Source organism: Dermacentor silvarum, chromosome 8 (genome assembly GCF_013339745.2).
Source record: "Dermacentor silvarum isolate Dsil-2018 chromosome 8, BIME_Dsil_1.4, whole genome shotgun sequence".
NCBI lineage: Eukaryota > Metazoa > Arthropoda > Arachnida > Ixodida > Ixodidae > Dermacentor > Dermacentor silvarum.
The window spans coordinates 19,559,462-19,631,550 of record NC_051161.1 but is presented as its reverse complement, the minus strand read 5'-3'; the positions used below and the strand labels follow the sequence as shown (position 1 = coordinate 19,631,550).

General features: G+C 45.7%; 2 protein-coding genes across 2 annotated transcripts; both read right to left on the bottom strand.

The window, feature by feature from the left end:
- Positions 1–35,384: 35,384 nt before the first annotated feature.
- Positions 35,385–54,025, bottom strand: LOC119461981 (gastric triacylglycerol lipase-like). Its single transcript, XM_049672373.1, has 5 exons — positions 53,990–54,025; positions 42,725–42,929; positions 41,998–42,109; positions 41,171–41,321; positions 35,385–35,672 (listed from the first exon to the last, which is right to left on the bottom strand). The coding sequence occupies exons 1-5, from the start codon at positions 54,023–54,025 to the stop codon at positions 35,385–35,387; spliced, it is 792 nt and encodes a 263-aa protein (XP_049528330.1).
- Positions 54,026–58,417: 4,392 nt separating this feature from the next.
- LOC119461980 (lipase member K-like) lies at positions 58,418–64,690 on the bottom strand. The gene is made up of 4 exons (XM_037723339.2): positions 64,672–64,690; positions 61,824–61,935; positions 61,032–61,182; positions 58,418–58,505 (listed from the first exon to the last, which is right to left on the bottom strand). The coding sequence occupies exons 1-4, from the start codon at positions 64,688–64,690 to the stop codon at positions 58,431–58,433; spliced, it is 357 nt and encodes a 118-aa protein (XP_037579267.1). The 3' UTR covers positions 58,418–58,430.
- Between the last annotated feature and the right edge of the window lie 7,399 nt (positions 64,691–72,089).

The following is a 72,089-nucleotide window of genomic DNA, read 5'->3' as shown; positions in this document are numbered from 1 at the left end:
ACGTACCTCACCTACGATTTGATTGTCGAACAGGAGGTTGCTGCGCATTATACAACATGATTTCACAGTGCCAATCTAGACGGAACAGAGCGAGATATACATGAGAAACTTCGGTATTTCTCCAGCGTTTCTCGCTGTGTCCTGTCTAAACTTGCGTTGCAAAATCATGTTTCACAATACCTGTACCCAACTAGTCCATCTTGCTTGCTTGAAGATACAGCGATAGTGGTGTGGAAAGAGCAATTTTAAAGCGAAACTTTAATCTTACTACTCACTGTTGCGTCCCGAATCTGCAGTGCGCATTCTTTGCTGGTTTCCCTCGAGGCAGGCCCTTTCACCAGCGTCGCATAGATGGCGACAGTGCCCGACCGCCACCTTCCGCGGAAGCGGTGACCAGCGCGAAGGCCTCTCTCATGACCCTGACAACATGACCGTCACGGAGAGCTCAACGACTTTCGTGGAAGCAGCGTGAATCCCAGGCTTCCAGAGCGCCTTCTTCTTGCTTCGAAGGTTCGATATCAGAGACTGGGTTCTGTAAACAGTACGACCCCTCTCATTGGCTGCACCAAGGTCATCGAATTCCCTTGTGTAGGAAACCAGGGAAGACGGCTGTTTTATAAGCGGACACCTTGGGTGCAGTGAGTTGTTCTGACGTGTTCTTATGTGTGCTCAGACATGTAGTAAGCTGAGACAGTCAAAGTGCTCCTACGTGAAGTGGGCTGCCATATCTGGAGCCACCGTATCGGCCTTTTTCGCGAAGCACTTTGTTCTCGAGAAACGAGATGGCGCTTTCGGAGGCACACCACACGTTGCCTCAGCGGAAGCGCACGAATATCCGCTATCTCTGCTGCCCCAGCGAGGTAAGGCCTAGTCAGGAGATTTAAGCCCTCCTTTTGCCTTACCTCGCGGGCAAACCTTGTACCTGTTTTGCCCGAATAAAAAAAAAAACATTACCGCCTTCTGCCCTGTTTCTGTGTGATCAGATGTCGGAAATGCAATTGGGTTCTCGCGCACGCGCTGTGCTCCATTCATGCTGCAAAATGTGGAGCGGTATATTCAAGACATGCGCAGTAGTTGGCTCCAAAAATAGTGACTGGCCTTTTAAGCAATGAAACGAATATGTGTCTTGGTACAAAGTTCACGGACCGTTGCTACATACGGACAGCCTGTGCTGCCTGGCCCTTCTCGATGCACGACTTTGTTCGTGGATAAAAAAAAAAGAAAAAATAAACACTGATCCGCCAGCAGCGTTGTATCGCTAACCTCCAAACAAAAGACTTCAATCCCGGAATGTCGGCAGGAGCGAGTACCGCTCGTTAAACAATGACAAAGGCAGTATCGGCGCTTCCTGGTGTAGTAAGTTTCGCGCATGTCACCTACACACATCTACCTCAACCCGTACGCAAACTTACGCACGCTCTATCACCATCGTATTAAGCACGTGTTAATTGCCGCAACCTTGAATCAACGCGACAAACCATGGATGACAGAGACTACACCGAAAGCACACGAATGGTCGAAGCTGAATGTTTCGTGACGGTCCACAGTAGTAAGCCAGTTACTAGCGATAATACACCTTTGTTATAAAACATTACAAACTACAGAACAATTATATTCCAAGGCTTGTGTGCAGAAAGAACGAATCTATTGCAACTGAGCACACCCGCGAGCAATTAGGCAGAAAATAATCAGGTAATTAATTAAATAATTATTAAATTAACTAATTGTGGGGTTTTACGTGCCAGAACCACGATCTGATTATGAGGCACGCCGTAGTGGGGAACTCCGGAAATTTGGACCACCTGGGGTTCTTTGACGTGCACCTAAATATATGTAGACGGGTGTTTTCGCATTTCGCCCCCGAAAATAATCAGGTAGTGACCACGCTGATAAACTTCACTGAGTCGGAAACGCTACAAGCCGCTGCTTTAAAGTATTTGCCAATTAAGCGCGAAGAGCAAACCACACTGATCCTGATTCAACTCATATGCGGAAAGTCTGGATAGCTTGGAATACATTTTTTCTCATAGCTTTTAGAACAAGTATCATATACGCGGCTCGCGCCGTTTAGGCAACGGTTCTTAGACTTATCCAAACAAACACATTCACAAACCTACACAGATACCGCAAAATACACCCACAAACATATCGCGGCATCTGCCCCTGGTGCGGCGACACACGCCCTGCACTCTTTCACATATCGTGGGGGTGCGGGGGCAAACCTGAACATTTAAAGACGCCTAACACGTCATTTGAGCGGTGGGAGGTACAGCTGACCGGCGATACCCTGGCGGGACAAGAAGCTCTCGTCCAGCAAGTACGTCGAGCAGCCATGGCCAGTGGAGTCCTGGAATGAGGACACCACCCACTCGTCCTCAAGATCAACAATCTCGATGGTCTAAATAAATGTTTCTCTCTCTCTCTCTCTCATGAGCTCCGAAAGCACTTTTGCGCGTCCTCTGAAGCCTTGGCAAAGCTTTGTGTCGTCCACCCATTCAGCGTCTACGATCCTGAGCCACGCCGGGCGTCATGTACAGAGGGGTCCACTGTTAAAGGGAACACCGGAGCGCGTGGCGTCTGCTCGGCGCCACCACCGGTCGGCGGCCGCAACGAGTGTCGCGCAGGCGCAGTGAGCGGTGCTCTTTAGTCGTCTGCTACGGTCAGCTGCCGTGCTTCGGATCTTCGCGAAGCAAGCAGCTCGCGTAATTCGTGTTTGAACGCAGCCACTTTCCTTCGAGCTGGAAGGAAAGTCTGGATTAGTATAATCAGATAGATGCTCTTAACATCAGCAGCAATGATCGGGCCGTTTTTTGTTCGCCTCCTGGTCTCATAAAAATTTTCCCGCCTCAAAAAATGTTTACTGTGCACTTCGATTCTCATGATTCAACGATAACTCGTGTGATAGCTCTTTATAAATTAATATGCTCATTAAAGGCGCTTGTGGATTCTTTGTGCAGCCTACGCAATGCAGCGACTCGAATATGCAGTAGTACCAATGAGATGGGCACTACACACGGAGGAGTATTCTCTGATATAGCTGTGCCAGAAAGAGACATCCGTAAAAAATAATCATGTTTGTCTTGTAAGCTGAGACGGCAAAAATACCTGCTTGTTAATGTTTTGCCTCGTCTAATTTTCCTTCAGCTTTGCAATGGCTGGCTGTCAGTGTGTGGCCGTGCACTCACCGGCCAACATTAAAAAGGCGTGATCGGATTGCTTCTCTAGTATCCGAAGCGCGGCAGCAGACGGTAGCAGACGACAAAAGAGCATGCCCACAGCGCTCAGTGCGCCTGCGCGAAACTTGTTGCAACCACCGGCCGGTGGTGGCGCCGAGCGGACGCCACGCGCTCCGGTGTTCCCTTTAACAGTGGACCCCTCTGTACATCCATTGTAAACAGGGAGGCAATGGAGGCAGCTGAGGTAAGCAATGGACGCGCCACCTCACCACATGATCAAACATGGCAGCGACCACGTCATCACCGCGCAAAGGGTCAATACATTGTAAAATAAACCCCATTTATAGCGAAGCTGTATACCTCTGGTTGGTCGGAAAATTTCCTGGCGTAAACACAAAACTCCCGGTTAACAATTGAAGACAAACGGCATATCTTTCTTTGCAATCAAGCCTACAGTATATATATATATATATATATATATATATATATTGTGTGTGACATCACCACGCTTGCATATATACACGGGAGACACCCGTACAGCAACTCATTCCGTTCATTCTACGACTGCCATGGGTAGGCCACGGAAATTAGAGACCAGAAGAACAGCGTGAATACAATACTCGACCATGTGTGGTGTTTGATACAGCGATACAGCTTCGCCAGGACATTCACTTTCGCAGGGCAGGATGGCGGCCATTTTTTTTCTCTCCCTCTTATACCCGTACGTACTCATCCCTATGGCTGAATGATCCCCAGCCTCAACGCTATCCGGAGTCCCAACAGATAGATTCTTAGGCTTCTATGGATTTCGTGCTTCTACGCCCTTCTCATTGTCTGGACAATCAGTTTACGCATTAACGACGTACAAATACAGTTCAAAATTTTGGGGCCTGCAAAACTTGTCGAAATTGTGGGGAGGGGAGTGCTTACGTTAACAGCTCAATGAGTGCAATTAAAGAAAAGAAATCTGTCCGTACTAACAATGTCAACTTCATTAACTCTACATGCAATAGGGTTGCGGAATTCACTTCTTGATAATATAGCCACAAGCTGGGACCAAAATTATTTCCGTGATGAACTAAAATCTTACCCTATATAACACACCTGTATTCTTCTCAGCCGCAGATGGCTTGTTGTATTAGGCACAATTATTGCGATCAGCGTGCGATTGTTCTCATATCCGCGTTCTGAAAGTCTTTTTACTCTGATAGCAATTCTACGGATGTTAGAGGCGTGTTCCCACTTTCACCATTGGGGCCGCTTCCTCCGAGTTCTCACTATATAGGGAGTCTGCATATATACCTATAGACAATCAAGCACTGTTTGAGTGCGTATGAAGGCTTCATAGCTGTCACGGTATCGATGCGTATGCACGGCTCGCGCATGGATGCTTAGAAGGTCTCCAGAGACGTGCAGTGCATTTGGCTTCAAAAGCGACGAAACCAACTGGCTGCACCGTGAAAATCCGCTCAGTAATCCTTGCCGGAGCAGGAGCAGTGTTCTGGATTGGGTTGCTGACATAAGATTTGTGCGCGCACACATGCATAAGCGCTTTTGCTGAGCAGCTGCGAGTATACTGCACAGTGGTGCTTACACTGAACTGAGCGGAACGTCAAGCTCAATCGGTATAATCCTTTATTGGATGCCGACAAATGCCGACCGTTTTCCTGCAGTCTCATCATGTGCACCATCGTTGTGCAACGGCTCGAACTCAGCTGGCGCCGCTGCTCATCGCGTCAGCGTATTTAGACGCCTACCACCGAACGATAACTATTGTTATTGCTTTAGATTCTTCGCCTTCGGGGGAAACTGTCAACTTTAAAAAAATAAATTTATTAGCTTTAGCCACATCGTAGGCTTTTTCTATTATTCTTAATACGTGCTTTCTTTTTTTCATTTGTTGTATTTCTTTGTATTGTGTTTACTCGTGAACAACGCGCACGGGCTTTCTCGGCTAATAAGTTACGCAAATATGTCCTTAAGCGTCCCCTTATGTATCAATGTAGGACCCTTAGAAGAAATCAACGTAATAAAGCTATGAAGCATAAAAGAATGTATTGTATAGGGCTCATAAATTACAGTGTTAGCAGTAGGGCATTGTGAGACGAAGATACATGTTCGGCCCAGCATCGAGTGTCCCGTAGGTGTAACGGATAAACCAGTAGTCGTCTAAATTGGCGTGGCACTGTTTCGCGTAATTGTCCAAGTCCAGGTCGGTGAGCAGCACGCATCCATCGGCCATCGGGAAGATCTTAGCCAAAGACAACGCACTGTTGAACACGTACAACAGAAGCGGGTGAACTGCTGGCGATCCTCGCACGATTACGCAGGGTAATCCGGTAGAGGGCGGCGAACGTACTAAGCAAAGCCCGTGCGTTCCGCACATATCAAAGGCGTTGCCCATACCGGGAGTGCTTCCATATCTGGAAGACCTGGATATATTGAGGAACTGAGGTGGAGTGCTTGCGTTAATCCACGGGGAGGCTTCAACCAGCAATGGAGCGACGCTCATGACAATGCAGAACTTGGGCTCATTGCCTCTGTAACGCTGCCGATAGACAGACAACGTGCTCAGCAAGTCTTGGTTCCAAGAACTGCATATTCTGTAATTGAGGGTTGCCTTGTGCCACACCTGCCGGTTGTCCATAAAGACGAAGTTGACCACGTCGACGACGCTCTCGACGATCGCATTCGTATCGCGTGTACCTGTTTGCACGATAACGGCAAGCGGCCCATGATGGTTGTTGAGCCGAAAGATCCGCCGGAGGCTGTTGAAGACGGCGTGCAGTGCCTTAACGTTGTCGACGGTGCTGCTTTTGCAGATGGGTTCACCTTCCAACCAGTGGATGGCGACACCGTCGACGAAGTGGGATCTTAACAGCGCCATCGTGTGGTGTCCAAAGCGAGACCGAGTGCCGGAATCTCTGCCCAGGAGCGACAGCTGGGCGTAGTCCTCGCGGTAACCACCAATGGCCAACAGTATCTTCACTCTACGGGCGCTGGCATTGAACGCAGCGAACTTAAGCTTCGCCAGGCCGTACACTTCGTCGAAGTTCTCTGCTCGGCTGGTTGGGACACCATCCTTGACACCGAATGACCAGTAGACGATGTTTTGGCAGAGCGAGAAGGGTAGGTTTTCCGGCAAGAAATCGTGGAAGCCACCCCTGTGAAACCTGGAGTTGTTGTACAGGCAGAAGATGTTGGGACGACTTGGTTGGTGCAATGCAGGGGAGTGCAGCGGTTGCACAAGATGGACGTCGTCACTGATGTGCCTTATTTGTTGGCAGCTGGCCGGAACTCCCTGCCAGGGATCCACCGTTGACCATGTTGGCGGTACCGGATACTGGTACGTATGTACCACCGTCTTCGCAGTGCCAGAGCTCTTGGTCGTGCTGAATGGTCCGCTGGTGAGGTTGCTCATGTCTCGGGCAGGCGTCGCCAGGTAGGAGAGGATGACCATTCCTAAGGGAAGGCTGAGCGTTGTCCCGGCAGCTACGCAGAAAACCCACATCTGTAGGCATGTGACGCGGCAGGTTGCTGCAGGCACTTCCGGTGTTCCAGGCGGCTCTTCCACTTCTGCAGGAGACTTTGCTGGTTGCGGCGTTGTAGGCCGAGGGAACGGCGACACAGGGTATATCACCTTCTTGTCCATGTTTTTTTGCTTCAGAACTCCTTGGGTGATTTCGAGCGGCGATGACGTCAGAGGCCCTTGGGAATGGTGAGGCCGTTGTACTTCTGGGGTTACCGACTTTGGAGGATCGAAGAGGATCAATTCTACCGGAGGGATGTCCGGGAAGTCATCGATTGGAGGCGGTGGTGATAACGACGATGCCCGGGTCTTCGAGAGCACGACGGCGCGCATTCTTGGTGGACTAAATGTCGCGTGTCGCCTTGCTGCCCTTATCACATTTTGATGGAGATTCCTCGGCGCTCGTGCGTGTGAGTCGTACCTGGTGTCGGTGACTGTGGCAAGGGTCCCGGGTGACATGATATGGTACGAGGTCACTTCGTCACCCACGCTTGAGTCGTGCGTGCTGTACCGCCGTGCTGCCCGTGGCAAAGCGGCATTTTTGAGGTCAACCTTCTTGACGGATTGCGCTCGCAGGCGGTGTTGTCGTTGAGATGATGTGCCAGGCTCATACGACATGAAGTCGCTCGAATGGATAGCCCTCCCGGTGGTAAGAGGCTCCGACACGAGACTGAGTCGGTGGTGACGGGTAGCCGTGGTCGTCTTAGAGATCTGGGTGTGTGCCTCCGGCCGCTTCCGTGGCTTTCGATGCAGAATCGGGGAAGTCCCGCTGTCGGCCACGTAACTCTGGTCGACGGGTGTATATGTAAAGATGCTTCGGATGTCATCCGATAATCGTCCGTGGCTTGCTGTTGCTGGAGAGATCCAGGGAGACGGTGGACTCTGATCTTTTACGTGAGATGACTTGGAGATCTGCCGAAATCTTCCAGGAACCCTGAACGAAGGAGAGCTTTTTTCTGAGGGGTCCATGGCGGTGGCGTTGTTGTTTTCTTCTTATCTTGTGGCTCGTACCCACTATGGAGCATTGGTGAAGAATGAAGTGGATGAAACGGATGCGTTTAAAACCTAGTTATAACTTGCAAATATAAAGCAAAAGGTAAATTTCAAGTTACAGGTAAAAGAATAATAATGTGGTGGTGTCCAATAAAACTACGAGAAAATAGTTTGAACAATGCAATCGCTTGGAATTGAATCAATAAAGAAATCCTGAACGGCGGCGGAAAGAACAGCTTGGCGGACCAGGAGAGTCCGCGCTCGAAGAAGAAAAACTGCGATTATCAGTTGCAGGCCAAGTTCGCGAAAGGGAATATTGAACATTGTTTTTATCAAAGTAGTTAAATGAGGATATTACAAAAAGATGTGAATGCTTCGACCTCATTGCAGAAAATGATGTTGAATATTCAAAAGTGGGCACATGATCACTAGGGCTATTGGGCAGACATCGAGAAATAAAATGTCCAGCAACAATACATGAATGACATATGAATTAAACATCAAATGAATATATTTCGTGTATAATTTAGCGATAAATTAGGAAAAACGTCATAATTACAACAACATGGGACAGTATGAAATCACGCGAGAGAGGGCGTTCCTAAACTTCAACGCATCCTCTGAAATCTTCATGATGTGCAGCGCTTATTGCCGTTTGCGCCGTGGGCTTTCAGACCCACTGCGCATGCGCTACTTCGCCTGCGGCGCCGCCGCCGCTACAGACTGCGCTCCGCGAGAGTCACGCGTTCCCGTGTTCACGCTTTCTTTCTGAACAATTAGCGACGCACCCGGTGAAAATGCTTCGTCTACCGCTGCTGCCAAACGAGCTGCACTAGAAGAGGCTCAGCGCCGCCGCCGAGAGGACTCTTGTCATTCAGAATCAAATTATTTGCCATAATATATCGCGAATTCAGAATACCTAAACAGCTGCGCTCGAAATTCGCTATTGGGAGTATCGTAACCGTCGTTGAATTTTTGTCTTCAGGTCTTCACTCAAACTGAGACTCACCAAAATTCTACTCAGCCAGGCTCACTCAGACTCAGTCGCCAGAATAAGATTAGGGCAGGTTTACTTGGCCTGCAGACTCTCACTAACTCATAGTTTCTCGTGAATTGAACACGCAATTTTGGTAGTGGAATTTTGCTGAAGAAAAAGTGTGGTGAAAAGATTTTAAAAAATGCGAATGTTTATTTGTGTTTGTGCATGCGTGCATCGTGCGCGCATCGTGAGTCAGACGTGAAAGTGTTTATGTTTCGCAATCGATTCGATTTCCTGAGATTACAAGCACATAGATGGCGTACTCACACATCAATGACACTAGATAGATGGAAACACAGGAAAAAACGATAACAGTGAAGGGAAAGAAAAATGCGGCCATAATGAAACACAGAGCGCTATGGGGATACAATAAGTACGAGGTGCTCCGGGGTATTTGGAAAGGTATAATGGTTCCAGGACTTACATTTGGAAATGTAGTTGTTTGCTTGAAATCAGGGGTACAATCATGATTCGATGGCAACCGAAGGTCAGTGGGACGCCTCGGATTGGGCGCTCACGGGAAGACTACAAATGAAGCTCTGCAGGGTTATATTGGATGGGCAAGTTTTGAAGTCAGGAAGCGCAGAGTAAAATTGATTATGAACGACTGAGGAATATGGAAGCATGTATATGGGCCGAGAGACTGTTCGAATATTTGTACAGGAAAAACATTGATTCACAGTGGAGGAAAACAACTAGGAAGCTTAACGGCAAGTACGCGACCGGTGTATAATAAGTAACATGGCAACAAAGAAGGTCAAGCGCAAAGTCAGTGAGGCTGACACAATCTCATGGGTGGCGGCAATGGAAAAGAAACCTTCTATGAGTAACTACTCAAGAGGAAAAAAAATAAATCAGGAAAGAAACAATTTACGATAACTCAAAGGGAATCTCTATTTTTCGAAGCGAGATCAGGATGGCTTAGAACGCGCACTTATAAGGCGAGGTACAATAAAGAACAAGAAGCATGTGCTTACTGCGGTAAAGCTAGGGAAACGATGGAGCATGTTCTATAGGAATGTGAAGATATTTGCCGAGCGGTCGATTTAGGCGCCTCTCGCCTCCTTGAAGGCCTTGGGTTCAGCGAGAACAGGGGGAAAGTAAACATTTCCACAATATAGAATAGTAAGAGGCGATTGGAAGATTGGTGGAAGAAAAGTAGGGAAACAACAAACAATCTACAATAGAAAGCTTCCAGTAAGGCTTCAGATAGTTTGGTGATGGAAGGTTTTCGTGTTTTTTCTTTTGTTTCTTGATGACAGGTAGGACATTAGGCAATACAACAACGAGCTTGATGGCGCTACCCACCGCCCCGTTCCAAAGGGGCTCCTAGCATCCATCCGTCAAAATCGATAATATGCAGGCTAGCTATGCAGACGATTAAATCATAACTGCAAGCTTGGGCAGAACATCATGCAATATTGGCCGAACTTCAGAATATCTTTAGGATCGGTATACGTCTGGTTGATAACTTCTTCGTTCTTACTGAGTGTATTCAAATATCCAGAGAAGAAGGAAGACCGTTATATGTGGCTTCTTTAGGCATTATGGGAGCGTATTACAAAATGAACCGCATCTTTTTGTGGGATATTCTTAAGCGGAGAGTCTTAGGCAATGACTGTATATAGGTTTTGAGGGAGACTTACTTAGAAAATAGCGTCTGTGTTGAATGAGAAGGGATGAGGAGCGAGGAGAAAGTTGATATCTCCAAAGGTCTGAGACAAGGGTGCCCTTTCTCCCTGCATTTGTTTATAAGAATGACAATTTCGCTACAAGGAATTAATATCCTGTTTAAGCTCTCAAACAGTCAGTGTCACACACCCGTGAACGAGGCGCCAACGCCGGGCCAAATTCCAAAGCCGACTTATCAGCTTCTGGAAATTACCCCCCGAAAGCAAGGACAATTAATAAGGGGCCCTCTGGTGCGCCAGCGAATGCCAGTTGTAGTCCAAAGACCGAGTCAGAGCGTATAGTTGTCAAAACACAACAAAATATATCCTTCAAACAAGGCAGTTACATACACACGTGCACACTTCTGCTAGACACATCACAATACAATTCAGATGGGTATTAACAAAACACTAGAAAATAATTAACGACAAGAACTAAGAGTCCAACACTTATAGCACAGAATGAATTGAAACAATAGAATAGAAAAGTGTCCAATCGTATTCGCCCGTGCTGGTCTTGATCCGGACGATGTCGGCAAAGCACGAGGCAAATCTCGAAGAAGGAACTTCTTCCGGAAATGCAGACGCTCGATGATCTCGTCGACTAGCTTGCCGGGGAATCCCCTTCTTCCGCATACGGTCGGTCTTCACGTCACATCTCTTCACCGGCGCGGTCTGATCCCCCTTCCGAATCCCGCACGGCGCTTTTATTGCCTTCGCCGGTGGTTCTGGAACCTTCGGTAAGAGTTGTGATCCCGTAGCATGAACAAAGCCTGGAAATATTCTAGTCATTTCTCGCGTCTTCGACCGCGGCCGTTGGAGCGTCGTCTAGGGGGGTGGTGACTCATCCGTGGGCGCACGCTCACGCTGTAGTACTCCACCTTTCTCTCTCTCTCTCGACTCGCCAGGTGAGAGGGTGTTACGGCGCGCGCGCTCTCTCTCTCTCTCTTTCGTTACCGTCGCCTTCGCGTATCTTGTCGTAGCTTCTAGGCTCCATTGATCGCGTCAGCTGTATGTTGCGTATACGCTCCCTCCCTCTGTCCCAGCTGCCGCTGGGCCGTCTTGTTTCCTTGCTGGCTTGAGTGATGCGCGGCGCGCGCTTCGTATATGCACTCTTTTGTGGCAGTCAGGCACCATGGTAGAACAGCAGCTGCCAGATTTATTTTATGCAGGCGACAGGGGGCTTCTTCCTAACAGGAAAAGTGATATGCAGCTTCTGGCTAATATCTGTGGACAGGAAGCTGAGAATTGAGGATTGAAATTTAGCGTTATAAAATCAGGTCTTATGCTAAGTAATGAAAATAGTGAACAGACTCAATACAGGTCCGGAAAATATATACCTCGGGTAAAAGAATGCAAAACACCTCGATATATGCGACCAAGGCGTTTGCGACCAAGAAATGCGACCATAATGAAACACAGAGCATTACGGGGATACCAGGTTGTCCGGGGAACGTGAGAAGGTGTAACGGCTCCAGGACCTACATTTGGAAATGCACTTGGTTGCTTCAGGGGCACGATAAGGATTCGATGGCAAACAAAGTTCAGAGCGATGCCTCGCATTGGGTGCTCACGGGAAGAGTACAAAACAAGCAGTAAAGGGTATTATATGGACTGGACAATTTTGAAGTGAGGGAAGCTGAGAGGAAAATTTATTTCGGGGACAGACTGAGGAATATATGAGAGACAGTAAATGGGCTGCGAGAGTGTTCAAGTACTTTTACAGGAAAGATATTCACTCACAGTGGAGGAAAAGAACTAGGAAGCTTACCAGCAAGTTTGCGACCGCTATAATAAGCAATATGACAGCAAAGAACGTTGAACGCAAAGTCAGAGAGGCTGAGACAATCTCCTGGGTGGCGGAAATGGGAAGAAAATCGGCAATGGGTAACTACCTAAGAGGTAAAAACGAGGAAACGAACAATTTATGATAACTCAAAGGGAAGCCCTTTACTTTTTGAAGCAAAATCCCGATGATTTAGAACGCGTTGTTATAAAACGAGGTACGCTAAGGAAGTAAAAGCGTGCTTTCTGCGGCAAAGCTAGGGAAACCATGGAACAAGTTTGATTAGAATGTGACCCAGCTGTCCGTATAGTCTCTGCTGGCCTCCTTAAAGCCCTGGTGTTCAGGGATAACAGGGGGAAAGTGAACATGTACCCAACAGCGATCGGTAACAGGCGATGGTTCCAATCGCTTTTGGTGGGAGAAAAGTGAGGGGACAAGAAACAACGGAGGCGAAAAAAATCAGATTTTCTTGTCATGGTTGCGAAGTTTGATTCAAGGAATTTGTTGTCGGTGTAAAAGTGCAAGAAAATAAAAATGAAAAATAATGAAATAAGAAAATAACAGAAAAAGATAGATAAGCCATTAGCCAAATAAAAAAAAAAAGAGCTTGGTGGCGCAACCCACCACGCCTTTTCAAAGGGGAAGCTCATAGATCATCTATCCATCCATCCATCCAACCACGCCCAGCGAAGCCATGACTATCGATTCGCAAATCACTCATTTCTTGTCGTCTATTATTGGCTCGATTATTTACACGAGTATTTTGGCACATTCCGGGGCTCGTGAGCGTCGGTTACAATGCTTAGCGAGGTTTCCAGGGTAGGTTACAAGCTGAAATTTGTTTGCGTGCTGCGTAAGTCTTGTCTTAATGCATGTGGACGTTTGTCTTCCGCATGCACTATAGACTTGCTGCAGACTAAGCCATACATTATGCAGATATCCGACCACGGTTGCCTACTGCGAACCTGCTGGTTCTGGCGAGCACGCGTGATTCCGTGGTCCTGAGCCTTGTACCGTCGAATAAAAAAAAAAAAAAAAAGCTCACTGCGTACACGAATAGAAGTGGCTCGACGAGAAATCGCAAAACGTGTTCTTTCTTTTTGCATTCTGCCCTTGCGCCCGAGCGCTAGTGATGTCGTAGCTTTCTTGTTTACAGACATGAGGGTTGTTTATACGCGACTTTTACTTCACACCCAATGAACTTCTGCGCATGTTATAATGCGCATCTCTTTTCTTCGCTGCTTTCTTTTCTACTATTGGCCTTGTTACACAAGCTTTGCAGATCTTGCGGTGCTGAGAATGTGACGTGTAGGTCATCTTTGCTCGCTATCATTTCTGGCGTGTGGGCTTAGGTGTGCACATGCGGGATAAATACCGGCCGCCATTTTTATTCTTGCACAGTAATTTTTTTTTTCAGCTAAATGCACGAAGCATTTTTTCAGCGATTGAAACAACAACTGAAACAGGGAAGCCGCTTGCGTTCAACGTTGCCACCTGCAACTGCAAGGCTTTTTAATATCATTTGATCATACGGTTTACTAATGCATTTAAATAAACAAGACTACACAACACATCTGTTAAAGAGTTTTGAGTGGCCACTATAAACAGTCATTAGCCCATTCCCGCCTTCTTTCGTATACGCCCAGCACGTATGGTGGGGATTCCTTAATTTTTTTCAAAGAGGCTTCTTTTTATTTCTTTTCTTCTTTTTGGTGGGTTAAATGTAAGTTCTAGTCCTTCGAATACCTCACGCAAGGTATCCATAACATAATCAACATTAACTTAACTGCAAGTAGCTCGCAAACTGTAAATAGAGTAGAAAATCGTTCACGGACAGAAAGCATGCAACCGCACCCACGAATTTCGTTGTCTGCCTTATAACATTCGTCCGGTGCTTTTAAGTCAATGCGTTCTCAAAATCAACATGAACGAAGTAGCCCCTTTTATTGCTCTGCACTCGTTGTCTTTTTACTCCCCTTACCCTTACCCTTTCCCCCCGGCCCACAGCCCCACTGCGGACCACTGTAAAGGTGTCAGCAGAAACCTCCACCCTCCCCCTACACAGATATAGTGCGGTAAGCAGTAATTTTCTTTTTTTCCTTTTCGTTTTAGTATTTCTTTCTTTCTTTCTTAATTTATTTATTTATATACATAACAAGAATTACTGCTACTAAGGTGTTGTAATTAGTTGATTATGCATTTAAATTTCTTGAGCGAATCACGTAATTCACCTCGAGTAGTTCAGCTTATTCCACTAATTAATAGCCACATGTGATATCTAACTCATCGTTAACAAAAAAAAAAACGCTTAGTGTGTGAAGCCGGGCCTTGTTGATAGGGATACGTTGGTTTCTCAAGTGTACGCTTTGCATAAAGCGAGTCTCCCTAATAACGAATGACACAAAACACAGACACTTTATGGAAAAAAGGAGAGAGTGAGTGAGTGAGTGAGTTAACATTATTTGGTCCAAGATAGACGCGAGTAAACTCGAAAAAAAAAAGCCTTGCGAATTGCACTGCGCTAGAGATTGAAAGTTGCAAAAAATTCATCGGCCCTTCCACTCTGTGGAGCAGGACGACCAGCGAAGCTGTTATATGTTCTGCTAAATTGACCAATTATATATATATATATATATATATATATATATATATATATATATAAAGAAGCCAACAAACAATGACACCAAGGACAACATAGGGGAAATTACTTGTACTTACTAATTGAATTAAAGAAATTAGGAATTAATGGAAATGATCTCACCGTGAGGGCATCGCACGCGTAACGCGAAGACGTGGGTTCGTTCCCCACCTGCGGACAGTTGTTTTTTTCATCCATTTTCATTTCCATTAATTCCTAATTTCTTTAATTCAATTAGTAAGTACAAGTTTTTCCCCTATGTTGTCGTTGGTGTCATTGTTTGTTGGCTTTTTATGATACGATTAATCAAAATCGGGCCCCTCGGTTCCCTTTCTTCTCGTTCTCGTTCACGTCGACCAATGCGATGCCTTTATTTCCGAGCAGTCGCCCGAGTCAGAGACGAAGCACCGCACGCGACAAAAGATGATGATGAGTCGTATGTACAGATGACGACGACGATATGCACAAATAGCGCTCACACAAGATGATGAGTCGTTTGTACAGATGACGACGACGATATGCGCATAATGCGCTCACACTAACTTCCCCCCCTTCAGGAAAGCGGTCAGCAAAACCGCAAGCTAGAAAGGGTAGGTACGGCGCATGTAGGGTTTCAGGCGAGATACGTGAACGATTTACGTAGTGCGGCGGCGGCGGTCAGTAGCTGAGCTGACAGGAGTGACGCGGTAGTTAACGGCCGAAGTTCGTTGCAAAGCGGTGTAGGGGCCGAGATATCTGTGGAGAAATTTTTCACAGAGCCCCGGTGCGCGAACAGGTGTCCACAAAAGAACTTCGTCGCCTGGGCGGAACGAAGCAACGCGACGCGTCGCATCATATCGAATTTTCCTTTTGTCCTGAATGGTAGCGGTTTTGGCGCGGGCAATTTCATGGCACCGGGAGATGCGAGCGGCAAATTCTTCAGGAAGAGACGCGGATGGAGCAGCAGGTGCTGAAAGGAGTGTAGTGTCCAAGACGAAAGACGGCGCACGACCGTACGGAAGAAGGGAAGAAGGGACTGTAATTGGTTGTATACGTTGGACGGCAGTGTTATACGCAAACGTCACGAAAGGTAGAATGGTGTCTCAGTTGGTGTGATTGGGTCGAACATACATTGACATCATGTCAGACAAAGTTCGATGAAAACGCTCCGTAAGACCATTTGTTTGCGGATGGTACGATGATGTGGTCTTATGGGTGGTGTCCGAGGCCTGGAGGACTTCACGTAGGACATGCGATAGGAACGTCTTGCCACGGTCACTCAGGAGGACACGAGGTGCGCCGTGGCGCAAAACGATACTGTGCGCGAAAAACTCGGCGACTTCGGAGGCAGTACCAGAGCGAAGAGCAGCTGTCTCAGCGTACCGCGTTAGATGATCCACAGCGGTAACGATCCAGCGGTGACCAGCGGGCGTGAGTGGGAGGGGCCCGTACAAGTCTATGCCCACCATTTCGAAGGGGGTGGACGGGCATGGTAGAGGCTGCAGAGGACCCGCTGGAAGGGATGTCGAGCGTTTTCTGTGCTGGCATGACGCGCAGGATCCAACGTATTTTGCAACAGAGGTGGAAAGGCCCGGCCAGAAACAACGCGTTTTGATGCGGTCGTAGGTCTTATGAAAGCCCAAGTGGCCAGCCGTCGCGTCGTCATGAAATGCTTCTAATACTTGGAGTCGAAGTGAGCGAGGTATGACTGGTACCCATCGGTTACCGGAAGGATGGTAGATTGATCAAAATAACGCTCCACCTTGAAGCTTAAAACGCGAAAGTTGTCGTCTTAAGCGACTGTTGGGGGGTCGTGCCAAGCCAGTAAGTCGGTCGATCAGCATACGGCAGTATGGGTCAGTACGTTGGAGTGAGACGAGGTCAGTAGACGGGGAGAAAGTCAACTGAGGCAACTGACTGTCCCGGGCTACTGGGCGTGTGCTGAGACGTTACGTGTGGCTAGAGGGTGACGTGCATACCGAAGGTGAAGCATGGGCGTCTGGGGACAGCGGGCAGCGCGACAAAGCGTCGGCATCTTGATGTTGTTTGCCGGACTTATACGTGACAGTGAAGTCATATTCCTGTAAGCGCAGTACCCAACGGCCGAGGCGTCCAGACAAGTTTTTCAGGGACGACAACCAACAGAGAGCATGATGGTCGGTCACAACTGTGAAATGGCGGCCGTAGAGATAGGGACGAAATTTCTGTATTGACCACACGATGGCGAGGCATTCCTGTTCTGTAATCGTGTAGTTGCGCTCAGCAGGAGAAAGAGCACGACTTGCATAAGCCACGACTTGCTCTTCGGACTTCTGATTCCGCTGCATTCCATGCCCACTGGCATCAGTGTGTAGAATAGTCGGGGCCGTTGCATCGAAATGACGGAGCACGGGCCCTGACGTGAGAACTCGTTTGAGGGTCTGGAAGGCGGCTTCACAGTCGTTCGACCACACAAAGGACGCGCTCGAAGTCAGAAGTTTGTGTAGAGGAGCGGCGATGGTGGCGAAGTCACGGACAAAGCGGTGGAAGTAGGACGCTAGTCCTAGAAAGCTGCGGAGTTCTTTAAGTGCGGTTGGTGGCGGAAATTGCAGTACTGCAGTGATTTTATTGAGATCAGGCTGGATTCCATGCTTACTGACGACGTGGCCCAATACTTTAATGCTTCGGCTTGCAAAGCGACACTTCTTAGTATTGAGTTGGAGACCAGCTTTTGCTAGACACGCGAGAACTTGGTCTAGACGTTGTAGGTGCTGGGAGAAACTCGACGAAAAGATGACAATGTCGTCCACATATCGTGCCAAAGCCACGATATAATCATATCGTGGCTTTGGCACGTAAATCTCTATCATTAATTAAAATTTGTTTACGTATTTGTGAAAGTTGAACTGCTTTTTTCAAGCGACGAATACAAGTATGTATAAAAGGCGAGCATTCGCAGAAATAGCGAGGGAACTGCTGCGCATGATTATCCATGTTGAGGTGGAGGGGGAGGTCACATTGCGCAGATCGGTTCGCGGGCTAGCCTCGATAAAAATGTCCCGCAACCTCACTTAGGTGTGAAACATGAGGGCTAGGTGGTGGTAAAGGATTACCAAACCACCCACCCTAAGGCAGGAGTCGGGGTTATATTACACGAGGAAGAGATTCGAAATGGCTGTAGTGGTCCGCCTATCCTTAGAGCACTGCCGATGCGTGGCTAGCTTCCCAATTGCGACGTGGGGGTCGTATTAGTCAGCGTGAGCAACGAACTGCCGTATAATCCATGGAAGGCTTCCAAGAGACATTAGGCCACGCTGAGCACTGGAGTGAACTTGGTGTCGTTTGCGATATAATGCGGCCATTTGTGAATCTGTTCTACTACCTCGAAGGCAAGTGGCCTGCAGAATGTGTACGGGAGACTGCGGTTGTCTCACTTATCGCATATCCTAGAACACGTAGTTGACAGCGTCGACTATGCGATTGAGAAGTCTCGGAAATTCGTTGAACTGCAAGATCTTGCGGAACGAACACGCGGCATGCAGTTCCGAAGCGCTTTCGGCTGATCGACTATCGCACATGACTTCGGCTTCCCGCTCGTGGGTGGCCAACCCATCAAGGAGATGTGACCTCACTATCTCCATCGTGTGCTGCGGGCGAAGCGAGAGAGAGCACCGAAATCTGGGAGCAGAAGTTTTCGCTACTGCGCCCAGAAGACGTGCCGTGGTGCGGCCAGCGGTGAAACAGGCCGGCGTCTACGCCAATTTGCACTCCCTGTGCACAGATGGCCGGAATTAACTCCCGCCTATGGTTCTGCAGTGTTTAGGTTTGCCCGCGCTGGCAATGTGAACGAGTGCATGGCCTTTGTCCTGATGATGCAATATTCCTGGGTTGCAATCGGAGGCGTTAGAGGCTCGGCGTGGGCGCTGCTCAAATACTACACTCCGTCGTGGCTGCGTCGGAAAGAATGGCGATTCCCAGGGGCATTGCTAGCGTTACCGCTAGCACGATGCAGAACGTCCATATCTGCAAGAAAGGTACGCAGCCAGTCGGGTAACACTCAGGCGTCGCTGACGGGCGTCGCTTTTGATAACGGATGAGGAGAGACCCGATGACAACTGATGCTCCGGAGAAGGCCGCATCTTGACACGTGCAGTGGTTTTCCAGGATTGCTCGACAACATCAGGCGACGACGTTGAAATAATTCCCGAGTGCTGGGGGGCATTGCTATTCTTTTGTTCGAAAGCACGACTTCGTGAATGGGATCCGTCCCACTCGATGGATGCCTGACACTCGTCGACTGGTGGCGTTGCCCCTCGTGACGACAACTAGGGATTGTAGGTCATCACACTAAGGTATTTGTTGGACTCCAGATTGTGGATGATCATTCTGGTCTTGTCTCGGAATGACACCGATGAATGATTCGTCTCGAATGACACCCCTGTGCTCAAGGTAGGAAGTGACGTGATAATCTTGGATGGCACCTCTGCGTCATGGTTAAGACACTGTCCTTGCGTGAGGTGCTGGTGTCGTGCAGGTGGCGATCTTGTCGTTTATTCAGCGTTTGACTTAGAGACGGAGCTTGTTGCTCGTGTAAGTTCGATAGTGCGTTCGAGATGACGTCATTGTTGGCTTTTTGGGAGCCTCATGTCCTGGTTCGGAACTTTGACCTCCGCTAGTAGTGATTCCACTGGCGTAGACGCTCCCAACATTCGTGCCGGATTGCTTTGGTGGCTTTCGATGAAGGTTAATCGAAGACGCGCCAGTGCTCACGTAGTCCTAGCCCTTGGGTGTGTTCTTGAAGCCGAGTTTGCCCTTCAGACTCCACCGGTGAATCGCTGCGGACACCCGGGTGAATCTCGGTGATGGCGTAAGTGAACTTCCCTCATCACTGTGGGCTTTCTGAAGATCATGATGATAATGATGATCCCCAAAGCAAGGCGTATATCCATAACAGGTGATTGACCAAGAAGCGGACAGTCCACTTGAAATGAAAAGGCGTGTCAACCAAAGTCGACGCGAAAGTAGACAAGGTCGATGCACATGGTATACGTACTTAGATGTACTGAAACTGCAGTATTAAAGAAGATGCAATGTTTTATAATCGGATGGTATTCTTGCAATACTGGCATTATTTTACAGCGAACCTGCATATACGGCTAGGATCCCGGGATTTTTTTTTGCGTCCATCACATCGACAAAAAAAAAAAAAAAAAAAAAAAAAAAAACAGGTGGGCCGATCCCGGCGGCTGTGCAGCGCCAGGAGCGATGGCTCATAACCCCGTAAGACAGAGGCATAAAGCGAACATAGAGCACAACTTTCGTTTCAATAGGAAACGCACAAATAAATAAAATCAGAGCCCTTTCACTAGTGTGAAGATGGACCCAGCGAAGCTGTGATTGTGGTGGGTCTGCTATAGTGAATATTGCTATAGTGATTTTATATGTTATCATTATTGACTATATTAAACGTCTTTGGCATGTTCGTCAAAGAGCAAGGACACCGGCGTATTGTTTTCGCGCAGCGCGATGGCCAAGTAGTGCGTTTGCTGCGGCAACTCCTCCCCATCGTCATAGACTAGCGTATGAGCCACAGCGTTCATAGCCGTGGCACACTGCCCGGCATCGTCAGGATCCTGGCTTCAGGATCCTGGAAGATGAGGATAAACGAGCATCCGTCCCATAGCAAGTCCAAAGGGCAACTGCTGATAACAGCGCTAGCGCGATCTCTACGTCACGAGGCAAAATGGCACAACGATTGGCGGGACGTGCCGCCGCCGAGTATCGCGACACTTGTGAAAGAGGCATCGGCGGTGGCGAGAGGTATAACAATGGGCCATCCATCATCCGTTTTGACGCCTCGGCTAAGGCCCAACTGGCGGGAAACCGCCAACCACATGAAGCCGAACCACTACGCACGTGGAGCCGAAATTGTTGATCTACTTCCGGTCTATCTACTCCCATTGCCGGACGCGATCTCCTGGAACCTAGCCTATAACAGCTTTGCTGTAAAATAAAATAAATAAACCTTTTTCACGCCGACATTAATGTAGACACCTTATATGAGCAGTGTTATAGTTAGCGGCAGTGGTATTGCTATAACTTTCAAAAAGGCCTATAATCGCCTAATAACTGCGGCAGGCACGCCAATGAGGAATGTGTATGGAATTTGTAAACCTATACGCATTAGCCACTGGGTAAAAGTTTCTTGGCATCGAAACGAACGTTCGAGATCGGGCGCACGCAAATGTGCATTCCCGTCCAAACAAGCGGTCATTTAGGAGGTCGTTAAGTGACCGACAGGAGGCACTTAACAACGGTGAACTACTGAACATTACTAGTAGAGATACAGGGGTCACCAGGACTAAGCGCATAAAGCTTACCTGGATTTCACTGCACTCAGTTGCTGCCAAAAAAAAAAAAAAACGAAAAAAAAAAACCGACTGGAGCGTTATACCTGGTAACTATCGGCAGTTATTACGCGAATGAAAGCTAATCGCTCTCATTTTGCCTCTTGAAAGCGTACGTGGTTAACCACGCTCCCGATCGTTTTTAGACACGCAGCACCTGGCAGTCTTAGTGAAGTCTAAATTTGGTGCAGCAGGCACGACACACCAGGCGTCCAACGCAGCTGCCCACCCACCCGCGAACCTGTTCTTCAAAGTCGATTCTCGTTTCTTTTAAACGTCGAAATGTCTCGGGCAAGCATTTAAAAAGGAATGATTACCAACAAAGCACCTAATTAATCCGCGCACTTATAATTTCGCAACATATAACCTTCAACGTACTCTAAAATATCCAGTACGGCTAAGTGGCTTGATTATTTGGATAGGCGGGAACAACTTCTAGTGTCCCACTTTCGGCGTTTAGATTTACGGTTTCAAGCAGTTCTAGTCGCCCCACCAACGTCGTGATAATATTCCGGTTGTCCTCTCTGTACAGCAGCTGTACATGTATTAAGGGCAAATGCTTCTTTGAGACAGATAAAAGGAGGGTATTTTAAAAGAAACGTCACACTAATACCGGCAGCAAAAGAGATGTAGTGTCGTTGAGCAGAATAAGGACGAGAAGAAACAATGTGGACAGGAGAGACGCTCTCTCCTGTCCTGTCCACAAAGGCTCTGTCCTGTGAACATCGTCTCTCCCCACCTTTATTCCGCTCAACGAGTCGACATGATGCACCAACTGGCCCAACAGTGAACGCTTCCAAAAGAAAGGTAGATGCATGAATGTTTACCAGACTGAAACTTCCGGCATTTTGCCCTGCGAGGGTGTGAGGACGAGGGCTTAGAATAGAGAAAGTGGAAGAAATTAAGAACGAGAACATTAAGATGTTCTTATTATAGCTGTTAACAAAGACTGACGGATCACAAAAAGCACTCTAAGCCCAGTAAACAAAGGCGCCGCCTTATGATTTGATGGCGAGTATACTTTCGAAAGTGTCGTTTTTTAAGTACTCTCCTAAAACTTTCCTAACACTTGTACTTTTCCCGCACTTCTATTGACGCCCTACTGAAGTTCCGTTTGTGAATACGGGCCTTATGCCGATCTTGCAGGATTATCCTTTTCTGACAGATCTTGTCGTCCATCTGGTCCAAGTAACACCCGAAGTCTTGCTACTGAGTAAGCCATTATTTGGCAGAGGAAATGAATAGCGATACATGGCGAAAGTGGAGTGTTTTCTTTCATAGAAAAACCGAAGCGCGTGCTTTTTTTTTTCGGTATCAATATTCGGTGTTATGCATTGAAGCGTATCGTTAACGGGTAGCGCAATGCACACATCTTCCTTAATTTTCGAACCCTAGCTTGCTGCTGCAATCATCATTATCGTCATCATAATTTGCATAGTCATGATGATGATCATATTAATTTTTATGCACATCAGGATGAATGCCTCTCTTGGTGATTTCCAATAACCTATGTATTCTTTCAGCTGACTCCGCCCGACGCTGGTGAATTTGGTAATTTCATCCCACCAACATAATTTATCGGCCGCCCTCGTTCGAGGGCGCTTCCCTTCCGTCATGCGTTGGCTTACGAGGCTTCAAAAGCCTGGCATTAACACTCCTAACTGACCGATCCACACCTAGCAGCTCTCGGAATGCCAGTATGCAAATTAAAAGCGCCAACATGTACATACCTAAGAAGAAAGAAAGAAGAGCCCTGGTATAGAGTGACAATGACAGCAAAGGAGGCGGCGGAAACCTCAGCAAGCACAGCAGCAGCGGAGTTGATTGACCCCGAGCAAGTGTATAGCATAATACGAAGTACTTCTTCGGAACACCCTACGAACATTTATTGCATTCACCCTCTAAAACCCCGCAGAAGTCTTCGCATTAACTTTAATATAATGTGTGTAGAAATTAGATATAAGCCTTGCATGTTTTGCGGACAAATGTCTGTGGACTTTCTGCAAGCAACCAGCTCGAAAGTCTATCACGCACAAGAAGTGAGTCGACTCGTTTTAAGCCTTTCACTGTAGCTCAATCGCGGACTCTATATAACCTAAACCCGGCGTGGTTGCTCAGTGGCTATGGTGTTGGGCTACTGAGCACGAGGTCGCGGGATCGAATCCCGGCCACGGCGGCCGCATTTCGATGGGGGAGAAATGCGAAAACACCCGTGTACTTAGATTTAGGTGCATGTTCAAGAACCCCAGGTGGTCCAAATTTCCGGGGTCCCCCACTACGGCGTGCCTCAAAATCAGATCGTGGTTTTGGCACGTAAAACCCCATAATTTAATTTTTTTTCTATATAACCTAAGAGATACGTTTATGCACAAAACGAAGCACTTCACAAGAGGCCTGTAGAAAGTTACACAGTCATTTTTTGCAAAGGAAGACATGGCAGCGAAGACGTAGGCCCTCGTCCCGCCGCGTCATCGTCACCAGCCCCGCGAGCCCTTTTGTTTCACGCCTGGTGATAAACGCGGTGTCAGCGTCGCGTTTCGCGCGAACAATGCGAGAACAAATTGTCGCCATTAAAAATAAAGCGCGAGGGACAGAGTCGAGAAAAGACGAGGAGCGCGCATTCTGGCCGAGCAAGAGTGGCACGCATGACGGGTCCCGTTCGCTATATTCCTGCTCGTGCTACGAGTGAGAAACTCGGCGCCTGTCCTTTGAAAACACGTGTAAGGAGCGTGTCGAGAGCCCCAATATTTAGAGCGCATCTCTCTGCGGCGGAGCAGCCTCAGCGAGCGAGCCAAGCGACGGCCGTCGTCAGTCGACGCAGTTTTTGATGCGAAAGCGTCAAATGGCCTATTGAGCGAAAAAGCTGGCGACATCTGTAGCAGCGAAAGAACGGCACCTAACTTCCTATTGGCTGCGACGCCACGTCACCAGCGAGTCTCGCTGGCTCGTGTTTGCAGGCTCGGCCAGCACGTATACCGCTATGGAGTGTCTGAAGCAACTACATCGTCGGCGGCCGCAACCTAGGCAGTAGCGAAACGTGGCCGTCCACGCCAGTAAACCGCATACACGAAGTAAGGGAGCGGAAGAACGCAGCAAAACGAGCCAAGAGGCAGGCAGCGAAATCCACCATCGTCGTCAACTCTCCCAATGCACGGCGGGCGGAACGAGCATTAACGCAAAGACTGCTCGCAGCACAAAACTCGGAGCACCGCTCAGCGGTGCTCAATTGGACATTAATGCTTTCTCATTCACAACTCATAAGGAGTGCTTCTTATTCCATCTATACCACCCTGCTTTTACACTCGGGACATATGACGTCACGGCTTGTCTAAAGCACACGTGCCCTTGACAGCTCGTGTTTTCCAGACCAGCCTGATATCCTGTCAAAAACTTCAATGTACGAGCATTTTTAGTATTTTTTTTTTTTTTTGTTCTAAATGTAGATAAACTGCAAACCTGTTCTTTAATAACCGAAACCCGGAGAGTAAAAGTTGAGTTCGCAGCCCTAATCCACGCTAACTGTTAGTGCTGGCGCACGGATTTGCTTGAGCAGCAAATCAGGAAAGCTATACTGTGAACTTCAGTGCCTGTTGCGCTGTGCCCATGGGGGAGATCGAAATCTGTAGCTGCATAGCGAAAGTGTTTTCGAACAGCTTCGGACGTGTTCAAGCAGTGGTGGCTGCATTTTCTGCGACCTAAAGCACGCAGTACGGTGAAACTAACCGTGTTCATGAAATAAGAAAGAAATAGAACTGTGAAAGAAACGGGAGTAGACACAGCTGCCGCGTTGGCCGCGTCGGAAGCAGCGGAACTCTAGAGGAGCGGCGTTACAACTAAAGCGTCTTGAAAGCGCAACTAGGGCCTCTAAAGATGCGTTATACGAAACGCAGGACATTACGTGTGCAGCAAATCTCAATGCTCATGTAGGTAATTAAACATATTTCCGAGTTAACATTTCATTTGTTCACTTTATTGTTTGCTGAAATTGTGAAACTGAGCAGTAAGGAAGACAATGTCTGCACAGCACAAGTCCTCAGACCATCAGAACTTTCGACATACCATCTCTAAAATATGAAGCGAAATATGTTGGGTCTCCAGAATGTTTCCCAAAAGCCTGCTTCAAAAAATTCGGAACGATAATAGTTGCAACGTTATTTTATACTTTGGCAAATTTCGATGACGGATATCTGAAAAGTGACGCTAGTCTCATGATACATGCTAAGCCATACTTCTCATTTTCAATTTCGTAACTTCAAGAATTATTTTAAAGACATTTTTTGGTGAAACATGTTACTTATCTACATGGCCGTTTCAATTTGTCATGTAATGTCCACCTCTTCATGAGTCACCTGAACCGGTCAAATTTTGTGAAATTTCCCAGAAGATTTTGAAACAAATCTGCTACAGCTAGAAAAACTACTAGAAGGAGAAAATAATCAACATCATGCTTAAATACAGATGCGCGTGCAACCACTCGAGCACTGCTAATATGTGCGGTAGCTGCATTGAGGCCTTCAGTGGCTGCACTTTTACCGACATCTTGCAACACGAATGTATTTCATATTGCATTCTCTCAGCGATTGCTTCTTTCACTCAAGCAGACTGCTTGGTGGGTTCAATTGCGACGGCAGTGCTTTGTACTCTGCATGCATTGTATTGTATAAATCGTTCTGTGTATGCCGTTTTTATAGGTTTTTTATAGTTACCAACATCGCTACTTTTGAAGGCGCTTTCAAGAACGTCCAGGAGGGTGACCGCGCGGCGCTTTCTTTGAGCGCCAGCAGCCTAACTTTGAGTAGCGTGACGTCTTATATATATCCCACATACTACGTCATCAAGGCAGTTCCAGAAGATGGCGCCACCGTTTGTATTCTCGCCCAATACAGGCGGTGAAAGTCCGACCAGCAGCGGTCAAACTGACGTCGTGCTGACGTCAGTTTTCGTCAGCGCGAAAACTGACGAAAGGGGGTAAGAATATTATCCACATCAAAAGTAAAGAAAAAGAAGCCCGTAAGGAAGAAAATATTTAGTTAAGATGCGGACTCAGCCGGCCATCCGAAGCGGCGGAGACCTTTGGCTCCACACATGCTCGCCACACCACTCTGGCACCGCGCGAGGCGCGCAGTATATAGTTGCCCCAAGTGGACAGCCGGATCGTGCCAGGCACGGGCGTGTAATTTATGTTCTCGGGAGTCAAAGGTGCCGCAGCGAGCGGCTTCGCACGCGACTAATCTTTTACGACGACCAAGCACATCGGGGACCAGCGCAAAGACAAACAAACTCTTGTGATGCAGGCCGCCGAGAAAAGGCGCGGTCCCTTCTCTGGTCTGGGCAGATATTGATTTTCTTTGTCCATAAAGACTTCAGGGCGTAAACGTGCACATCCTGTACAGAGAGAAGAAAGACGAAAAGATAGGAGTGCCAGCTTGGAACTGTAGCAAGCTCTGTTGCCGAGGGTGCCTTAACAAATAGACTGGGTACTCGAACACACGTGCTTGAAATTACAGTTACAAGTAAGGTAACGTGAGCTACGTTTGTTAGAGAAATAATTCACTGAGACATGTGCGTGTTTGCTGTGACATCACTTGCGTAATGGCTGGTTCATTTTTTACAATTCGGCTTACTTACTAGTAAATACAAATATGCTTCTGGTGTCGGAGAGCGTCCAAGAGTTCAATGACGTTTTCGACCCCTGCGATCTCATACTTTATATTGCTATCTCACCAATTGAAAAGGTAACTGACAGTACAGAGCTCTTACGGGTTCCTATTTCCCGACCTACGCACTGCCTTACACACTGTCAAGTACTGTCAATCTTTAAGTACGGCCTCGACTTACGTATACTGTCCAAAATAGTCAGAACCGAAGAACACATAGTTTATATCCATGTGCTTGTCCCTAGCTTAGGCATATTAGTCTAAAAAATACTGACTCCATTATCTGAAACAAAGCTGCCCTTATTATGCATTTCGTTTGTTATTGAGATACTTTCTTTTTGCGCGCCGTCCAGGGTATTAAAAAAACGAAAGGGCCTGCAAATAACTTCCTTTTTCAATGTCACCGTTTCTGTCGGCGCGCTTGTAAAGTGAAAACACGTTTAATATTCCTCTCTTGTAGTGGAGAAAAATATGTTTTTTTGATGAGCTTCCGCAGATACGAACGAACAGCACACGCATGACAAAAGTGTGCTATATATGGGGTCGGGTCGGAAAACAGATACGCCCTGTGCGCTTGGGCATGGCAAAACTTTCGAGGTCATTTATGCGGCGCCGTTGTACCCATACAAGCGGCGGCGATCGATAGAAGAGGCTAGGCGCCAATTTTCCCGGCGCTTCATTGCTGCTTGAGTGGTCTGTTGTTTTCCACTCGAGAATGTGAAGGAGGAGCTCTTCATCTATGCAGGGTTCGCACTATTTTTTTTTTCTCTTGCACTCTGCGTGATTTTGTTATCCGCTCTCTGCGCAAAAGTTGCAAGAATAATAGCATTTTTTTTTTCGGAGTTTACAGGTGAATATTCATCCTACCTGTTCTTCAAGTTGGTTATTGTGCGCATGTGTCTTCGAAAAAAAAAAAAAAAAACGGCTGAAAGACTGAGTTCTGGCTGCTTCGCGGTGGCTCCACCATGGGAGCATGTGGCTGGCTCTCTTGCTTTGTTGTTTTATGGGCACAAATAGTTTCTCCCAGTTGAACCTCCGAACTGACTGGACGTTTCCAAGTGCTACAGTGCACGTGAAGCAGTCGATCTCGCTTCTGTAACTCAAACGGTGTTTGGAGTTCCTACGGAGATTTCGTATTTTGTGTAGACAAGAAAATGCACCCAAAAATTCAAAGTGTACCGCCTGTTTTGGTGCTGCTCGTTTTTAATAGCTCCGAAGTTTAAAAAAAAATCTTATCACACAATTACGATACTCCCTAATGCAAAATTTGCGCGCAGCGGTATACGTGTTTTCATTTCGCGATATATTGAGGCACACAATTTGAGACCGAAATCACCGCACCGACTGGCAGTGGGCCAGTGCCGTCAGCGTCTTCACAGAGGCAGGGGCAGTATGGCAACGCTGGCAAGATGAGTGACATCGGGGCCTGCTGTGGAAGAAGACGACGACGTACGCGCGCGCAGTGGCACGAGTGCGTTTGCGCGGTAACACCAAGGTACGCCGACGCTCAACCCAGGAATGGGCGCCTAAGAGCTGCGCTCGAAAAAAATGATAGTACTAACTTTTCGGTACAGCGAACTAACTCGTGTTTGAGCGGGTTGTACATCAACGTACATGAGTATGAGTGTGTGCGTTCGCACTTTGTGTCCTCAAGGCGTATTCTTAGATTGTTGTTCACCAATGGTAGCAACTTGGCACCGTAAGTAAAGTTATCTCCAAGCGTGTTAGTGATTACGAGCTAAACTATACCTACCTGGTGACACATCAAGCACTGGTCCTTTTCTTAAAACTAAAGCCTGAAAATTCTTTACGCGTGTCGGGAACTTCCCACAGCCCCCAGTCCGTCTTTGATACCACAGTTTAGCTGAGGCGCGTTAGTTGTGCCTTACAAAGCGGTGATGTCAGTGCGCCCTGATGTGATAAGCCTTTAACGACTGTGTTCTGCGCATGCCTGCGATATGTGCTCATGACTACAGGTAACATTCCCTGGACAACTCGTGCTGTACGTACTGCCCAAAGCCCCACTTGCCACGAGTCGGCAGTTCCATTTGTCATTAATCGGCATTATCTATAGTAGCAAATTGCTTTCGCTAGTTGTATTTTTCGCGATTTTTTCCTTTCCTGATAAGAACTCTCGCTTGGCTGTGTTATAGATTTTAGTAAACGCCCGAAATAACAATCGCGAACTCACTCACTCACTCACTCACTCACTCACTCACTCACTCACTCACTCACTCACTCACTCACTCACTCACTCACTCACTCACTCACTCACTCACTCACTCACTCACTCACTCACTCACTCACTCACTCGCAATTTTCGATCGCAAATCGATAGCATTTTCACAAACTACTACAGAGGTGTGACTGACGAACCTTGTCTCGAACGGTTCTGCAACGAACGCCTCCACAGCGAAATGACCTGCATAACGAAGGATCGATTATGTCCCGGCCGAATTCCAGTCTTTCATTTGTATTGTGAGCCACCTATACAACAAAGACCACTACTACGAATTTGCCATACAACAAAGGAATTTAGTCTTCCCCGATGGCCGATTTGTTAACAAACGCCCCGTGACGGTGCCGGCACTGCCCTGCGCGGGCGTCACCAAAGTGCGCTCTGCGCTAGCGCTAACGGCAGTGCTAGCGACGCACTTGCTGAGTGTGCTGATGTCAGAGCTAGTTCTGCGGGACTGCTTCCAGAATCATTCGACTCCTACGCTGTATGCTGTAACGCATCAGTGGGTGCCACGGCTGATGAATACGTCGCAGCTAATGACAGCATAATGATGTGATCATAACTGATGAGTGACAACATCTTCAAACACTCGAGTGTCAACGAAGGAAACAGGGATGAAGATCATGTAAACAAAAAAAAAAAAAATTGACGGCAGCGGAGGCGATAGCGGTATTCGAAAATCGGCAGCTTTCACTTGCGCAGCTCCTGCGCTTCGCCGTGGAGCATGCTGGGAACTTCGGGGCAACGAGGCTGGCTGTAGTCGCACATTCTGTCAGACAAAGTGTGCAGAAAATAATTAGTGACTTACTTCACTAGGCATCTCTCGAATTCATGTTAAATAAAGGTTTTTGTTTTGTTGAACGTGCATAGCCTGGTTTTATTGTGAGCGCTATGGTGCGCGACCTTTAGAGCGAAGTGACCTGCATACCGAAGAATTTTGGAGTTCCCAAGAACTTCGTTACAAAGGCATTTGATCGTACTTGTTTCTAAATGTTCACCTACTTATGCTCCGAAACGTAGCATTGCGAGTGCAAGAAACGCGTGCGATACATATCATCACTGTGTGAAAATACGTGCTGACATAATCGCAGTACAGATGCAAGAGATTTGCATCGCAGGAGAGCCAGATGCTAACTCTTTCCCCACCTCCTGGAGCCTGGATTCACCGCATTGCTCGTGGCACTAGTCAGCTGTTGCCAGGCGTAGTCAGACAGCGAGAGTCTTGGTGCACCTAGCGCCGCCTGGTTTCGGAACATGTAATTTAGACGCATTGTCGTATCGCCTCCGAGACTAAGTGTGTCTTGGGTCTCGGAAGCAATACTTGCTGTCGGTGGCTGGGGTTTTACTAATGTTGTCAGCGGTATTTTCGATTGAGCTTATTCATTTATCTACACACTTACGTCGTATACAGAAAAAAGTGAAAAGAGGGAAAGTGTTACCCAGTACTACTTCTTCAGGCGTCCTTGAGCTCACTCGAAGAGGGCTTCAATATCGATACGAGCGATGAACTTCGAACCATCTCAGGATGTTAGGAATGATGTGGGGTTTCGTACTTGGGATTGACATAATATATACTTTGTATAATAAATTTGGGAATGGACGAAGAAGTGATTGTCAACGATGTTTAACTTCAGGATATAGTAAAGAGCGTAACAGGATTTTCGCGTGAAGAACTTATTGTACATCGCTCCTTCTGCATTGATTAGGTTTTGTGGGAAGCAGGATTTTATGGCGCAAGATATGTCTTTCAGAATTTATTGCTAACTACTCAGGGAACTGACTGGCCGGTACCTCAATGTGCGCTTAAGAGAGCACGATAGTTCACTATGCCTTCTTGCATGCAAAAGGCCACAAACGTCCTTCTGCACTTCTTGAAGGCTACTGGACTGTACGAACGCTTGTGACAGTGGACATTCCTGTGTGACTGACTCTGCAAATAACTGACTCTTTATTGTGTTTCTTCTCTTTCCGTCTTACTTATTATTCCCCATTCCCCCTCCCCAAGTGTAGGGTAGCCAACCGGGCGCGTGCTTGGTTGACCTCCCTACCTTTCCTTTTTCGCTTCTCTCACTCAAGAGACCAGTGTGTTCCATTTGGCCAGGCTTTCCCACGACTGCGGCTACGCACCGGATTTAGATTGTACATCTGCTTTGTTCACCTATGGCGATGAATCGACCAGGGAAATCACTGAGGCACACCACATAAAGGACGGGTACGACATGTTTGAGCCAGCCTCCATTATCATTGCATGACAAAGACATATCTCTTTCTAGATGACAAGGGATATCATCACACCATACTTATTTATTTATTTCCGGAAATAATATTTATCTTTACAAAAGCGTAAAAGATTTTCTAACGCAAATTATGCTTTGTCTCTGAAATAACTTGAGCGCAATACAAGTGTGCATCCAGTGTTGTTGTTTGCTTTTACCCTTCCTTAACAATAAAGGCTGAGTCGACAGTCATTGCTAGCGATGAAAGGGCTCAGCAAAAAAAAAAAAAAAAAAGAAAAAAAGACACATACTGAAAATTCTGAAAAAAAAATAAATAAAACCGTTTCTTTCTCGTTTTTTAGCATGGCATAAAAAGGAAATGAAAAATAAAGCAAAATAAAAACAAAGGCTCCAATTTACCTATCAAGATTGGGTGTAATAATGTAACTTATGCGAAAATTCGGTTAGTGTCACTTTGTAATTATAAATATTCAGGCCACATATTGTTTCATCCAGTTTGAGTACCGTTTTTTATTGTGGTGGTGTGCAACCTCGACTTGGGTAACTAAAGGCGGGATACAGTATCCACCCTTGGGCCAGGAAACTTTCGTGCCAGTACATCAGTGTAACTTTTTGCAAAGTGTGCGTGAGCCGAGAGGCTGACTGTTCTAGAGCACTGCACGGGCCGCTTTTTGCGGCCCGGGCCCGGCCCGGGCCCGTTTTTACATTGGGCGGCCCGCCCGAGCCTGATCAAAACTTTTATGGCGAGACCCGGGCCCGGCCCGGGCCCGGAAATAATCTACGTTACCCGCCCGGCCCGGCCCGCCCCCCCTTTACATTAAGCCCGAGCCCGGCCCGAGCCCGACCCGAAACTGGCCCGAACCCGGCCCGAGACCAAAAAATACATGTTTTTCAGAGTTGAGAAGCCCGAGAATAACTCGCAGAAAGCCCGAGCCCGGCCCGGGCCCGGGTAAAAAAGCACACGCCATGCCCGAGCTCGGCCCGAGCCCGTGAAAAAACTGCTCTACCCGGCCCGGCCCGGCCCACGGGCCGGGCCGGGCCCGGGCTTTCGGGTAAGCCCGAGCCCGTGCAGTGCTCTAGACTGTTCTGTGCGGCATTTTCGAGCTTGCGTCTCTTAGCGTCAAAGGAAGGGCACCATCCTGCAGTAGTTCCATCCGAGGTTTCACCTTAATGGCACGAGTTAATATGTCCCCCCCCCCCCCCCCCCCCCACCACCGCCCGCCCTTTTTGCCCCTGTTGTACTTTTAGAACTTACTCCGCCAGTACCTCTTCTCTGCAAAGGAATAGCTTTGTTTGGACTTCCGTCTAGTCATAACGAGGAAAGCCTCTACAGAAGTTCCTTCTTTTCTTTGGTTCCCAATCACGATGCAAGACAACTCGCCAAAATGGCGGCCTGTCTGTCTGCTCAACATAAACTGGCGCACTTCTAGCGCAATATTTTGAAGGTGTCGCTTGATACAAATAATTTGATTCACTAGATTTGATATCACTTGCTTTTACTTTGAAACGTGCACTAAAGAAAAAAAGATTCAATTAAGCAGTATTCATATATTAGGCCTCACGAAAAAAAAGAAGAAGAAAAGCTCCCTAAACTGTGAGAAGGAATCCTGATAACGCAGGTACTATCCAAAAACAAACCCGGCATGTCAGCGCTGCCATCAAGTCCTCACACTGACTCGTTAAACGACATGTATGTTGACCGTATTTGCACAGTCCTATATTTAGCTCTTTTATTTTAATTAAGTGAATATACTGCGTTCTCAATGAACCAAACACTCAGAATAACAAGAAGTTATCTGGCGCCACAACGGCCCCAATACAAGAAAATATATATTTCGCGACGTCACATTTATGTGACTGCCGCGGATTTGCGACAAAGAAATGAACAAAAAAATGTTATCTTTATTTCTTCAATTAACATTCTTGTTCACAGAATTAATAAATACAAATATGAAAGAATACCATCTTTAACTGGCTTTCAACGGGTCGTAGTAGAAAATCGATACGTACTTATAAATGCTTATTTCCCACCATTCCGTACGCCTAAAGGCACCCACATGTTCGACCTACTATTTAACATTTAACGTGACGAACCCGCAACACGCATTGACCACATAGCAAACACACTCCATCCGAAATCTCAAAAACTTCAAAATCTCAAAATGTTCCAGATTGCAGTCAATGCTCTTTTGAGAATAATAAGTTTACTACGCAACTTTACTACGCAACTTTACTTTGGCACATGCTGTACCGTGCATATGACTTTTTGCAAAAGTGCCCTCATTGCGAACAAAGATTTCCAACAAAACCTGAAAGGTGAAAATGTCATTTTTTCGAAATATTCTTTTTCTTGTTTCTTCTTTTTTTTTTTTGAACCAGGTGTTTAAAATAATTTGGAGTTTCTCCACTACAGTGTGCACCTCTTATTCTTATGGCGGTTATGGTACGTAATAGCCCAGAATTTAAATAATTTTAAATCGCACCCTCTCAGATAAGGCCTTGCAACGCCGCCTGTTAGGAAAGGCACAAAGGAGGAACGTGAGCATCACGGAATGCTTCTCCAGATGGCGTCTAATACGCGCGTTGGTGCGAATCTCAGAGGCTTGGGCTGAAAGTAACGGTTAACCGGTAGATGACGCAGCTCCTCCGGCATATTCTCTCTGTTCGCATTTAGTGAGCGCGTTTTTCGAATGCTTTAGCAGTGCGACGTTTTAAAGATGCGTCTTCGGCGGGCAAAGGGGGGGGGGAACGAGCTGGCTTTACGTATCGCTAGGAAGATGAAATCGAGAGCATGACGGAATCCCGTTGGGTCGGGAGGCAACATGATGAAAGATGAAAAGAAGAAGACACACAGAGCGAAACATTTCCTGGTGGGGTGTGCGCTATTTCATGCGCTGACCGTCCGTATGATTCCACTGGGTAAATTTGAAATTTTCAGAGCTGGTTGAAGCAGCACCAAAACGATGTCAAGAAACAGCACGTGTCATCGAGCGTGCTTGCCGAACATTGTGTTTTGTCAGGTCACGATAAATACTGGGTTTGGGAAAGTGTGATTGCGAAGGAAAAGAATCTAACCACGCAGCTTTTTTTGAGTCACTTCACGTCCGAACTACGTCGGACACTCCCAACCTAAACGAAGGTGATGTGCCACCGGTGTACGCTAGGTGTCTCCGTCGCGTTATGCGACGTACTTCAAAGACTGTTCTGTCTCTTTTAGTCTCAATGTGAACGAGGCTTCCGTGCGGTAGCCGAAACGTTAACATCACTAAGACTGCAGTGATCTGTTTTTCTCTTCATATTTCATCAAATAGAAAGATGGGAAAGGACCATAAAGCTACGTGGGACTCGCGCTTTCTGCGATAACTTGTACACGAGGAGAAAGCAACGGGAGACAGAAAGGACAGGAGAATGGGTTGATGTAGCGAGCAAGCATTATGCCCCCCCTCCCCCTCTTTGTGACTCTTCCATAAACGAACAGAGGTGGTAGCAGAGTCCATTACTCTCCAGAAAGTTCAGAAAGTGAGAGAGAGAAGAGAGTAAAATTATGGTAGGGAGGAAAAAAGAAAATAAAAACACACAAAAAAAGTATGACAGAAAGAAATAAGTGCGTACACACGTGAGTGGGCGCACTAAGTCTATAATCGGTCGCATAGACCTGTCTACTTGGCCTACTGCACTAATAATTTCGCTGCTTGCTGCACCAGCGACCAACGGTCCAAGTATACAGTCTTCTGAAAGTGATCTTGAGTCCAGCTGGCTCAGAAATTCTGAATATCATTTTATTAGCTATCTGCACACAGGTGCTCTGTGGACAGGGTAACAAGCTGCTTTGTTCCGTGAACGGTCTCTTTTCTGACATGCTTTTCTGACTTTCTGGCTCACTGAGAGGTCACTGTAGCCTTAGCACGGGCCCCTACTGTGGTTTAACTGGGTAAGTTCGCTGATCGTTGCGCGCAAATAAACACTCCACGTGGAGTGTGCATTGATTTTGGTAATAGGTAGCAAGTTACAAAAAAAAGCAGATATACAATGTCAGTTTTGACAGCGCCGATTTACTACAAGAACTCTGGTACTTCCTTCGGCGATGACACCTGTTGTCGAGTCCGAGAGTACGCTGACATCATCCCCAGCATTTTCTTGTAGAGATGGTCTTTTGCTTTGATGCTCCAACCGAAGTCCAAGTGCGTGAAGCCGCTCACGGGTACTTTGTAATTGAGGACCACATTGGGTAGTTTCTTATAAAGGTCCCGTACATCCCTAGGTGTTGCCAGCACATCGCCGTCACCCCAGTAGAGCGCCACTCTGGTTGTGACATTTCTTAGGTTGTATGCCGGCGGCCATGGCTACTGACGTGAACACATGAAGAGAAAATGTTTGATCAGAATAAAGCGGGGCCGCTGTCAAGAACACACGCTTTACAAACGCTTTTTTCCTTGCCAGACTGTCTCGTCTAAAGAAAAGGAAACAAACACGCTGATTCAAATCTCAAGAATTTCAAACAATTAATATATTGCCATGGTTGTTTCATTCTAAGAAAAGCAAACCGCTCGGATGTGGGTGGAAGTATAACGTGGTTAGGGGGGCTGACAGTGTGGAGACCAGGAGGTCGTTGCAGCACCTGCTCGAATCATGTGCGTTTCATGCGAAAGGTATTGAAGGCTTTTGGTTTCCCAATCGAAAGGCCTCATAAACATCGGGTGAAATTCGCCGCCTTGCTTTCGCCACTGAAAAGAACATACTGACGCGTTACATTACGCGAAACATAGATAAAGGTCAACGCAGTTGGTAGAAATTACTGCGAAATATAGCATACTGAGATTTAAAAAAAAATCATTATAAAACCAGCACACTCGTGAAATAACTGTCGTCATCCACTAAAGTCATGACGTAAAGGTGCACGTACCTTTCCGTACTTAGCAACGTTTCTAGTGCGTCCCCAGTCATATTTTTGCAAGCGGTTGGACTTGATCCAGCTGCGATTTAAATATAGCGTGCACTATTACTAATGGTGCTTATTCTTGCATCAGTGATTTCTGCACTTCTTACACTGCTGTAGTTTCTATAGATGTCATGATGTTTACTCTTTAAGCAGCGGACACGGGTACTGATTAAAGCAGCTGCAGGAGTATGCATCGAAAGAAAGCTTACCTGCGCAAAATGATTGATGTTCCGCACAGAAGTTCCAGAAGGAACATTCGCCATGTATACCGGAAGTCTCGTCTGCATCGAGCGCAGTCCAAGCAGTTAGTGGCGCCGAAAAACGGAAACATGGTTTAATTGTTCCCGTTTAATATGCGTCTTTGGCAGAGTGATAGGAGATACTCATAAAACGTCGTCACAATATTTTTTTACGAATAGATAATAACCTACTTCTACCGTACTAAAGACAGTCGGGACATTAAGTGCCACGCTTTCTTTTTCTACGCATCTCCAAGTTTCATATGTCTGGTTGGCTATTTAGCTCTCACAGGAGTGTTCTTTAACAGACTTTCAATGTACCATTTCTGGGATTTAAGAAACGCTTGCTCGAGCAGCATTGCGCTATGCATGAATTTGCAAATTTCACCACTCGTCTATTGGACATTTTTGCACACTAAGGAGCTGCAAGTGGTCAAAGTTAATCCGCAGCCTTCTACAGCAGCATCTCTCATTTACCTCGTGTTACTTTGGGACACTAAATTTCATTACTCACTCTGCAGAGTTATAGGCAAGATCCAGGACTTGATCCATTGAAGTGGGATCCTTTTTCTCTTGTGTAATATTTGATGATAAGGATATGTACTTTAGCAGTCAATATACTTTGTGGGGAGTTCGGCATTTTGAATGTGTGCGCACGTGCACAAATTCACCTATTTTTCCCTCTCTCTCTATCTTTTATTCTTTACTTCCCCTCCCCCAGCTTAGGTTAGCCAAACAGACAATTTTCTTTTTAAGAACCCTGGATTCTCTCTTTCTTTCCTCTCTGTCTCGGCTTTTTGACTGAGTGAGCCAATTTTGTTGTGTCCTCATACCATTCCGGCGCTTTCGCGGAATGCTCTTTCAAAGTAGGCGCACCGTTTCCATGCAAAAAGCCTTTGTCCTTGGGAAGGGGCAAGTACATCCTATATTCATCATACCGGTGTTCATGGTGCACGAGACAATTGGTTCTCACGCGTAATGACACAGCAGCTAACTCACACCATTGCCATTATGTGCGCGTACCAAGCAAGGTTCATTTTAACGGGCAACTTGTATGTACTGAAATATGAACTACTGATATCAGTTAGCTTGTGAAATTTCATTGCTCATTGTTACGATGCTTGTCTTTTTTATTAAAGAAAGCTCAATACTCCGCCCACGCAATGTTCATTAGTGTACGTCCTCTCACTTTTTAACTTCAAATAAATGTTTGGGGAGAAGCGGCCGTAATAAAAACTGTAAGGCTGCTCGAAATTACACCACGCTTCATTTTCTCCTCACCGGGAACTAATACACTGATGTGTTCAGTGTTTTTCTGCTTAAATCTGTCAATTCTTACGTCAACTTGTCGCTGGGTTTCAACTTTTGCCTGTAGGCAAGGCAAGTCCTAACGTTCTTGGGTGCATTATGGTTACCACTGAAAAGTACCAAGCAGCATGCTTTTTTTTTTCCCGTTGTTTGGCGCTCGGTTTACCAAGCCGGTGTTCTGTGCAAGAGCAGTAGCTGACGCGAAGGTGGCGCAAGCAGAATTCCACGTGTTTCCGTCAAGTGGCAGCACATCGCTCGAAAGAAAATTTTGGGCCTTGGCGCATTCCAGAGTGGCAGCACATGCCAAGCTCGAAAGAGGCGCGCTTTTTAAATGTGTACCGCCATTGACCATTTTGAGGGTGTTCGCGGAGGTCGTACATGTACGATATTGACCCTGAAAGGGTTAAGCGTGCAGCAACCTATCTGATCGCTCCTTTTCCTCTTCGTAGTTGCGACCAAGTGCGTAACTTTTAAAACGACGCTTGCTGAAATTTCGTAAGAAGTACTTCATGTTTGTCTGTACTTCTGACTGCCGGTTACCCATTCTAAAGAATTTTTTTTTTGATCCCCATAGCCGGAGCTTCTCGAATGTACAGATTTGACCAGCAGTCATTTCTGGAAAGAAAAATAGGCGTACCTTGTTCCACTCTATGGGAAACCCTCCATTAATGCCGTAGAATCCCGCGGTGCAGAATGGACCTCGTATGATGCTGCCGCAGGATAGCTTCTTTACTCCGTTCAAAATGGCTCCTTTTTTCCCAAGAAAGGCTCCGTTAAATATGAATTGAAAGAATCTCTGAAATTAAGTAGCAAAGAAAAACCACAAATTACCAATTACGGCGCTAGGAGTAGACTCTGGCACGACGAGTGCCCAAGCGTCTCATGCTGAGACAATGACGTTTTGCATAAATATAAGGAAGCTTGCCCCGAAAAGTTCTTTCCCGCTACTTCTAGCCTTTCAATTCTTTTCGCTCTGTCCAAATTGATTTATGCTATACTGGCTTTAGCACATGTTGCTTCACTATAGCCACTTGCAGCTGGTCTTAAAGGTACAGATGAACGACCTGACCATACAAAATTTACAAGAGCGATATCTACCTATGCGATCGGCCAGCTGCCGTGAGAATGATTGGTTGTTTGTTCATGGATTTGTCTAACATTCGTGCTTGTAACTAGTTCATGCGGCTTTATATTTGCAAATTTTCAGCAATCATTAACTTTTCTAAGCACACGAAGGCGACAAGTTTCTGTGCAAATGCATATTCATTGCGAATTGTTGCATATATCACAGAATAATTATTTCTTAATATGGTCGATTTGGCAAAGTAAGAAAGCCGCTTGAAGCCATAAGGGCAATGTTTCGGCAGATCAATGCACTACCCATTGTTCCCATCACGGCTGAACCGTCCGACCTGCTGCTCCCGCAGACACTGTAGCGACACAGTTCGCTCTAGTAATATTTGTCCGAAATTCTCTGGAATTCATCACGCTCGCAAAATCATCTGTGAAAATGGGCGATAAGTGCAACATTGTTAGATGTAAGCAGGGGTGCTATTCTGTAAGGGTCCAATTAGTGGACTGTCCATTTCGGCTGTCGCTGATTGACTGCTGCTTCACGTGCAGGAAGGAGACTGGCTGGCACCTTCCTGCACGTGAAGCAGCAGCCAATGGTGACAGCCGAAGTGGACTGTCCACTAAATGGACTGTTACAGAATACCACCCCAGGTCGAGCTACTCAAATTATGCGCGTGTCATACTATGCATGCACCTGTGCCCTTAGGAGTGTTAGGATTGAAGAAAGCGCACTAAAGATTTTACAGCAGCGTCACTTATGCTCGCTTCATGGCTATGATCGTCTACTATCTTCACTTGCAAGATAGTGCCGCTTTCAATATACTTTTTTGCAATTTATTCAATTTATTCAATATACTTTTTTGCATTGTCTTTCGGTCTTGTTATCACTGCGATCACTATTTAGCTTTTGCGGACGACCAGCTTAGGTTATAGGATATTTAGCCGGTGTTGTTGGATCAGATGCACGTGATAAATGTAACACGTTCTTCTGGAATTGAATTGTCATCATGACCGGTCTAGTTGGTGTCTAACGCATAGTTTATTGCCAGCCGCGTCATTCGACCGATGACTGCCATTCGTGCTAATTGCACTATCACCATCATGGATATATTCGAAGCGTAAGTTTTGTTGGCGCATGTTTACCTAAAAAAGGGCCTTCTTTTCCAAAGTTTGTTCTTGACTTTCCATCCTCCTTGCGTATACAGGTACAACATACTCACATTCATCGGGCTGGAGAACGGAACAAGGTATTGCAGGGCCGCTCTCATGTGTCCCAAGAATGCTACCGGTGCGAAAGCGTTGAATAGTAGAATCTGGAAGCACGGGCATATATTAACTACATCGAGTAGGTGTATAGGAGCTTCAGTTGTGCATAATTATTTTAACTAAACCACTGGTTGATTTCTGCTAAACGATTGCACAGATGCATCGTTTTGTGGTGGGTTCAGTTTAATACACGTTTGCGAGCATTACTTAGCTGTTTCCTTTACATTAAAGCCTAAGTGCGCCTTGTATGCGGCGACGCGTACTAAAACTGTCGAATTCGCTGCTCTGAAACGATGGGGCCATCTTTCACCGCATCCGTCGCGGTGGCTCAGTTAGCTAAGGCGTTGCGCTGCTGAGCACGAGGTCGGGGGATCGAATCCCGGCCGCGGCGGCCGCATTTCGATGGAGGCCAAATGCAAAAACGCCCGTTTGCTTGCGTTGTAGTGCACGTTAAAGAATCCCAGGTGGTCATAATTAATCCGGAGCCCTCCACTACGGCGTGCCTCATAATCAGAACTGGTTACGGCACGTGAAGCCCCAGAAAGATCTTTCACCGCTATGGTGGAACATGCCTTTCACCGTAGCGGCGGCAGATGGCGCCAGCGTTCTTGGTCGGAGCGTATTGCCGGGCTAATTCATTCATTATGGCAGCAAATGTTGTCTATTTCTTTTTAATTTCCTTGTCCTTGAAGTTAACCTATTTTAACGGTGACTACTTGATATGTGCTTTCTGGTATTCCGTGTTTCTCGTAACGTGTCAACAAAAGTATCGGGCTCTAAGTCGCCCTCCCTTGTTTCGATATTGTTTCCTTTTTCTTATCATTCGACCATGTTCAAATGTCTTAAAAGACGCCCATGTTCTGAAATATGTTCTGGTTTGCTTTGTATTAGACCACCCTTGCGCCTGTGTTTAAGGGAGAGAGAGAGAGAGAGAGAAAACATTTATTGTTCATGAGGTGGGGCGACTTCCTCGTAGAAAACAGTTGCCGTAGCTCTGGTGTAATAGGGTTCTTACCTTTTGATTGTACTCTGGTTTCGACGAAAGTAGCCCGAACATGATCGCTGTTCCTTGAGACCACCCGACGTAGAACAATGCTTCTTGCTGCGTCACGTTCAACACGGTGTCTATTTGATCTGGCAGGTCGTAGCTAATCATTTCGTCTAAGCTAGAGAGAAAAGATCCATGATGTTACGTTGTAGTATTTTAGTGCTTAAGCGCGTGAATCTGGAGAATAATGGTCAGCTGGAGTATGTGTCGTTCTGTTAGAATATTCCTAGGAAATTCCTAACAAGGCGGAAGCGTGAAACGTCCAAACAAAGAACAGTGAAAATCCACGAACGAGTTCGCTTAACTTCGAGCATTGACACGAAATTGACTGCTTCCGGAAATAAATTAAGAAGGAACTCAAAGAAAACAATTCTGAAATGAGATACTCCTATACAGATACTTCAACACAATCGAAGGCCCAGTGAGCTCAAGCAGCCCAGCTGCATTACAATGCACTGACCACTCGAAGCAAATTAGTGCAAACTGACATATATTTCCCCATAATTCTTCTCTATAGTTTCATCAGCACTCGGTACTTTATAAGGTTAGGCGTATGCTTTAGCCGTTATGTTTCTGCACTCAGTGTATGTACATTAAACGTAAAATTGCATGTGAACCACAAGAAATTTGAAGTGATCGATTGAGGGGTACTGATAAATCGAACATGAAAGTTAAGAAGTAAACTCAAAAGAATCCTTCATCGGCGTCATTATCGATGTATGTGACAAGATAGAAAGATAAAGGTCTCAAGAACCAACAGAAATTGTTTGCGTAGATAAGGGCAGAATGGTTACCTGAAATCCCAGAATCCGCTGCTGCTCTTCTTGAGGTGAAGGTGGCTGGAATATCTGGTGCCTCTCACGTTGGCCAACCAGACATCGTAGCCGTTGTCTGCTAGCATGAATCCTAAGTGCAGTGTTCAGAATGTAAATTTCATCACAAGCGTAGACTTTTTTTTTTAGATTTTGGATACGTTTTTTCTTATTTCAGTAGCACAACGATGTTTTCCATCTTGCTCATGATCCACTGAAATAACGTGGTTATAATGTTGCGGCACAGTGGATGTATTGCCAAAGGGTGCAGGCAAATCACGAGTAACTTACACCTTGGAAATGCGGCACAAATGCCAGAATGTACCAATACAAACATATAAGGACCTCCGGATCGCATTCGTATTCCGGCCGTTCCAACGACACTACAAATTACAGAGCCATCACGAAGGATAACGATATGTGTAAAATCTTATTTCTCGTTTCTTCATTGAACAAACAAACAAACAAACAAACAAACAAACAAACAAACAAACAAGCAAGCAAACGAACAAGCAAGAACAAACGAACAAGCAAGAACAAACAAACAAACGAACGAACGAACGAACGAACGAACGAACGAACGAACGAACGAACGAACGAGCGAGCGAGCGAGCGAGCGAACGAACGAGCAGCACTGGCTACTCCAAAGATGAATTCTGTTGCGAAGTATAAGGCCCACAGGATAATGGTATGACCTATACCTTCTTACCAAGGCTCTGATCAGGCATATTCACCACGTAGTCCGCGCTGCTCCCTTGAAGGCCACTCATCAAGATAACGGCAGGCTTTTGATGAAGCTGAACACTTCGTTCAGCGCGTCCTGCGGGTATTCTTTGCATCATAAGGACGTAGGAATCACGGGTCGTGACGTTGTGCTCCTCCACAGGATATCCTTTGCTGGCTATTAACTGCGACTGGAAGTGTCACGGCATGGTTTCCATCAATCCCAAGCTTTTGGGACTATATCTTGTAATCCCTTTATCTTATAATTTCTACATTTCCATCTAACATAATTAAATTACCCTATGTTTTCTATGGCTTAATTGTCTGTTTCTTTGAATTGTTGCAACTAAGAAAAAATTGACCCCTTTAAAGCCCTTCTCGCATAGCGACAACATGAGTGTCACTATGTGTTTCTCTCCCACAGGGTGATCAGTTCAAAGAAATAATTTCCCGACACGTTTCTTTAACAAATAAACCTGTAATTTTTTTAACCCAGATATAAGCAATTAAGCTGTTAATTAGAACTGTTGAAACAAGGCGTTCAACACGATGAATGAAATTCTATGAAAAGAGGAGCGCGAAAAAAGTATACGGAGACAAAGGAGACTGCAGAACGAGAGTGCTTCGTCATGGCGGCTACTTTGTCATAATATTTTTTTGCTCGTGTTTTCGTATAATGAACATATAAAAACTGCCCAGCGTTGCTAAGGTTGCAATTAGGTTCGTATTGTACGGCCAGCAGAAAAAAAATATTGAAAAAGAAGAACAACAACGTTAAGAACGCTTACCGTGTTTTTCTTGCTGTCTGGATCGGTCGTAAAGAACGCCTCGCTCGCTGTGCAATACGACGCTAAATGCATAAGTAGGACGTAAATAAGACGTGTTCTTCGCATTTCGATGTGTGCCTAAACTGTAGATAAAAATTTCGTCTCTTTTCAGCCTGATTAGTGAATTTCTTGTGATACTGCACCCAGGAATCCCGAATCGATGCTTTCACTGAAAGGAACTGAACTAACGGTGAATATAACCGTATCAACTTCATTTTATTTTTTGCTTTTTAGTCAACATATAGACTGTCCTGTGAGTCAGAAGTCGAAGTCCCGCATAGAAAAAGCACGCATAAAACCCATAGGCAAAGGGCGTTAGCACGAAATTTCTACTCTGTTCGGTATTATCATCTAAGCAAGCCATATGCTTATGCTATTGTCGTGTCCTCCGACGACATAAACGCAAAAAAGTATTGGGAATAATAGCGCTCGCTTTGGCGTCTCTTGTTGCAGTTGTGCTCCACGCCCCCAAGCATGCTGACCTTTTACGTTCAAACACCTGTCTTTGATTAAAGCTCTGTTAGTGGCGGCATCATTAGGCCTCTTTCGCGAATAACAAGCTAGCATCAACAATAAAAATGACCATTAATGTTACATCTTCATGGGTTATTACTTACACTTATTTCTTTTTCTCGATTCATTAGGGCCATTTCTTAAAGATTCCTTCATTTTTGGTGTAGCATATGCCTTGGAATGTTGCTTCTTTACGTGTGAACTTATGTGAAGCGTCCCAAATTACTGTCGTTGTTGAAACCTTGCATGTTGCAGGGGCCTGAGGCATCGCAGGGGTTGCAGAAATTTTGATCGCGTTGCTATCACGTGGTCTGTAAGTTTGCACTGGAAACGATGCCAGAAATTTGAGCACACCATATATACTTCGGGCTGGCGAGCGTGAGGGGGAAGCGTTGCTATAGCATTGTGAGTACTTCACTTGCAATCAGAAATTTATTGAAGCAAATGTAAATATAAACGCAATGATTGCCATAAATATGCCTGGTGGGGTGGATTTAACGGTGCGTCGATATGGTCTACTATTATTGTTTACCCGCAACAGCTTGTATGAGGTCGTCCTAATTACATACCGGGTAAAAGGAAGAAAAATTGCGGAATTCGAAAACAAAGCTGGCTCAGTTGCTAATAGGTGAAGGATACAGAGAAGAAAAGTTAGCGCATGGTTTCCCTGAAGACATGCAAATGCTAGAGTAGTAGAGGCGTAAAGACAGCAATATAGCGCGCGGATATAACAAAAGAGTTTTCTATTAGGCTAGTCGGTAAATGGTAAACGGTGAAGTTAGAAGTGAAACAGCATAAGAAACGGGTCAAGAAAGAAAGACAGGTGCAGTGTCAACAAGCGTAAAAGTCACGCCAGGTGAACGGAGGTATTCATAAGAATGAAATAATTTTGCCATAGAAATAAAGTAGAATGATTTTGCCTTCTTATTCAGTGGCCTTTGTACCTACCCACCGTGTACGCTCTAAAGAGTAAAATTCTCAAAAAGTGATTTTCTTTTTCTTTTCGGGGGGGGGGGGGGGGGTCCTATTGCACCCCTACCTGCAGTAGTTTTCACAAACTCTGTAGACAATACTCGACGAAAAGGTCAGAACAATATGTGCCTAGGTTATGATAGTTTGCTGCAGAGTTTACAATAAAACAACTTCGTATTTTCTCTGGATTGGCCAAGTAACTATCGCGAGAAGGCAACGATAAGAGCCTTAGATGCTGCCCCACGTTGTGGCGGAAGAGAATAGTTGGCCAGGAAAGAACAATGTGATGCTGGGAAAATGCAATGGTTTCAGTTTGTGTCAGAGATCAATGAGAATGAGAAATAGCGAAAAAAAAAACAGTTAGCCCCTCCCCTGTCGAGGAAATGGCGGTAAGCGACGCTTGTCGTTTGTCTCTTCGGTGTTCCTCGGAACGAATTGCACTGACAAGTACCACGCTGTGCTCGGACAAAAACAGGTAACAAGCACTGTAGCTGGCTCCGAAGTTCCGGTTGAGGAACTAGCGTTGAAACCTGGCCGTCACATAGGGGAAGTTGTCGCTAGCTTTGCCAAGGCGTTGTCGGGTTCCTGGAGGGCACGACGACGCTGACGTTTGGCCTCAACATCGCGCTCCCGCAACTCGGGGTCCGCGGCTCTTCGCTGACGTTTCGCCTGGGCTTCGGAAGCCCTCATGCTAGAATCAGCACGTCGACGACGAGCCCTTTTCCGAGCGCGTTCGCGGCGCCGTTGCTCAAACGTAGCCTGCTCCTCGGCGGAACGCACCTCGCAGAACCTTCCCATCCGTTCGCCGAAACTGATCTGAGGCGAGCGACGCCCAGCGAAGTGCAAGCCAACCCCCTTTCCTTCCCTTTCCCTCCCTGCGACGCACCAAACGACCCTGATTGGTCGCGCCCGTCACGCGATCCGGCCTTTCCCCGCACCTGCTCTTTCTTTCTTTCTTTCTTTCTTTCTTTCTTTCTTTCTTTCTTTCGTTTTCTTGTCCCTGGCTCAGACCCGCATATCCCTGGCTCATACCCGCATATGCAATACGGGTATGCGCCACACGTGAGTTTTTGCGTAACTACTACACCACCGAAACTCGTGAGCCAATACAAGCTTCGCTTCAAAAAAGAAGGTATTGGTACAAATTGCTGTTGCATACCTTCTCTGCGGCCTCTCATCATGCATGAACGACCTGATCGCTTCAATAATTTTCAATAGGTAAAAGCGGTATATTTGAAGGCCCAAGTGAACAGTACGATGCAGGTACATAATTTTTTTTACTCATTCTTTTCTTAAAACATGACATGCACGACTTTATTTAAGTGTACTGTTTCATCATTTCCAGAATCTTTTTGTAAAGGTGTTTCCATGCCGTGATGCTCCAGCCGAAATCCAGATGCGTGAAACCCTGCACGGGCACTTTGTAAATGAGTACAACATTCGGCAGGCTACGGGTTAAGCGTGCTATGTCACGTGGAACTGTGAGAACGTCTCCGTCGCCCCAGTAGATAGCCACTGGCGCTGTGACTTTTCTCAGATCGTACAACGGCGGACGTGGCTGAAATGAAGGGCACGCTGACATGAGAGAACTGAATGATAAGGTCTCGCTTAGCATTCGTTATAGCGGGCTACTAAACTACATAGTGTAAATGCAGTAGAAATCATCTTTCACTTCATCAACATTCCTTCGTGAACACCACCGCGTGTACAGCTGACATTATTTACTTGTGTTCGCTGTAGAATGCATCGGCAACTTCATCCTCTATGCTGAATTTACAAAACATCTCTGTTATAAGAATCACTTGTTATTTATCGTTGGTGTTCATTAAGAATGTGTTCACTAACGGCGTCTGTTCTTATAAAATATATTACCACAAAGAGAGAGAGAAATAGAGAGAGAGAGAAGAATGGGGAAAGGCAGAGAGCATAGCCAGAAAAGCAAATTTGGTTTGCTACCCTTCAAACGGGAAATGGGTTGTAGGGTAGAAAGATAAAACAGTAAATAAAGAGAGCGACAGGGAGCTTAAAAACTATATTGGGAAAACAGGCCTTGAATAACAACGTAATTTTATGTGAAAGTACCGCTATACTTTGATTATCTGTAAGCCTTCTAACTTTCCTAATGTTTCTTCGGTACCAAAGAAAGAAAAAGAGTAAACGTAAGTCCTCGTTCTCAAGCCTGGCTGAATTCATTTTATCGCCTTATTCTGACTATAGAGAAAGTGCGTTACAGAAAGTGGCAGGAGCAATATCGTGACGCAACTTCGCCGCTTATTGCATGACACCAATAGGCCACAGAAAATACGTTCGGCGTATAGAGTTAAGCGAAAAGAAAACGCGCGTGTTCACCTGCGCCAACTGACAGATAGAGAATAACGCCTCTGGGGCATTGACGTGCGCTTATAGCCATGGCAAAAGTTAATAACAGCACAAATCGTTTCATCCGCCAATAACCTTCTGCGCACTTTTGGCTTTCGTGACATAACGTCCACCGCACTTTGCTGCCGTCGCCCCCCTTAGCCACTGTTTAGCGATTCGGTGGAGCGACAGCTGCTCGTTGACAGTGATCTCAGTGCGCAGGGATAAGTGCGACGTCAAAATAGCGCCAACATTAACGGCTCCTGTAGCTTTTGTCCTGTGTGCTTTGACTGTTTGAGCAGAATAGCACGAACTGAAAGGGATGAGAGCGATCTGGTTTTGAAAGAAATGGTTTTATTGTAGCGTTTTGTCATGCTTTTGCGCCAGCATGTCCCTGCACGTTACGCGAGAACTGTAACTTACCTACTTATTTACTTACGTTTTTACAGCTCGCACTTACTGCTCGCACTTACTGTGATCAATACAAACTAGTTTGGTGAAACTGATTTACAGCGATAGTACTACAATGCAGATTAGGTGAAAACTAACACGACCCGGTCGAATAATGTAATCTATTGAACCTTTCAAAATGCGAAGAAGTATCGCAGAGGTTTACATACCTGCCCATATATGCGTTTGTTCTTATATCGCCCCCAGTCAAACTTCCGAAATTCATTTGACTGTGTCAGCTGCAAATTATAAGAAGAGAACAATAAAACCAACGTATAAGGTTCGGTCAGCAGCTTGCAGTTCTGTTCGACCGATGCTGCACTTTAGTTTAACCATGTCTCACTTGATTTAACATTTGTAGGTTGAGAACCGACAATTACACGCAACTGTTGAGTGTCCGCGGGAAGAGAATGTAACAGTTGTTATTACGAGAAAAAAGAAGGCTTAAACTACAATTATGAAAGATATTGCGTGACATATGTCGAAATCTCCTGCTTATGTAGAAGTTCCAAGAGACGACAAATGTTCCAGAATAAGTCAGAAAGATAATAAAGTGCCACTGTCAACGTGCATGCAATAGTCCTCCGAAACTCAGTTTATTTTACTCTAGCAGAAGTTGTGATCGAAAAAAAGAGCACTTATGCAAGAGAAACGGCAATTGTCGATACACTGTGGTTCATGAGCGTACAAGTTTTAGCGCATGACAGAACTGCTTTTGGGCAAATTGGAAGCAAGGCAGTATAGTTTGTATAGAGCCGACCTGTAAACGTTACAGAATAAAGCAACCGATTACAATTACAATTACTTCATCAAAATGTAATTGATTGCAGTTGCCAATTACTGCAAAGTAATTGAGGCACAATTGAGACACAATAATAATCGATTGCTTCTGCGTTATTTCCCTCGGAACTTTTATGAACACTGCATAGATACAGTAAACAGAACAAGCTGCAGCCTTTCATACGTTACTTATCTGCACTAACAATACCATTTAGCAAATTTCGTCGGTCATCGCCCCTCTATATTGTTGTGAGCACATCAGCAGGGACACTGAAAACTTGCTCGAGGAGGAAAAAGAGGGATAGACAGGGAGCTTAGCCAGTTCGCTCGATGGGCGTGCTAGGGGGTAGGGCGGTGTTCTAATATGTGCGGACCTTGCGCACAAGATTGTGGTTTCTCAGCATCCGGGTCCTCTATGACGCGCAGCGCTTCATTTTTGCTGAACTCGGGGGTTCGCCTGTCCGAACATGCGAATTTGTGAGGCTGTTGCATGGCAAGATCTAGGAGCGTTTTACTGTAGTGTTCGCCAAACTCAGGTTCGCTAGCCTTCATCGTTTGTTAGATCTTGTCTCCTCAATAAGGTAACTGGTTACATAGGATTGGTTACTGAAAAAAGTAATTAAATTACATAGAGCGTTACCAAGTAAACAAATTGATCATTAAACTGCAATATCACAAAGAAATGTTATTCATTACAAGTAATTATTTCCATATAAGTCGTTACGCGCAAGTCTAGTATATATAGAGTGGAGTAGAAGGTTCGCTCAGTAATTGTAGAAAATACTATGTAGGTATTCTTATTGATTGTCTGAAATGACGTGTTTCCACAGCTGTCAAGTGCCAAATTTTAAGCTGTGCTCACCACTACCACTGTGGTAACGTCTCATTAGGCTTACAGGTGTTCTTTTTACAATTCCTCAGCGCTGTAGTTGAGGCTAGCTACCAAACATTCTTTTTTAATGTGTTAGGTTAGGAATGTCGAAGTGACAGAAAAGTGCCTGTGTGTGTAGTGTGGGAACTCGGTCACGTGGTAGAGGTAGAAGTGATGGGAGAGCTTCGAAGAGCGTATATGTGTATATATATATATATATATATATATATATATATATATATATATATATATATATATATATATAATGTAGTATCCTAAGAAGTCAACAAAGATAACAAAGACCGCATAGGGGCAATTACTTGTACTTATTAATTGAAATAAAACAATGATGAATTAATGGAAATTGAAAATGGACGGAAAAACAACGAGCCTACTTTCTCGCATTACGCGTGCGATGCTCTTACCAATTGAGCTACCTCGGCGCCATTTTACATCCACTTTCCGGGGTATCATCTCTTTATTTCAATTTACAAGTACAACTAATTGCCCCTATGCTGTCCTTGGTATCTTTGTTGGCTTCTTATAATATGACTAATAAAAAACAGGCCCCTCGGTTTCCATTCTTCTGGTACATTATATATATATATATATATATATATATATATATATATACATGTCACGTATGTCAAGTGAGTTCCTGAACAACACCTTGCAATGTGGCTGAAACGGTTTCAATCATGGATCCGGGACCTCAACGAGGTCCAAATTATTGCTAAGGCATTTCTCGCGCATTTACCGCTAAATCGCCACTGAATTTTAAATTATGAGTCATACTGAAGCATAATGGAAAGCTCATGTGCGTGCTTCGCGCGAGCAACACAGCCTACCTGAGACAAGTGAAGAACGTTGCGCACGGATGTTCCTGCAGGGTCATTCCCCAAGTACACTGGTAGCCTCGTCTGTGGAGGGTAAGGTGCTGGGTAAGTGCTAAGTACGCGGTGCATTCAAGATAGTTGTGCCATACAGTTTTTTCCGCACACCGCGCATGCCCACAGCCGCCTTAAGTTCTGTGTTCATGCTCAATGACATCGTGTAATTTGCCAAACAACCACGCCTCACGGCAAAGTGTTGGCGCTATAAGTGAGGCAAATATTCTAAAACAACGAAACAAATATGCCTGTATACTATACGTGTTATGTACCTATAGGATACGTATGTTGTATATTCTTGATCAATTTTCGTTGCACTGTGTACTCATTGTATACCCTCCTGTTATTGTTACTCCTGTTATGCTTTCGTACGAGCGTGGCAGATATTGCAAATAATAAAAAAATGAATAAATAAAGATGCTATTCACATGGTGTGCTTTGACTTATTCATATTTTCGTCGTACAGTAAATTGATGTCCCATGATTATAGCTGTGGCGGCAGTTTGTTTTTAGCTATTGTCGCTGAGGAATGTTGATTGCAACTTGCTTCTTCGAGCTGTCGTCGATGCGTTGGGCACTTGGTTATAGAGAGCGCGCTTCGGAAGCGAGGAGCATGGAAGAACTTTTTCCTGGATATAGCTTTATGTGGAGCGAAATATTTATGACTCTTCGAATTCGGCGCTATATTTGTAGTGTGATACCTTACACTTTGCGTGGAACGAACTTTCAATAATTCATTATTCGCAAGAGTGGCTCCAACTGAAAGATTAATAAAGCCTGTCGTTTTTATGATGAAATTTGCACTAACGTGTACGGCATTTCTGCATTACCACTTTAGCTTTTATTTAGTGACTACCTCGAGCGAATCCAGATAGAGGCGTTCGAAGAGCTCTACGAAAGCACTAATTGCCGTCGAAATCCTTAGAAATCATTTGGGTCGCGAAGGTTTGATGATATTAACACACTTGCAACCCTTCCCTTTTCGAAGAAGCACTGACGTCACCATTCCTGTTAAGTGCATTTATAAAAAACAAGGTCATTTTTTTTCTGGTGCGAATGGCAATAAAAAGAGCGCACAGTAGTTTTAGTTAGTAAACGGTCTAGTTAAACAGAGTTTCAATCGATAAATCAGTACAAATACAAAGTCTCGTGGTATATGCTACTGTAACTTTAATGCAGTTCAAAGTGACTTTTTTCAAATTGGTGTTTTAGAGCACCGCTCTTAGGCGCCCGTTCTTACGGTAAGCGTCGGCGTCAACGTTTTCTCTCGGTGTAACTGAGCGAACGAGCGCAGCGAAAGATGAAAGCGAACTTGGAGAGCATCGTGGGAAGAAAAGCGTAGTGTCGCGCAATACTTGCAACGACCGCTACGAGATGGCGCCAGAAGAGCGCGTCAGTCTACGCATCCACGGCAGCGGTGGAGCGGGGGAAAGAAAAGAACCAGAAAGCTGGCCTTTTTCTGCAGAAGCGGTGGCGTCGGTATGGGAGGAAAAAAAAAAAAGAACCAGAAAGCGCGCCTTCTCGCATAGCGTTCGCCTCAAGCGTTTGCCGGTAAAGATTACCGTTGCATAAGCTGCAGTTGCCGGGAAGCGGCAACTGTGTGGCCGGTTTTTATAGTATATCGCCGCGCGTCGCGGTTCTCCCAGTCGGTGCGGTGATCGGTGCGATGCCTCAATATATCGCGAAATGAAAACACGCGTACAGCTGCGCTCAAATTTCGCGTTAGGGAGTATCGTAATCGTCGGTGAATTTTTCCTGCGTCTGCTGTTTTGTGCTGTGTATGGTTAGAAGTTAAAGCTCAGCAGAGAGAAGGCTAATTGCTCACTTTTGCTTAATGTGCTCTCATCGGCACTTTAGCTGGAAGATACAATCAAGAGCACAATGCACGACCCTATGTGCACTCTCACATGCTCTTCGAGGCTAACAGAATTTGATATAGAATTAGAACGACTTCGAGCAATCTGTCGACGTGCTGAACGAAGATACCGACACACGAATGCAATAGATGATTTACGGACCGCCAGAAGCATGCAAAAGAAGATCCAGCGCCGGTTTGATAAGCTGGAATCGCAACGCTAGGCTGCCTTTTGTGAGTCTCTAGACCCTCGCAAGCCTTTTTCACAATTGTAGAGGACGGTACGAGTTCTCTAGACACTGCCCGTGCAGCGGTTCCCTTTCAGGGCTTTAGCCCTCTCACAACAGCGACCAGATATTGACGTGGTAGAAGAGTTCTGCGCCAGATTAACCGGCCAACTCGCCTCTTCCAACAACTTTCCGCCGTCGAGTAGCTTTCCACCACCACCGTGATCAACGCATGGATCTACCTTTTTCAATCCATGAACTTCCGGCAGCACTAGCTTTGTGTGGACACACATCGGCACTAGGATCTGACGGCATTTCTTACAGAGCCCTATGTCATCTGGGTCAACGCGCAAGCATTGTTCTCCTAGAGCTATACAATGAATCTCGGCGAGATGGCACGCTCCCCATAAGCTGGAAGACCAGTCGCCTGGTTCCACTACTGAAGCCTGGCAAATCGCCGTTGGAGCTCTCATCGTATCGCCCGATCGCTTTGGCTAGTTGTGTGGGCAAAGTAATTGAGAGGATGACCCTAGGACGCCTGGAGTGGTACCTAGAGTACCACAACATTTACCCAGAGGCTATGACTGGTTTTCGACGTGGTCGATCATCGATTGATAACGTCGTCGACCTAGTCACCTACGTTCAGCACGAAAAATCCCGTAAGCGTCTTTGCACTTCTTTGTCCCTCGACGTGAAAGGGGCATCTGACAACGTTACGCATGAAGCCATACTAGCTTCGCTGCTCTCGATGAGGTAGTAGTGGATGGCCGGATGTTTCAATAGATACGCGACTACCTCTCCATGCGATCCTTTTTTGTGAACACTGAGGACGGCCGCACCTCTCTACATTACAGTTACCGCGGTGTCCCCCAAGGCGGTGTACTCAGCTCTGCGCTGTTCAATCTGTCTCTCGTTTCTCTCCTTGAGCACCTGCTAAGCACAATTAAGCTATATCAATGTATGCGCATGACATCTGCGTTTGGACGTCTGCAGTAACACGCCTACAACTGCGAGCGAGGATCCAGAAAGCTGCATCTCAGACTGCCACTTACCTCCAGAATGGAGATCTGGAAATATCGTCTGAGAAATGCGCACTTGTGGCATTTACACGCAAGCCCATAGCGAACTACAGCGTATTGATAAATGGCCAAAGAATACCATACATTCGATCCTACAAGTTTCTAGGTGTTGTAATTGACAGAGACATGTCATGGAGCCCTCATGTATCATACCTGAAGAAGCGGTTAACAGGCATCTGTCACCTGTTTAAGTTCATCACTGGAAAGACATGGGGAATGGCCACAAGTGCTATGTTGCAACTATACAATGGTGCTGTTTCTCGGCTTCCTGCAGTACAGCTTATCAGCCCTAACTAACGCAAACAAAACGAGTCTGCGCACAATACAAAGTGTTCAGGCCAAGCGCTTCGCATCTGTCTAGGCCTGCCTCGGAGTGCATCAACAGTGGCGACTATAGCAATCGCTGGAGACCACCTCGCCAAGACTCACATTGAGGTTGAAGCACTGAGGACACATATCAGACATCTTGCCCGGGCTCCCTGCCACCACCTGGCATCTATACCGGCGGACAGACCACGTACCTCTTTCTGCCAAACAGTAACCGCGCATGGTGAATCATTACCAACTTGCTTCACTCCTGCCGCAAGACCTTCGATTCCTCCGTGGTGTCTTACTCAGCCAAGTATCAACCTGACAATACCTGGCATCCAGAAAAAAGCAGAGCTGTCATCACCAGCCCTTAAACAGTTCGTTTTACCTCTGTTGTACGAAAAGTACCAAGACTCTGCCCATATATACAGCGATGGGTCCGTCATGCCGAACAGCTCCACCGTGGCAGTTGTGATACCAACGAGGGTCACAACTATTAAATTCAAGACATCTCACGTCACAACATCGACGGCAGCAGAGCTCGCAGTGCTTTGTACCGCGCTTCATTTCATTAGTGATCAAGTGACACACAAATGGACGATTTTCTGCGACTCAAAGGCGGCTCTGCAGTCTCTACTATCACCTTTACGCCGCGGACCGCACGAGCAGCTGGTCTTTGAGATTGCCGAGGCAATCTCCAAGATAGGGCATGGGATAACTAACTGAGATAGGGCATGGAATAACTTTTCAGTGGCTTCCAAGTCACTGCGGAATTATCGGCAATGAACGGGTCGATCAAGCTGGCCGGACAGCTCATAAAGAAGATCACCAACGACCCATACCACTTTCTAGGACTGACGCTGCACTGAAGCTCCGCATGCTTGCTCACCAACGCACAAGGTCACAGTGGAATGAGTCGCACTTCAGGCATGCTCGCTTATACTCTCTGGACCCAACCCTAAGCCTTCGAGTACCATCAAGGCTTAGCCGAGGAGACGCAACCCTTTTGTTGCCGATTATGGTTGGGCGTTTCGTTTACCAACGCCTATGCGTTCCGCATAAGAATGGCCGACAGCGCAGCCTGTGACCATTGCGGCCATGATGAATCGAGTGAACATATTTTGTGCGACTGCCCGCAGTACACTGCGCAGAGATAATCTCTTAATAATTCGTTCAACCAATTTGATGATCGGCTTCTGTAGGAAGAAAGAATTCTCGACCACAGACTGGACTTAACGTCACCGAATAAGGCCGTGCAGGCGCTTCTACGCTTCTTGCGAGCCACCGGCCTATCGGAACGATCGTGATTGGAACGCTCTTCCGGCGTGTGCATTTTTTTCTTTCTTTTCTTTCTCACTATCTCTCTGTCCTTTTTCTAACCCCTATTTCTCTACCCCAGTGCCGGGTAGCAAACCGGATTCTAACATCTGGTTAACCTCCCTGCCTTCTTCACCATCTCTTTCTCTCTCTCTATAATTAATGTCATGTCGAAATGGCACCGAATCTCTCACGCTGTTTCTGATTTTATTTAAATATACCACATTTTTTTGTGCGTATACCTGTCTTTCTCTAGAAAGACTGCAGCCTGTAGACTGACGCCAGCAACACGAATACCAGCAAGTAGAGCGCGACTTGACGAGCCACAACTTCGCTGCCATTGAAGCAATCTTTTCAACAAGAAAAGTATGAAAATAAATTGGCCGACGTTTAATATCTTCTAACCTTTCTATTCTTCATGCGGTTAGAACTCGTAACGTTCACTTGCGGGGCTTTCATTCGCGGCGCCTTTGAAAATAGTTTTATATGAATGTACAAAGCCCCACAACCGGCCACTTTTAAAACGCGAAGTATGAAACATTACGATTGTCATCTATGAAATTACTCAACTTAGATACCACGAGAGACATCGGAAAACACTACGAAATACATTAACAGCAAAATCAACCTGTGTGTAGCTAAAACGAGAACACAGGGACGTGATGAAGGGGGAGAACACGGTGACACACGATGTTTATTTCGGCTTTCCAATAGGTGCACTCTTTCACCGTGCTTGGGCTCATAAAATTTCAGGTATACTGTCACCTCTGTCCCTATTTTTGTGACATCACCGCTTCACCGCATATTTTGTGATAAATGCGCGTTTTGTGATTTTCTTCATGCGCATAATCTTTTCTGTATATGTTTTCTGCACATTTATGTTACCTTGTTCATGTCGATGGGATATCCTCCGTTAATAATGCGGAAGCTCGCATTGCAGAGGCGGCCCGGTTCGACACTTCTACAGGAAGTTAACTTTATTGTGTTGAACAAGATGTCGTTCCGTCCGGTCATTGTTCCCCTAAGGAAGAATTCGGCAACTTTCTGTAAAAGCAAAGACACACAAGTGCTCGCACTGCCGACAAGAAACTATCCAAGCAACAAAGTATGCGTGTTTCGAGTCTTTTTTCGGCTTTTGGAAGCCGATTAAAAGAGCATTTTCACGTGCTTCACGTGTTCAAAATGTTTAATGGAAGGGTGTCCGTCCCCTGTTATAGTGTACTGTGCCTACCGCTAATAGTTTTGATATAAATTTTTGAGAGCATGTCGTATGCTCACCTCATGAGAAAACTTATCACAGGCACTTACTTCTCAAAAAGTATTTATTGGGATAAAAGAATACGATTTACCGTGTGATAATCTTTGGTGCAAAATTAGCTTTTTTTTTTTAAAGGCAAGTGTTCTAGAAGAACACTCTTGGACTTAGTTGACTGTGCCTGCTGCTGCTGCTGCTGCTGCTGCTGCTTGCTGCTGCTGCTGCTGCTGCTGCTGCTGCTGCTGCTGCTGCTGCTGCTGCTGCTGCTGCTGCTGCTGCTGCTGCTGCTGCTGCTGCTGCTGCTGCTGCTGCTGCTGCTGCTGCTGCTGCTGCTGCTGCTGCTGCTGCTGCTGCTGCTGCTGCTGCTGCTGCTGCTGCTGATGCTGCTGCTGCTGCTGTGCTGCTGCTGCTGCTGCTGCTGCTGCTGCTGCTGCTGCTGCTGCTGCTGCTGCTGCTGCTGCTGCTGCTGCTGCTGCTGCTGCTGCTGCTGCTGCTGCTGCTGCTGCTGCTGCTGCTGCTGCTGCTGCTGCTGCTGCTGCTGCTGCTGCTGCTGCTGCTGCTGCTGCTGCTGCTGCTGCTGCTGCTGCTGCTGCTGCTGCTGCTGCTGCTGCTGCTGCTGCTGCTGCTGCTGCTGCTGCTGCTGCTGCTGCTGCTGCTGCTGCTGCTGCTGATGCTGCTGCTGCTGCTGCTGCTGCTGCTGCTGCTGCTGCTGCTGCTGCTGCTGCTGCTGCTGGCTGCTGCTGCTGCTGCTGCTGCTGCGCTGCTGCTGCTGCTGCTGCTGCCTGCTGCTGCTGCTGCTGCTGCTGCTGCTGCTGCTGCTGCTGCTGCTGCTGCTGCTGCTGCTGCTGCTGCTGCTGCTGCTGCTGCTGCTGCTGCTGCTGCTGCTGCTGCTGCTGCTGCTGCTGCTGCTGCTGCTGCTGCTGCTGCTGCTGCTGCTGCTGCTGCTGCTGCTGCTGCTGCTGCTGCTGCTGCTGCTGCTGCTGCTGCTGCTGCTGCTGCTGCTGCTGCTGCTGCTGGCTGCTGCTGCTGCTGCTGCTGCTGCTGCTGCTGCTGCTGCTGCTGCTGCTGCTGCTGCTGCTGCTGCTGCTGCTGCTGCTGCTGCTGCTGCTGCTGCTGCTGCTGCTGCTGCTGCTGCTGCTGCTGCTGCTGCTGCTGCTGCTGCTGCTGCTGCTGCTGCTGCTGCTGCTGCTGCTGCTGCTGCTGCTGCTGCTGCTGCTGCTGCTGCTGCTGCTGCTGCTGCTGCTGCTGCTGCTGCTGCTGCTGCTGCTGCTGCTGCTGCTGCTGCTGCTGCTGCTGCTGCTGCTGCTGCTGCTGCTGCTGCTGCTGCTGTGTTGTCGAATATAGCTTACACCCAGGACGGAACTCGTTTAACGATTTGACTTATATGTAGCCCCATCTGTACACCATGCTGATGTGCCGGCTGTAGTCTCTGTTCTCTACGAAAATACGCAGTGAAGAAATAAACGCAACGTAAAAGTTTTCTGAAAGTGGTGCTTTCTATGCCTCGTTTACAGGGGATTTGTGCGTCTACTTGGCCGCTTTCTTGCCGAGTAAGATGTGCTGGTCCTAAAGACATAGTGCTGAGCTTGTGCCGGAGATGACGCCAAGAAAAAATGGGCCGATCCCGGAGAAAGTTAGACTCAAAGTCACGTGCTTCACGTGCGTGACGTGACGAGGGGCTCTGCGTCTGGCTTATTTGCCGGTTATAGACATGCAATCGCTATGCTGTGAGACGAGTTGCCGAAGATGATCACTTTTTATAGTGTCCACGAAAGCTTCTCTTGACATAGATTAATATGTGCGTTGGATGCATATAATTTCTTATTGAACCAACGAATAGACCAATTAACTGATGAACACATGCGGTAAGAAGATATATATGCGGAAACCTAATGGGCTGTAGGGGGCAGGCTTTTAAGCATTCTGTTTTAGGGTACCAATGATGGTGCGGTGGAGAAGAGCTTACTTACCATGGTACGATCTGTCAACTTAATCAGTTTTTTTACTGGTGCCGTCATGAGGACCCATGAAAACCGCCGGTGCCATAGCGTGGAAGAATTTAACCTTTCAATGTGGGCGCAAAAAAAAAAAAAAGAAAGTTCACATCACTCGTGCATGCATACGCTGCTGCAGTTACACTGTACTTTTATTGAAGAAATTATTCCATAACTTTAGATAGCTTTGCTGCCAATCACCTAGAGCTCCTCTTAATTTACAAGGTAGCATTTTGTCGTCATATGACAAATACAAGCTGCAACATCGATCATTTGCGCAGCTGCGAAACGGGCAAATATCCTGGCTTATAAGAGTCTCGAAATTTCTTCAAAGCACAAGGCTGACCTAGTGATCACCTTAATAAAGTGCACCGCTGTACATAAATGTCTCGCCTTGAAATTATTAATTATACCCCTGCCCTGCTCAAGCTGTGCATACTCTTCACCGAGAAATTACATCGCGACACTTAAATTGCTTACAACACAGACGCACTTTCTTACCTCTTGCCCTTTCTGATAGTTAAAGAAAGAGAAAGACACCTGCTGTGCACAGTTAAAAAAAAACTGCTATGTGTATACATTTGCTATGTGTCCCAGCTAAAAGTAACCAGGTTTCAAAAATGACGCAGTGTGTTAGGAGGCTCAAACCAACTTAGGGGTGTTGAGAAGCGCGTGGTCTAGTTTGCGGTATTTTTTGTTTTGCTTTGCAAAGTCAATTAATTAGTATACACTAATTGCCTAACTCTTTAAATATTGGCTTCACCAAGAAAGAGCCAATACGAAAGTTATAGATCACATTTGAAAAAGGCCGACTGAAGTGTTTGCAACTAAGTACCATTGATGGAGCTTCTTGTAATTGCCTTTAAGGAAAGCCCCCGAAACACAAAAACAACAGCGTAATAGCGCCGCTATTTCAGCGGCCAAAATCGATAAATTTTGGTAGTGTACTATGTTGGGTGAATAGCTAATAAATCACAGATTTATTGTCACAAATTTTCATTAAAGGATACCGCACGAATAGCCTCACAACATCTTTAGAGCCTGGTTGCCATCATGCTTTCCAAAAACGAATGGCTGCTGTATGGCAGGCTTTAGAAAATGGCTTTGTTTAGAAGGGAATCGAGCAGGCGCAAAAGATGGAACGGAGTGAAGACGAGACACATGACTCACTTACCAGTTCCGTTTATTGCACCGTTCGATTTTCCTCTAAACAAGGTCCAACCAGACCAGTTCAGCGGACTCCTCGAAAAACGCAAAATAGGTGGTTGCCTAAAGTAAATAAAAAGTGGTGGGAAAAATACAAAACACTGCTTGGATTTGTGTGGCCTGAGACATATGTAAAAGGGCCCTCTGTAAGGAAGAGTTACTGCTTGTAGAGTAAAAGATAAAACAATAACTGAAGCAAAAATCACACTTTCTCATGTGGATTTCCGCTGTGAAACCAAGAACAAAGCTGTTTTGCATTAGCCATTTAGTTTCTGCATTGCTTCGAGAACTTGTTGTTTTACTTGCGATACTTGGTTTAGCAGATGGAGAACAGTAACCAGACATTAGAAGTCAGTTCTTTGGAAACATTTGGTTAGTTTCGAATATTTGAAAATACTAAGTAGTTTCTTTTGGTATATGCGAATAGGAATACGGATAGTTAGTGTTACTATTTGATTCGCATTCAATACTTTGAATGTTCGCCCACCTCTAGTTTCGAAAGGCCAGAGCACTAATCCCAAGAGGGAATCGGTGAGTAAATAAATTATAATACGTGAAAGAACTTCAAGATGAACCGTAAAATGTACTCTGAAAAATGTTTTGCATATATGTCTCCCGGTGAGGGACCAAATCAACGCAGATTTTTGTGCGTGAGAAGCTCTCGCCCTTGGCCGGCTTTCGTGTTTATTATGTTTGCTGCTAAAATTTGGCGCTTGCAATTACGACTCATCCCTCAAAGGTACTAATTGCTTTTGAGAAATCGAGATCTAGGCGCAGCTGCTCGGTGTGTGTGACTAATTCGCAGGGCACAAGTACTGGAACAAGTACTGGAACAAGTACTGGAACAAGTACTGGAACAAGTACTGGCACAAGTACTGGACACAAGTACTGGAACTAGCCCTTTGACAATCAGCTACTTGTCTTACCATTGTAAAGACAGCACACCAGCGCACGGAAGGTTGACAGAAGAGACAGACACAAGTACTGGAACTAGCCCTGTGTCTGTCTCTTCTGTCTGGTAAGACAAGTAGCTGATTGTCGCGAGACCTGCTTATGAGGAGTGAGCGTCTTCGCTTTGACAATCAGCTACTTGTCTTACCATTGTAAAGACAGCACACCAGCGCACGGAAGGTTGACAGAAGAGACAGACACAAGGCTAGTTCCAGTACTTGTGTCTGTCTCTTCTGTCAACCTTCCGTGCGCTGGTGTGCTGTCTTTACAATGGTAAGACAAGTAGCTGATTGTCAAAGCGAAGACGCTCACTCCTCATAAGCAGGTCTCGCGACCTCAAAACTTGCAAATTGAGTCCATGGATCTCGCTAACGGCATTTTTCGTTGCGTGTAGCTGTAAGAAAACGTGAAAGAAATTTAAAGTCAGTCTAGGTCTTACCTTTTTGTTGTATTCGGGCTTGTCGGCAAGCAACCCGAACATAATGCCACCTCCTTGAGACCATCCAACAAACTGCAGAGTGTTTTCCTTGGTCTGGCGAAGTATCCAATCTATTTGCGCTGGTAAGTCGTACTTAATCATTTCGTCAAGGCTGAAGAAGAGGTGAGGACAACGTAACCAGTTGGCACGTGAAGTCAATAGCAATAACTGGTGCGAAACCTCATTCAAGACATATTTTAACGGCAGCTGTTAAAAATCAATCGTTACGATGGAGAATATCGGAAAGACAGTTCAAATCATGTGCGGTATTTTTCGAGACCAGTTCATTTCAGACAGTGCCAGTGACATGGAATATTTACGTGGCGATCTTCATGGAACCATGGAGAGACAATGCAGAGTGATTTTTCTAAGTAGGTGCTGCGGAGCCACCAAAAAAAGAATGCTACGAAAGCTTCAAGGATCTGAACGGGGGTTGCACTACCCGCATTATCACAGGCGTGGCCCCTAATATAAATGTATGTCATTAAAGTTTGTACGTTTCTTTCGGTATCTCTCCTAGTATAAGTGCGATAAAGCTAGCATAGGGATAATATTGTATAATCAGATGCTTTTTTATTTTTCGCAATATAACCAACTGCTCATTTGCATATAAAATTATGTTACAACCCCCGATCCTTGATCAGATTGCTTGCATGCCCAAAAATTGTTTCTAGACTTATGTTCTTTTGTAGATTGATGCCATCAGGGATTAGAACATTCAAGCTAAGATAAATTATTTACATACACAGTTACCTGAAATCCCAAAACTTCCTGTATATCTTGTTTAGGAAGACATGACGTGAATACTTCGTGCCTCTGACGTTGCCCAACCACACGTCAAAGCCATTGTCAGCCAGTATGAAACCTAAACGTAATGCAAAACAAGATAATTTACTCTTAGTGCACATGTGTTGCAATTAAAATACATTCCCTGGGCATGCGTGCGTGAGGGCGCACGCGCGCCATTGTGTGTATGTAAGTGTGCTTGTAAACGGCTAATGTGTCAGTCTGAGAGGGAAATTAACTTTTATTTTCTGAAACGGCTATCCGAGTCAGGACCAGGTTCACCCTAGGTGTCTCTCAAAAAAAAAAATGATCGCGATGATTGTGATATCTACCCAGACATCACATTTCCGGTTTATCACAACAAGCATCTGGAATATCCATCTACAGGACATAGCAAAAAAGGGTTCAAACATTTACTGGCACTCTACGTACCTTTGCTCCGGAATACAAAGACATTTACAAAACTTTGCCAGTGGCACCAGTCTTGTCTGTCAGAACTGTTAGCGAACGGACGTGCCTTGAGCATTAGCTAGCAACAGTTTTCCATTTGTAAATTTTGGTTACTGACGCTGCAAGAACATAGAAGGCTGAATTGCTTAATTGTGGGCGAAAAAACGAATTTTCAACCAAGAGCAAACATTCCAATAAAACGACTTGTTTTATTAGGCATAACTGAAGAAGTTATGTCCCCTTGCAGAAACTACGGCTTCTGTTTGGAGGAGGAGGAGGAGAAAAAGAAGAAAGGAAAGGCAGGGAGGTCAACCAGACGCACGTCCGGTTTGCTACCCTACCCGGGGGAAGGGGATTGAAGGGATGAAAAGAAAGGAGAGAGAGGGAAGAAAGTACTCGCAGTGTGAACACGTGCGGTTGTCCAACACTTCACAGTCGGTCACTGAGGCCAGTCGACTTCATGAATTTTAACAATGCCCGCGTCGCTTTGTGAGCCTGCGACGCGTGGGGCCACGGTCCAAGAATCTTTGTCTCTGAAAACGGTCTCCTGTCTAATTTGTTTAACACACTCCGGAGAATGTCGCGTTCGGTCTCATAAAGATGACAAAAACACAACACGTGTTCCACGGTCTCCTCACAGTTGCACGAGTCACAGATTGGTGTGTCGGACATGCCCAGAAGAATGAGTACACTTTCGTAAAAGCCACCCCTAGCCACAGGCGGCAAAGTAAAGTTGCATCACGGCGGGGTAAGTTCGATGGAATTTGTAGCCTCAGTGTAGGATCCAGCCGGTGGAGATGACAGTTCGTAAAAATCGGGCTGCTCCATGATGTTTCTGTCTCGGTTTGAGCGAGTAAACGAAGGCCCTCGCTTCTGTTTGAGTTTTCCTTTGACTACTGCAGACCGATGTTATAATTAGAATGTTCAGTAGAAAATCTTACTAATTCTCTCATTTATTGCTCACATGTGATTTTGGGGTGCCTAAAAGAAAAAAAAAGTTATATTTGTCTCTACCGCGCTCGCTGTTTAGTATTTATAAATGAATACCTAAAGCACGCCATTCATAACCAAGCGCAGCTACCTAATGGGAATTTTCCATTGAAAACATTCTGCAATTGCACCTAAAAGGTCCATAAAAGAAGCAGTTCTTGCAGTGGTAGGTGAAAATGGGATTTTTTTTTTAGATTGCGCTGCTTATTTTCACTTTTAGTTAGCCTCTTCTTTACCATTCACATGATCAGGCAAAAGGATATACTGTCTTATCACTGCACTACAACACATTCGCTTCTACCGCCACCGAGACAACAGCCATGTCGTGGTTGTTCCTATTTCGCCCATTGGCGCACTTTTAGAGTGCAGCTCTTAGTCACCCGTTCCTGCGGCGAACGACGGCGTTCTCGGTGTAACCGAGCGAACGAGCAAACCGAAAGATGAGAGCGAACGCGGTGAGCAGCGGGGGGTGAAAAGAGTGGCTAGAGCTAAGAGGCGCGAAGAGGAAAGCGGAGAGGAGGAAAGCGGAGAGGAGGGTGCAGCGGAACCATGAGGCGGAAAGCGGAGGAAGGTACGGCGAAAGTGTGAGAAGAAAAGTGTAGTGCGGCGACGATAGCTACGAGATGGCGCCAGAGTAGCGCGCGTCGTCTGGGAATCTGGGAGGTTTGTCAGCGGCGGCTTCTGTGAATCGCGCCCACGCGTCACCCACGCGCTGGCCCCACACGCGCTGGCTCTCGCGATCTCCAGATTTGCGGGGCAGTCGCGTCACAGTTCGCTCCTTTTGCAACGTGCCACACGAGACCGATTGTCCGCGCCTACCATTATATAACACGAAATGAAGACACGCATTCATTCACCCAGTCATGAACATGAAATTTGAGCTGCGCTAAAATTTCGCATTAGGGAGTATCGTAATCGTCGGTGAAGGTTTTTTTTTTTGGTTCCTTTCTCCAAATACACTCCACCAACACCGCGGTATGCCAGCTGTCCTTTCATTCTATTCAATTCTCTTAGTACAAACAAAACTGCTACATAAAAAATGTCTGAAATAACCATTTTAAATACCACTAATTATCTATTGTTAAGCTTAATAATTATGCCGTAGTACAGGGCCCAACAGCTGCACTGCTATAGTGTTTAATTTCCGTCAACATGCATGTAACTGTTGCCATTAACGCCTTTTGACATCTGTTCCAGCAGTTATAAATGGCCGCTTATCCTTTGCTGAAAGTTCAAAGCAGATTTAATTTATTATCGCAATTTTCCTGCATTCCGTAAAGAAAATGTAACAATAAATAAAGAAAACAATATAGTAAGAACACCAGAAAGGCAAGAAGAAGAGACGGAACGCAACCGCGTACCAAGGAAGGCTCACCGAGGCTCTGGTGTGGCATGTTAACCACAAAGTCCGCGCTGCAGCCTTCAAATCCGCTCATCAGCAAGACGACTGGTTTTATTCCTTCGTTTCCTCCTAGAATGTCTCCGCGTCCGGCAGGTATTCTGTGCACAGTTATAATGTACCAGTCTTCGGTCCTGATGTCATACTTTTCGACAGGGTATCCCTTGCTGGCGATTAACTGTGTCTGTAACATGAATGTGGTCGTGCGTCGTAATATTGGCGTCCTAATTTTGGCCCTCCCAATCCTATAATGTTTCCATCGTGCAGTGGTTAGACCCACTGCCATGGCCCCTGTCACCTCAAAGCTGCAAATATTGCGCTTTCAGCTGCGATGCTGTAAGGCAGACAGCGCAGTCACAGCAGAGTAACAGTCAATGCAGCGACATTGCCTTCCACGCAGCGGCATACTTTAAGGTTGTTTGTTGGTTATCTTCGGGATATTGGCTTGCTTGGTAAGCTTTAGAAAACGCTGTATATACATTAGACTGACCAAGCCTAATTTACCATAGGCTTCATTTTGTACGCAACATAGCAAACATATATCAAAACCAAATCCATCTTTCTCACATCTTTTTTTTTCTTCTGCCCTCTCTCTCTTTCTCTCTTAGGGCATTTCAATTCCACAACCCCTCCCCCATGCAGAGTAGCATGTAGGCGATTTTATACACACCGGAAAAATTATCTGCGTTTCAATTAGAGATTTCTCTCTCTTCTCTCATAGGCTGTTCCATTGTGTTAAAGTGTAAACACAATGTGCTACACAAAGTTCTTATAACCGGAATCTAGGCTTAAGGAAATGTAGACACTAGCTTGCTGACTACCAGAAAATGGTGTGATAGACCACATCACTGTAAGCCGTCCGATCATGGAATCAGACTGGCAAGTTATAGATCCGTAGCGCAATACACTGTCATGACAGGACTGAAACAGGAGAATTCTTCACAAATGTTCAAGAAATAGGTATGGGGTGCTGGCACATGACCCACCGAACAAAATTTTCAACTGAAGCACTGAATAATGTTTGAACTTCCGATTTGGTGACACAGCATGCTTTGTTAGGAGAAAACAAAGCTATGCACTCGAACTGAAGCACAAATCGACGCTTGACAAGAACATTTGCTTCACAAGTGTGAGCCACGAACCTGTTCCGTTTTTAAGTAGGTGTTGCTTTTATCTTCTGTAGCTATAACGCCCCTATAGAGAGATCTTGTCACATTAAAAGTATCGTTTTTCACCTTACTTCAATGCATTAGAAATGTATTTCGTGAGGTGTATTCATTTTATTTCATTCATACTATATCAATTTTAAACGTGCTCAGAAAATATTGAAATATAGCAAGATATCGAGATGGTTCCCAGAATCTCAAGTAGATTTAAATGAACATCTGTGCTATACATTTTGGCTCATCTCTTGATAGTACACGTGATAACTAAGTAATTAATGGAGGAGCATCCACCAGGTGCCAGGGAGAACAGCGAAAGTGAATCAGCGTTGGACTTTTCAAGGCCAAGCCTGAACACTTGACGTAATAGAGATGTAGATAAGACGCATGTGCCGTTTACTTTTTACAGTGTTCATTGCTAAAAAGTGTGAAATTGTAAAGGAACATGCATAAACTTACGGTGCTTTTTAAGGCGTCTTCATCAATTTCAGAGCTCGTGAGCCGAAATATGGCCAACGATAGCACAAGGATGCTCACAGCATATTCTTTTCTCATATTCAGAATCATCGGATTGGTGAAAAACAGCCGCCCGTTACCGCTGTGAAATTGTTAATGTTTGTCATGCCACGATAAAAAAATAATGAACATATACAGACATGGACTGCGTTAAATGGAGATTGCCTTGACTAAACGTAAGTTTATGAATGTGGAACGCAATCGAATCAGGGAATAAATGGTAACCATCGAATTCTCACCTTCTGAATGTCAAAGGGCTCTTATAAATGCAGCTGCTTTGGCGGAACACTCTTGACACTGCCGCCATGGAATATGCTGGGCGACCTTCCACGCAACGACATTGTTCGGGATAGAAACATACGAACTTGTGTCCATTGTACTCTGGTGCAGTGGAAACTGTTTCGAAAACAATCGTTGTGTGCACGACGCGATAACGTTCGACACCAGCTTATACGCTTATATTTCCTGGGTTGGTCGTCTCTCTTATTCATTTTACACCTTGAGCGACACAATGACGTCATACGGCGTCACGTTAAACTCAGTTCCCTAGAAAATTACTGCTTTGCATAGTAACATTGCAAATCTAGATATGACCAATTGCCCATTGTTAACATTTCGCCGAGAAAATGGCCGTATTCCTCAACCACTCCGAGCATAGACGATCGCGCTCTAAAGATACACACCACCCTTTGCTCCTGAACATTGATCACGGAAGATATAGGATTTATCCACGACATCATGGTACGCCAATTCTTACTGCATACGGCTGTCATTTCACCTGTTACAATAAAAGAAGAGCCGAAAAGTATATTCGATGTAGAAAGCATTCGTGTTTTTCGGTTTTCGACCGAACCTTTGGTTATGGTACTGAACAGTCACACTTACTATTGCGAGAAGATAGTTTTCGGTGCAATGAATTGTGACCTGTGCGACGAGCAGTGAAACAGAAGTGATTTTCGTAACATTAATAGGAGCAACGGTAGGAATATGATATCAATGGCGGGTAGGGTATTATTTTGACCTAAGTATGAGGCAGATTGAAACTGAAAAAGTCGTGTAGCTTGCAGAGCACATAACCGGTAATCCACTGGAGCGGCACAGTCGGTTTCAAGGGAAGGGACTAAGAGTTGAGGGCGACCGATGATTACATAGAATGATGAGACTGAAAAGCATGCAGGTATCATCACTTCGTGTAATGCTTTGCTTCTGAAGAAACCCTCTTTTCCAACGAGTACTTTTACATGACCAGATCTCCGAGTAGTCTACAGAGGAACGTCCCTTTAGAGCCAGTTTTCTTCAGAAGGCAGGAGAGCGACCAAGAAGCTCACGTTATTGATAATAAACAATACTGATGAGTGATGAATGATACTAATTGATAATAAATAAGATGCCTTCTATCCATGGAATTCACCTCTTTTAAAACGCTAGTTCGTCCTGAAACGGCGGAAAGGAGTTATAACGGTTTTTTTCTACGAAGACCAAGTAATAGTTAAATATAGCCATTTGAAATAAGACAATGGTTCCTTCGGAGACATGCCGTCAGTTGTGGCGACCAAGTGGTGACGGGTGCTGCGTAGTAATTAGTCGCTCATTAACAAAAATGCATTAACTTTTAAACTTCCAGCTTCAGTGGTCTCATCGTAATTGGCGCATTGAAGCAAGCTCTCCGTACAAGCCATAGCAACTTTTGGATCTGGAAAAATGCGCTTACCCGCGCAACTGTGGCGCGACAAATTTCGGCTATCAGAGTGCGCGATACGGAAACGAGGAAGCTATGTCTTAGGTAAGTATGTTTTTTGTTTTTTCGGAAGTCCATTTAAAGCGCACAGTTATACAGCTGTGCCTTATCACATAATCATCGTATCGTTTTTTTTTTTTTTTGTTTCGTATCACAAGCTGTCGAAAAAGCTGAGGTGGACAGCACGTCGTGTCGCTCCAGCAATTCTCCGATGATAAAAATAACGAGAAAGAAATGTTTCCGCTGAACGTTTCTATATCACCCACAGCCTTTGATGCACAATACTAGGCGCATTGTTGCTAATATTGTGTCCTAATGCATTATCACATCAAAAAACAATGTTTTAAGTCGCGTTGGAACAATCTCGATTAGAGATTACTCATGTTTCGATGCTATTTCTTTCGAAAGAAATTTTTGGCGACAAACCGAGTTACCTTCATGAGTCCTGGCTGCCAAACTAAGCTAAAATCAGACTGAATACTAATTAAATGCTTTTGGTAAGTATTTTCAGTGATGTACTTTCCAAGATCATGAAAACAGCAGAGAAAAACTTCAACGTGCTTGCCATCATTGTCCGTAGCTCGTATATTTTTTATTTAGAAGAGGTTTTTGTAACTACAAATCAGCATTTCTATGAAACAGCGCACTATACATCTGGAAAATATAGGTGGCTGAGCTTTCCCATAAAGCACTGTTTTTGACCAACAGCAAGCATTGCACTGTGATGTAGCAGCATGTAGCAATATGCATTGTACAGAACTCTCTTTCATTGCATGTAAATTTGTAAGCGCTGAGGCTGCAGGGAAGTGCTCCAAGTTCGCAATCTAACATCCGGTAACGAAAAGCTGATGAAATCCCCTGTATAATGTCGAGGGTGTAAAAGAGTGGCTCTCGTTGCAGAAACACCTGGACAAACCTGTGAGGTGGAACGCCATGCTTATGTTTGCAGTCGTTTTTTTTTAATGGAAAAGAAGGGAACACAACTGGTGCGTATAGGCTCAAGGTGGTGACACGTCCATCTTGATATTTGTGAGAGGAAACATCAAACATTTTTAGTAAATACTCTTATTCATTAGCTGGCGCTTAAAAGAATTCGTATGTAGCAGCAAGGTGCCAAATAAATCACACGTTTAGTATCCAAACAAGATTTATAAGCATGCAGGATGCCCTAAACCTTTACCTGAATGTCGGCTGTAGCAAAAGAGAAACCGACGAAGTTCTCCTTTTTCAGAAGGACATTTGTAGACCATCTTTTCACACCACTTGATACGTGACATGGTGGCTGCTTTGGAGATATCACGCTGTGCTTGGCCTACACAGTCCGCAAGAATATTCTCCCAGAAATATGTGGTAGGTGGCTCCGTTTTATTTCACCTTCAATAACTGCTCTGAAACAAGTTACCGGTGACCACCAATTTCCGGCAAACTGAGCGACCTCAAAGAACTACGCCATCCAATACGTTCATTGAGGCACCACTTCGGCACGAAAGTGAGCCCGAAGAGTGAGAAAAATTATTGCCATTTACCATATAGACTCGTGTAAGGGCCGCACCCGTGTAAGGGCCGCGCCCCCAACTTGGCAGCCCAAAATTTGGAGATAAAAGAGAGAAATTCGGAGAAAATTTGGAGAGCCGGGGTGAGCACAAGTCACCGGCTGGGCTGGTACCATTTTTACCAAAAGGTTCGGTCCCGTGTAAGGACCGCACCTCGTCAAAATTGTGAAAAAAAGAAAGTGTGACCCTTACACGAGTCTATGCGGTATTACTGTTCGCCGTAATTGACAAAGGCGTATCGCTCACACTGGTCACTCATTTCAGGGCCTCATTGATCTTAGCATGGCTTTCTGCCTTATTCTCTCGAGGAAGGTGCTATAGAAGTTCCTTTCTTATGTTGACTATCTATTCCCCGAGACCTTTTGCGCTGTCAGTATCTCGAGGGCTGGCTCCGGCTGAGCAATATTTTTAAGATGATGATGCGAGGTAAGTTCTTAGATCGACTATAACAGCGCTAAATGAACACCTTCAATACCTTAGCATGTGTGACCGGAAGTGAGGGTTGAAGAACCCGAATGGTACTTGTGGCTGTTTTCTTCTTTTTTTTCTTTTTGCTGACATATTTTCTTCGGTCTCGCCTTTGGGAAACCGTAACATGAAATGGAGAATTGCGCACAACATTCTCTCTTTATTAAAAGGGCAAAGGATCATCTATCAAGTTTCAATGTGAGTTTCGAACAATTTACTGAAAAATTCCGATAAAAGTTAAAAACTGAAATAATCATGTGCGTGCCACCTTGTGCTGCTAAGTTGAATTCGCTATGCTACAATAGTTGAGAATATTTTGCAATGTTTGGGAACTTCGTGGGGCAACAAAGGAGCTCGTTCTTTCACAGTTTATTATTTCCCGGTTGCAAAATTTCTGAACTTCTACTTGTATATTTATAGCAGGCCGACGTGGCATATATATATATATATATATATATATATATATTTGCAGAATGATAGTTGACTGGACATGAGAAATGGCTGTATTACCTAACATCTCCAGCACTCCCAGTATAGAAGAATGACAGATTTTGCACTGACATTTAAGGTAAACGTGTCCCCTCAGACGAGCAGCAGCATAATAATAGTAAGAGTATTCCGTGTTTTAATGGGAAGCATTTTTTGCCTCAGTCTTGGCCCTTTGCGGTAGGTAGATTCCGGTTTCGCCTCGCTTTAATAAAAAGGCAATATTGTGTGACCGACACAAGAATCGAACATCTGATGTCGAGCATTGCAGCCTGGTGCTCTAATCATTAGGCTACAATTGATGCTTTTATTTGTTGCCTTCTTGGTACAAATGAAATAGAAATAATCACATGAACAGATGAGATTCCAGCAAAGCTCTTGCTGGATGTTACTAATAGGGCTTCAAGTTTACATGGTCATTCAACAAAGACGACCATTCTGTTTTCCCCTCCTGGAAGTTGCACACTTCTCTAATGTCTAACACTTTCTGTAAAGTACTGCCTATAGCGGATCGCACATCTACATCTGCATTACGCACCGCCATCCTCGCACGCCAAACACAGTGCATAACATAAACATATCGATCTCCTTTTCTACAGCAAGGAATTTTACCCCATAAGGTGTGATGGGTAATTCTTTTTTCGATGTTCTTTGCAAAATATCCCATAAAAATACTGCATCCCGACCATCTTGGAAAATATGGTTGATCGTTTCGGCCTTTTGACGCACTCGGTATTCAGTTGACGGAACAAACAATCCTTTGTGTTGTAACCATCTGTCTTTTCTGGAGCTCATTTATTCTGTTTTTTTTTTTTTTCAAAAGTCCGTGGGATTTTTGTAGTGCTCAAGCGGCACACCAAGATACCTAACGGGTGCGCAAGTTCAATGCATATCCTCAAACCACTTTGTTGTGGTTTCCGAAGAATCATACCATACGCCCACGCATTTTTCATGATTGACAGCGCTACCAGTTTGCTTACAAAACATATAAACACATTTTACCACTCTACATACATTTTACCCTCCTCTGCACACATTTTACCACAATAGCTATATCGCCCGCATAATAAAGAATTTTGATTTCGCTTGACATTAGACAAAGACAATGCGTTTCCTCATTTAGTATTATCATCGTACAAAAAAGGAAAACTCAAGATACCAAAGGTATCATATAGGTATCAAATAACAAACTGGATATTGGGTCTTCTCGTTTTATGGAGCGTACAATTTCAAAACTGTCAGTGATGCGTTGGTTCACCAGAAAACTCGTAAAACAATTTTTATTAGCTGTTTTAATTCCTTCTAAAATCAGCGATCCTACTCTAACATGATTTAGAATTTAGAAAAAGACAGTCGTGGTTGACTCTGTCAAAAGCCGTTTCTAAGTCGGGTTGCATCATGACTACGTGGTCAAATATGCATCGCAACGTTGAAAAACGCTTAGAGTGTGCAATCGTGTAATCGTGGCCT

Coding starts and splice junctions, on each gene's coding strand:
- LOC119461980 (XM_037723339.2), bottom strand. Junction 61,183..61,823: donor AGGAAGTTTTGGGATTTCAG/GTAACTGTGTAT, acceptor CCTCTTCTTCAG/CCTTGACGAAATGATTAAGT. Junction 58,506..61,031: donor AGCCCGAATACAACAAAAAG/GTAAGACCTAGA, acceptor CCACATTGAAAG/GTTAAATTCTTCCACGCTAT.
- LOC119461981 (XM_049672373.1), bottom strand. CDS start 54,025: ATGTCTGATATGTGTCCTCAGTGCTTCAACCTCAAT. Junction 42,930..53,989: donor CTCAGTGCTTCAACCTCAAT/GTGAGTCTTGGC, acceptor TGACACTTCCAG/TCGCAGTTAATAGCCAGCAA. Junction 42,110..42,724: donor TATGCCTGATCAGAGCCTTG/GTAAGAAGGTAT, acceptor CACTGCACTTAG/GATTCATGCTAGCAGACAAC.